Source organism: Lynx rufus, unplaced genomic scaffold, assembly GCF_022079265.1.
Source record: "Lynx rufus isolate CCGP_SWC_20201006 ecotype Redwood Valley unplaced genomic scaffold, mLynRuf1.p SCAF_13, whole genome shotgun sequence".
NCBI lineage: Eukaryota > Metazoa > Chordata > Mammalia > Carnivora > Felidae > Lynx > Lynx rufus.
The window spans coordinates 47,970,796-48,042,884 of NW_025814827.1; positions in this window are offsets into that span (position 1 = coordinate 47,970,796).

The window sequence follows — 72,089 nt, forward strand, 5'->3', positions numbered from 1 at the left end:
AGCTCTTCTACTTGCTGAACGTGAAGCCCTTGATCAAGTCATTCCCTTCCTCATCTGTAAAATGGGGGCATAATACTACTCGTATAAGTATCTACTGCAGAATTTTGGAAGAATCAAATAAAAAGGTAAGTGAGAAAACATTTGGTAAACTAAAAGTCAGACATAAACATTAATTTCCACTATTGCTATTGCACGATAGGATTAAATCGCTGAGTTGCACTTTTTTATTTCTTCTGCCTGGGTTCTGGTGGAGTGTTTATGACTGAAGATGTAACAAAAATAAATAACGGAATAAAGAAAAATGAAATAAAAAGGAATATATAAATCACAAACCATAAATATAACATTAATATGTGTTACACATAGTATACACAATACATAATATGGTACATATAGTATAGTAGATATATATGTAATATAAATAAAATTATCAAAATTATTTTTAACATTTCAGACAGGATATAGGTTCTCTCACATTGCCTGCAAAAATTGCCAAATATTGTCAATATGTAACATACAAAATAACATACTTTTCTGGATCTTTGGAAAAGAAACACAAAATATTTTCTGTCTTTAATTAGGTTCTATATATTTTTAATTGAAATAGTAATATACGGGAATGCAAGCTGGTGCAGCCACTCTGGAGAACAGTATGGAGGTTCCTCAAAAAATTAAAAATAGAACTAGCCTACAACCCAGCAATTCCACTACTAGGTATTTATCCAAGGGATACAGGTGTGCTGTTTCGAAGGGACACATGCACCCCATGTTTATAGCAGCACTATCAACAATAGTCAGTATGGAAAGAGCCCAAATGTCCATCAATGGATGAATGGGTAAAGAAGATGTGGTATATATATATACAATGGAGTATTACTAGGCAATCAGAAAGAATGAAATCTTGCCATTTGCAACTATGTGAATGGAGCTGGAGTGTATTATGCTAAGTGAAATTAGTCAGTCAGAGAAAGACAAAAATCATATGACTTCACTCATATGAGGACTTTAAGAGACAAAACAGATGAACATAAGGGAAGGCAAACAAAAATAATATAAAAACAGGGAGGGGAACAAAACAGAAGAGACTCATAAATATAGAGAACAAACAGAGGGTTGCTGGAGGGGTTTTGGGAGGGGGGATGGGCTAGGTGGGTAAGGGGCACTAAGGAATCTACTCCTGAAATCATTGTTGCACTATGTGCTGACTAATTTGGATGTAAATTTTTAAAAAATAAAATTAATTTAAAAAAAGAAAAAGAAAAATTATGATGCTGAACAAGGAGACAAATCAACAAGCAAAAAAAAATGTACAATGTTATGAATGAAAGATTCTGAAGATAAGTATTTAGGTACAATTCACAAAATAAAATCTGTTATCTGGGCATTATTGCCATGAACCTACACTATACTTTTCGGATATACTCCAGTATTTTGCATTTTGCAATATAGTCTTTTAAATTTTGTTATTCATTTTTTCTTGTTTCATTATACACTTTTTAATGAATGTCCCTCTTTTATTTTTTGTGATTTTTGTCTTTTATGGCAAAATTGCCTGACAACCAGTTTGTTAAGCAGCAAAAACATTTGAGGCAAAAATGCTTGCAGAGCAAAGACGTTGACGGCAAAACTACTTGCAACCAGTTTCAACATATGAATTTTGGGGACACAAACATTCAGTCTATAGAACATCCTTCGGGGTGCCCGGGGGACTCAGTCGGTAAAGCCTCCAACTTCAGCTCAAATCAAGATCTCGCGTTTCACGTGTTCAAGCCCCCACATGGCTCAGATCCTGGTGCCTGCTTTGGATTCTGTGTCTCCCTCTCTCTCTGCCCCTCCCAGTTCATGCTCTGTCTCTCTCTCAAAAATAAATAAAACAGAAAGAAGAAAGAAAGAAAGAAAGAAAGAAAGAAAGAAGGAAAGAAAGAAAGAAAGAAAATAGTAATACAAGGGATGCTTAGGTGGCTCAGTCTGTTGAGCCTCTGACTCCTGGTTTAGGCCCAGGTCATGATCTCATGGTTTAGTGAGTTTGAACCCTGCATCCAGCTCCACACTGACAGAGTGGAACCTGCTTGGGATTCTCTCTCTGCTCTTCCCCTGCTCATGCTCTCTCTCTCTCTCTCTCTCTCTCTCTCAAAATAAATAAACTTGAAAAATTTATAAAATAGTATTTCAAAAATTTTATTTCTGAAAATGTTTTCAGCTATGACTAGATTTTCATTGTTTATATTCACAAGGCATGCCATGGTATAACATTTTGAAAATATAAATAAATACAAATAAGAAAAGTAAAATAATCTAAAATTACAATTATACCTTGCATAACTTCAGATCGGAGTTGTGGTCCAAAATAAGAGTTGTAGTAGTAGAAATTAAAAAAACAAAAACTCAACTGATTCAACAGGAATCATTGAAAGAGCAAGACTTTAGCACCATATTCACTTGCATTTACCTCATTTATTTTTCTTCACATAACCACTTTCCACTGCTTCCTTTCCGGCATCCTCTAGGGCAACGATGTCAAAAAGTAGACATGTAAACTTTTGGGATGCCTATGATCATTCCCTGGGGTGTGGGAAGAACATACAAGATTGTTCTATTTTTTACCTAAAGCTAGAGAGAAGTTGGGTTTTACTTTTATGTAATATACAAATTTATTCTGTACCCTTTCTTGGTCTGCACATCAGATGTTCAAACATCATGTCAGATTGGCAAGAGAATCTTGCAGAAAGAGTGCGTGTTTTACAACATGGAAGGGTAAACGTTGTGGTACTGACATTTTTATTTACTTTCAACTTAACACAAGCGTCATAGTACTTAACAAGTGGATTTCCATATCATATTATCTTATTTAACAAAAGTAGGTCTCACCATATGACGCAGGGTTTAAAAGGATTACTGCAGAAAACAAAAACCAGCAAAGATTAAGAGTAATCCTAAAAATGCAAGCACTAGCAAACCTCAAGCAAACAGAAGCACAAACCATTCCCTGTTTCCAGAACAAGGTCTTTGTCAGTTGCTTTAGAAGGTATAAAGAAAGAACACCTAATCACATCTGACAGAAACTCAGAAAGAAAATTTCAAAATTATAAAGACTTTCTGAAATACGGATTTATGCCCATATCTTCCCAAAATATATATTAAGCCGTGAGATCCTGGTTAATTATAGTAGAAAATAGCATAACAGAAAAATAGTATCTTGTTTTTTCAGTTTTATGGCCTCCTTTCTTATTTCTGTTTTTGTGCATGCTTTATGATGTATACAGTACTTGAATCCAGTGTGCCACATTTATGGCATAAGTCACAAACAGACAAACAACTTTTGGGGGGGGGGGAGCGGTGTGAAGTCAAGAGTTTTATTCTGCTGTGGTATGATCAAAAGTGTTTCAGGATAATTATACTTAACTAGTCCTCTTGACTTGCATTTTTTCCAACCTATCTTGCACACTACCAAGAGTGTGCTTTTTCAAATCAAAATAAGTGAATTATCTGTTTTGTGTCCATGATATGCCAGACCGTGTGACGATGGGTACTCGACAAATATTTACTGTGTGGAGGAAAGAATGAATTGGCAGTGAGGGAGTGTGAGAGGTGAAGAGATGAGTTTTGGAGTCTCAATAATTTGTATATTGGTTCTAGCAATAAGCAAGAATGGGTCTCAATGACATGAACACAGTGGAAATTAAATAAATGTTTATTTTTTTTTTATTTTTTTAATTTTTTTTTTCAACGTTTATTTATTTTTGGGACAGAGAGAGACAGAGCATGAACGGGGGAGGGGCAGAGAGAGAGGGAGACACAGAATCGGAAACAGGCTCCAGGCTCTGAGCCATCAGCCCAGAGCCTGACGCGGGGCTCGAACTCACAGACTGCGAGATCGTGACCTGGCTGAAGTCGGACGCTTAACCGACTGCGCCACCCAGGCGCCCCAAATAAATGTTTATTTTTAATCCATCTTAAGTTGGGGCATTATTTGAGTTAGAATTGCTGATTTGGGAGTGAAAATGGAAATCAATAAAGCAGTCAATAAAATTTATTGGGAACCCATTGTGCTGAAGTGGACTCAAACACAAGAAGAGTAAGATTTTAAAATATACATTTAAAAGACTGCATTTTCTTCCTACATTGCCCTATTCTTTTCTTCCTATTCTCCCAATAAATTGGCTGGTCTGACTTTTATAACAATAATGCACTATTTCCTACTTACCACCTAGTTCACTATTGTTTTTTTCTTGTTTTTGCCTGCCAATTCATTTATTATTCATTCAATAGTGGTTTAAGAAAGAAGAAAACAAACAAAATCCTTCCTGTTATGGAGCTCAAAATCCTGTGGTTTAGATGTTAGTCATTAGAGGTAGTAAAATTAAGACCCAGTGTTGTAACTGTCTTGATCTTAAAAGGGGACCTTCCTTAAGTATTCAGATCCATGTCAATGGAAACTTTATTCAACAGCTATATATTATTTCCCTTAATCTGTTCATGTTCACTTAGCCACTGACTCAACAAATATAGACTGAGTACTTGCTATGTGCCTAAACTGTTTAGACGCTGGAGACAAAGCAGGGACTAGAACAGAGCTTCATTCTCATGGACCCTATCTTCTGGTGGGGAAGCAAACAAACAGTGTCAGGGAGATATGACTGGGAAGTAAAAACTCTTGCCATTCTTCTAAGTTTGTTTTCTTCTTTGTTTCTAATTGATCTGTCTTCTAACCATATTCCACTCTATGTTTTTCCCATTTTTTATCAATTAAGTATTTAAAAGATTAGCTGATAACAGTTCTAACTATTCCTGATATTGTTTGATTTTTATAAAGTCTCTGCCATAATAAAAACTACAAAGGGCAGAAATTTCAGGTACTATTCTTGGGCCCTAGGAATATTTTAATGTATTTGCTTTTGTTAGAGCAATTCACAAAGAGGTTGGTAGCAGGCTGGCCAGTTATTTTAAGAGGATAACGCACTGAGTGATAGTTTGGGTTCCTTGGTCAACAGCTCATAAAGTTTGGCAGGTTACCACGGATTTTTTTAAAAATATGGGTGACTGTACATTTATCTGGTTCTCATTTTTTTATTTTAACCAATTATGAGGAAAATCACTCAGTGTCACTCAAACATTCTCTCCCCTAATCCAGGTGAAAACACAACATACAATTTTGTGTGTATTCCTCTTTCATTTGACTCTTTCATTTGACGCATTTAGGGTTTTACATCAGGTCTAACACTTCAACACATCTACTATATTTGACAAAGGGACAGAAAACTAGAAGCTATGACGGTTTCTATATCTGCTTTAAAAAGGTTTTAGTATCACAATATATCTAAAATATGAAAAATGCTATTCACACTCGCTATCTTTCATATTGCTTAAGTTGAAATCCCAGCCCTATAGCTTACTAGCAACATGACTTGGGCACGTTGCTTTCCTCAACTTCCTTATCTGCAATATGAGGAAGATAAGAGTATCCACCTGTAAGTATTGAATAAATCAGTGCATGTAAGGGCTGTGAAAAGTGTCTGATATGTAGTAATTGTAGTGTAAACATTACCTAGTTGACCAGAATGCATGAGCAGTAAGGGCCTGAGCTTTTATTTGTACTTTTTTCACTGATGTATCTCCAATACTATAACAGTGCCTGGCACAGAGTAGAAGTTTAATAAATATTTGTTGAATAAATGAACGGCAAAACATAATGCACTTAGACATTTGGACACACTTATCTGATGTGTGTAGTTGTGGTTCTGTCCCTCAGATGGAAATGAAGCCTGCTCAGTGTGACAGCTGAAGATTCCCAAGACAGAGAGGAAAACAGAGCAGAAAGGAAAGTTTGAAGGCTAAAGAGAAACACTGAGTCTCTCTCATCCCCAGCTCTCTTGGAAGAGTGAAATAAATGCCTTGGAACACTGGGAAGTAGGGAGACCAGGAGAACAGACTATAACTCCACACATGGTGAGTCTATGCCTATTCTTGCCAAGAGTCCAAAACAAACATTGGAAATGACCTAAGCTGACTGTGGGTTCCTGCAAGATAAGAAATGTGTCAAGTATAGCCCAAGAAAATCATATTGAGAGACATCAGCATTTTGGTGCTGTCCCATCTCTCCTTTGAACACTAAGCTTCTCCACCCACCATTACCTCTGCTCCCCAGCACCTGACCAGGGTTCTTTTCCTTGATGTACTCAAGACTCTCCTGTGTTCTACCACTCTACACAATGAAAATCCACCTGCCCTTCATCTTATTATACCGAGATTTTCCTCCACTTTCCAACCCACTCAGAGAATCTTACAAGCTACCAGACAAAGTAGACATGAGTGACAACAAGTTTCTATTGGTTGTAAAGGACTCGATCTCTGTTGAGTTGGCTCATGTCAGTGATGAAAGGCTGGGAGTGAGGTTTGAACACAGAGGAGGTCCTCTATGAACACAGGGAGTCCTTCTTCGGCTCACAAAGCACACTGCACTTCCAATAATCCAGTCTTCTTAAACCATACCAGCCTGCTTCTGAGTATGCCCAGATCAGAAGGATATGGACCTCTATCAGGAGGCCAGAATACAGTTCAGATGAGGCCTGTTGAAGAACAGAGAGAACAGCACATGTATTTAAAGTGGACCTATCAGAAATACAGTGTGCCATCTGAGACAGTTGGTCTTCCTATGGAGGGACAGTCAATTTTCTGAGCAAAATTTACATGGAATCTGGTGATTACAAGTCAGCTCTCTCAGCTGAATTTGTATTCATAATAAAGAAAATACAGGTAAACTATTTGCTGCAACTTCTAATCCTAAGGACAAATACTGTTGCTGAGATGCTCACATTACTTCATCCCCACATCCAGAATGGATTAGGCACATGTGCCTGGAATTAAGAACACTGTGAGTTTAGGACAGGATTCTAGCTCAAAGGCAGCAAATTCTTGGAATTTAAATTCAGAGAATTCTATTCTCTCCAGTAGATGGGAGAATCCCCACAACCATACACTGAAAAGGTCAGACTCACTAGGAAACATTTCTAATCATCAAGAGACCTTTGTGAAGCACTTTTTATCCCCATTTTTCAGAGAAAGAAATGGTGGCTCCAAAAGTTAACTTACTACTAACTGAAACCACAACCTACTAGCTCAGTGCACGGTCACATCATAAACATCCCTCCTATCTAATTCAGATGATGTGAGGATAAAGCAAGATAACACCGGTAAGAACACTTGGAAAATTAAACTTCTCTATACCCATGAGAAGCGTTATTATGCACAAACTTTTCTTGGATGGGAATAGACATTAAAATCTTGGCCATGTGCAAAATTGTTCTTAATTTAGGAAGTTGTTCAACCCTGTTTTTAGCCCCAGGATTCTATGCTTCTATGTATGAAGAGGAAAATGAAATATAGTCATGCAAGAGGCTATTTCTTTAATTTTCTGGATTGTCACATTCATTCAGCATGAAATTTTCTACAGAAAGTCAATTTTGGAAAGTTCCAAACTTAATTAGATCTTGCAGTTGTGATCTTCATTATAATTATCAAATACTGAAGAGCTAATAAAGGATCAACCTCTGGGCTGCAGAATAACCTAATCTATTCATACCTCAGTGACGTCCTGAATTAGAACTGGGGGCTGATGAACTCCAGTGCACTGGCCAACCAACCATAGTAAGCAAATTGCAATACACAAGTGAGCCTTGATCAGACCAAGATGAATACATGATATGTAAAATAATCCAATAAAGTTTATCAATAATACAAGGGCGATTCAGATGAGACATACAGTGGTGTAGCAAGTCTAATTAAGAGCATTTCTATGATAAACTGAAGCCCCATCTCCTGCTATCATGCAATTATTCATTTGAGTCTATTGTTACTAGAACAATGAGCAGTGAGCATCTTCCTTATTAGTGATCCTTCTTCCTGATACTTGCAATTTAACCAAATAATATAGCACCCTTTTAATATTCCAAAGGGTATTTCAATACCCAGACATTTTTCTTAATGTAGATTCTGTCGGAGACAGAGTGGTGAATTCCAGATCATTTGTTTTGTTTTATGTTTTATTTTGTCTATTTTTTTAAGATTGCTGCAGATACTTTTCAGAAGCATTTCTGTAACTTTTCTTGGCTAACACCATCTTATAAATTAATTTTACCACAAAAAAGCCATGATTCCAGCAGTACCACAAACTTCATTAACTCCTTCAGGTCCTTAGCACCTTGATTTAGTATCACCTTTACAGTTACCTCTCAGACTGTTTTTGGTTTCCCAGATTCTTAATGTTTAAGAACCAAGGAGTTACTCAAAAATTTCACAGAAAGCATTCTAATTTGACTGAATGTATTAATGTCCAGAATCTGGAAACAGATTCTAATTTGGGGTGAAGTTTTGAAGGTGGGAAAGAGGCTGGGGAAAAAAAAAACACAAACATTTTAAAATTTACCTTTTCTTCTTTAGAGATATAAACTTTACATTTAGAAAGACTATTTAAGTCCTTTGAATAAGCCATTTAGTTGTGCATATACCAAATGTTTTCTAGCTGTAATACAAGTAAACTGAAGTATCTTCAATATAGTAGACTAAGATGGTCAAGCCAGGGGTAACTCCTTAGTATTTTATCCTTCTGAGAGGTGAGTTGGAAGAAGAGGTTAGAAATTCTTGGGGGAAAGGATCATGGCACTTTCTTTGTATATGAAGAAAAGAAATACTGTGGCTGAACTGTTGTTTGATTCTGTGCTACACATATGGTTTGTTTATGTTGCTTGCATTTGTCTGTTTGTTTGTTGGACGTATTCTTTTTTGTTTGGGAAAATCACTGAAAAGTTGCTTGCAGGAGCTAAAGACAGAAGAAAATACTGAAAAGGCTTTCTAAGAAATTTTCAGATGTTCAACAAGCAGTAGTACTTTGGGCCCAAGAAACAAAGTTAGGTCTCAGATACTGGTGGAGGACTGTTTTCCCATTTCCCTACAAAATCCCACCATATATACCAACTTGAAGAATAGCAGCTTTGAAAGAGAGGAATAAAACATTGTTGGCATAGACACTGGCAATCTCATGAAAGCTGCATCAAGAATGGCAAAATAAATAAATAAAGCTGCTTCTGCTACTTCGAGGGAAGATGACTTTGCTCTAGGTCAGATTTAGTAAGAGTGGAAGAACATGGCAGATCCCTAAGGTGACAGTCAGCCACATTGGTTTCCAAGCAAACACTGAAGGGCAAATATGGGAACTTACTTAAAAGGTGAAATTTGTTGGTAGGAAATGCTAAAATCAGGCAGTATTTCTATTTGGGTTTTAAAGTAATTGTAAATGGGCTCTAAATGTTAATTGTAATCTTAACGTATAATGATATGCTTGTTTCATCAATGATTGCAAACCAGATTTCCTACCCAAACTTTATATTTACTAGGATAAATTCCAAAAGATGGCTAAAACATTAGGCCAAAACATTTTTTTAATCCAGTATCAATTTCTCCCAAAGTGTGAATTTCAAACAATAGTTTAAATGCTTCTCAGAAATAAAAAATAAATAAATAAATAAATAAATTTTTTCAGAGAATACGCCTTTCATTAATTTAAAGGTATTTTACTCCTCTTAGGAATATGCCATTTAAACAATTTGGGGGGTTTTTGTTTTGTTTTTTGGTTTTTTTTCTTGCTTTGTTTTTTTTAATTCAGGCAAACCAATATGCTGGCAATTTCTTGAACTGAACTAACATCTTTTACTCTTGCTGGAAAGGTTTTTCCATTTCTTCCTTGTATACCCACTCCTATTTAAGACCACACTTTAAAATTCCAATTCAGGGGCTCCTGGGTTTCTCAGTCAACTAAGTGTCTTAACTCTTGGTTTGGCTCAAGCCATAATCTCATGGTTTGTGAGATTGAGACCCATGCCAGGCTCTGAGCTGCTCCTCTCTATCCCTCCCCCAGGAGCATGCATGTGCTCTCTCTCTCTCTCTCTCTCAAATTAACAAACTTTAAAATTAAAATAAAACAAAATTCTACCAATTCAATTAAAAAAAACCGAGGACCAACTGATAATAAATTTCTTCTGTCTCCTTATAACTCATTCATTTATTTATTCAGTATATATTTAGCAAGGATGACAATGTGTCAAGCACTCATTAGATACACGCTTATGCTTTTGGATTGTCAGTTATCTTGTTATGTGTCTGATTTTATCCCTTTCAACTACATAATAAACTATCAGGAAAGGGACAGTACTTTACCTATCTTTGCTACTGTTTTAGTGCCCAAGTTCTTGGACACAGGAGGCATTCAACAAAGTAGGCTGGATTTGACTCAGATTTCAGTCTTCAGAAAAAAGCAAATGGTAACTGAATTATATTTCTTTAACAAGGGCCAGAAGACAGTACTTACCATTGACTGAGCGCCTCTTGTGTATCAAGGTCTTTTCGTAAATGGTCTCTAACCCTTATGGCAGTCCACCAAGATAAAATTTCAGTAGCCCCAATGTATCCATGAGGGAAAAGATATTGTGAGAAAAGACATTACCCTGGGCTTCTCTTCTGGCCAGTTATAGAACTGACTCTGAAATCCAGGCCTAGGTGATTCTTTAAAAACCAAGAGCATTCTTTCTCAACTAGGGAGAGATTCTGTCTCTGAAGTTGTCACCATGACAGTTTCCTTTATAGATGAGCCAAAGGAAATACATCTTAATATCATTCAGAAAATGTCGTATTTGTCCAGTTCTTTCAGTTCTTTTGTCTTTTTATGTTCCCTTAGCTACGATTCCAATGAGATATATACCTTTTAGAAAGAAAACCACTAAACAATAAATATAACTCTCAGGCTACAAAATAAAACTGCTGAATAAAACAAAAATGTTAATAAACCAAAAACGTTCTTTAATCAGTGAATACATGCTAAATAGTGGAGAGTTTTCTATATTGCTTTGGCATAAATTTATTCAAGACTACCATACATATCAAAATATTGTACCTAGGTTATAATGACTGGATTTGTTATAATTGTTTTGAAGCTACAAAAACATAGGAAAGCATTTTGTATAATCAACACATAGACATTGAAAAGAAGTGAAATGCTAAATTGATTTTCAAAGCAGCTGCTGCTCTTCATATATAATACAGTAATAAGATGAAGACTAAAGATTAAGTAAAAATTTTGCCAATTTAAAATAATTCTTCATTATTTGTGGTGAAACATTTGTAATTCAGATCATTATTTTTAATGAATTTCTTTATAAATGGAAACTTTTCAAATGATTTCTCTAGCTTTGGCCAATACCTGCAGAAACTTGACCATAAGGCCTTCAATGCCTCATAAAATCCAAAAAAGAAAGACATATCCAATAAAGGGTTAGTATCCAAAATCTATAAAGAATTAATCAAACTCAATACCTAAAAAACAAATAATCCAATTTAAAAATGGGCAAAAGACATGAATAGACCTTTTTCCAAGAAGACATTCAGATGGCTAACAGACACATGAAAAGATGTTCAACATCACAAATCATCAGGGAAATACACACCAAAACCACAATGAGACATTACCTCACACTTGTCAGAATGGCTAATTTTAACAACACAGGAAACAACAGATGTTGGCGAGGATGTGGAGAAAGGGGAGCCCTCTTACACTGTTCGTGGGAATGCAAACTGGTGCAGCCACTTTGGAAAACAGTATGGAAATGCCTGAAAAGGTTAAAAATAGAACTACCCTATGATGCAGCAATTGCCCTACTAGGTATTTACCCAAAGGATACAAAAATACTGATTTGAAGGGGTACATGCACCCTGATATCTATAGCAGCATATCAATAATAGCCAAATTATGCAAAGAGCCCAAATGACTATCAACTGATGAATGGATAAAGATGTGGTGTATATATATACAATGGAAAATTACTCAGCCTTCACAAAGAATGGAATCTTGCAATTTGCAACTACATGGATGGACCTAGAGTGTATTATGCTAAGCGAAGTGTGTCAGTCAGAGGAAGTCAAATACTGTATGATGTCACTCATATGAAATTTAAGAAACAAAACAGACGAACATAGGGAAATGGGGAAGAAAGAGAGAGAGGGAGGCAAACCATAACAGACTGCTAACTATAAGAACAAACTGAGGGTTGATGGAGGCAAGGTGGGCAGGGGATGGACTAAATGGGAGATAGGTATTAAGGAGGGGACTTGTTGGGATGAGCATTGAGTGTTATATGTAAGTGATGAATCACTAAATTCTTTTTCTTCATTTTTTAATGTTTTTTATTTATTTTTGAGAGAGAGCAGGAGTGGGAGAGGAGAAGAGAGAGGGAGAAACAGAATTAGAAGAAGGCTCCAGGCTCTGAGCTGTCAGCACATAGCCCAATGCAGGGTTCGAACTCACGAACTGTGAGATCATGACCTGAGCCAAAGTCGGATGCTTAACCGACTGAGCCACTCAGGCACCAGCCCCCCCTTTTTTTTAAATTTTTTAATGTTTTTGCTAAATCCTAATCCTAAAACCAATATTACACTACATGTTAACTAACTAGAATTTAAATAAAAACTTGAAATAAACAAAAAGATTCAAGAAGAGATGGGCTGTATCAGGTAAATGTTTGGTTAAGGGAAAAGGAAATAATCTGTAGTCGCCAAACACAGCATCTAGGGAGGCACAGAGATCTTGTCTCTATTTGAATAGGCTTTGCTACTCAAAGACTCTGACTCAATGGGTAAAACTAGAAAATAAGTACATCAAGGTCAATGATCCCAAAAGAAGGGAATAAGACAGTGGCATATTAGACTAATCTGGGGATATTGGAATCATTTTACTAAGAACTAAGAATATCTCTCCAGAGATTTTGGTACACCCACTTCCCTGACAGTAGCTATTTATTGTCATAGTGATTCACTATTCTTAACCCTCTGGTATGTTACAGATGAAAAAAATTATAGCTGATAATTACTAGTCTAGTCACTAGGGAAATGTGTAGCCTGATGAGTGGTATGGGTAATAGCATCCAGGTTGCAGAAAATGATGCTGATTTGAAATAGATCTATATCCTTAGTACATTCCTTAAGAAGGAGGACTTGGTTGGGAGCCTGGGTGGCTCAGTCAGTTAAGCATCCAACTTCAGCTCAGGTCATGATCTCATGGTTCATGCTTCAAGCCCCGTGTTGGGCTCTGTGCTGACAGCTGAGAGCCGGGAGCCTGCTTCAGATTGTCTCTGTCTCTCTCTGTCCCTCGCCTATTTGCACTCTGTCTCTCTTTCTCTCTCAAAAATAAACATTAAAAAAAAAGAAGAAGGAGGAGGAGGAATTGGCAAAAATAACAGGACACCAGACCCAGAATGAGAGGGTTCAAGCAAGGATCAATTCCCAGCAGTTTGTGTCTCAAGAAACAAATGGTATTAGAAGAAAGACTGAGGGTCAGAGGCTTTTACCACAGACTCAGGACAATATGGAGTTTCCATTTCACTAAATGTTGAAAAGGGGCCCTATAATACATTTCTGGACTTAGTTGTAGAGAATTACATATAAGCAATTCTGTAAACTGGGATAACTGAGAAGTATTGGGAAAGGCAGAAATTTAGAGGTAAACAATAGAAAGTCTTGATTATGAATCATTACTGCAACAACCCAGAATTTCTGGGCAGTAAAGTCTAATTGTAAAAATGTATGATAGGCAAGAAAAAAACGTTTGCTGTCACTGCTTCTATGTAGAACTTCCCTGGAGGTCCCAGGCACTACAAAAAGATAAGGTAAAATGGAAATAATTATCAGATTTCAAAAGAAGAACAAAATTATTGTTTACAGGCATTATAATTTTCTATACAGGAAATCAGAGAGACTCTGGAGATAAATGGTGAGAATTAATAAGAGAATTCAACAATGATACTAGATACAAGATAAACACACAAAGAACAGCTGTGTTCCTGCATGCCCACAACAATCAATAAAGAATATTCCATTAATTAAAGAAACAATAACCATTAGGTATGTAGAGGAAAAACTAACAACAAATGTGGAAAACATGTATGGAAGAAATTGGTTCAAGATGACAGACCTAAATAAATGGAGCTATTTACATACGCTATCATAAACATGCCAAGTCTTCCCGAATTAATCTCAAAATTCAATCAAAAATTCCAAAAAGGGATGCAATAGATTTTGAAGAGCACAGAAAAGCCAAGAAATGTTTAACGAAGAATAATATTAGAGACAGTTGAGGACTCATTTTACCATATGAAAAGACTTACCAAAAGCCACAATAATTTGACAAGGTGGTTTTGGCACAGATGTAGACAAATAAGCCAACAACACAGAAATTGCACCAAATCAAACTGTACAGAGTTGAATAGTGCTCCCCCAAAATCCATGTCCACCCAGAACCTCAGAATAACAGCTAGCAGATGTAAATAGTCAAAATGAGGTCATACTGAACTGGGCTGGGCCCTAAGCCAATGAGTAGTGTCCTTATCAGAACGTCATGTGAGGACAGGAGACAGGAGACAATGCCATGGGATGATGAGGCAGAGATCAGAGTGATGCATCTACAAGGCAAGGGATGCCATGATTGCTAGCAACCACCAGAAGCTAGGAAGAAGAAAGGATGTATCCTCCCTTAGAACCTTCAGAGAGAACATGGCCCCCCCAACCCTTGATTTAAGACTTCTCACCCCCACCATTGAGACAATGTATTTCTGTTGTTTTAAGCCACACAGTTTGTGGTAATTTGTTTTGGCAGTCCGAGGTAACTAACACACAAGCAATCACATATACCAGAGATTTACACAGGGCTGCCACATTCCATAGCTCCAGGTGATATACCATTTACATTATATTCTGTATGCTCCAGGATTGTAACGTTCACGTGGAATATGATGTGAATGGTGCCCCCTGGAGTTGTACAGAGCAACAGCTGTCATTCTCTCTCTCTCTCTCTCTCTCTCTCTCTCTCTCTTTAGAAAGAGAGTGAGGGAGAGGGTCAAAGGGAGAGAGAGAGAAATCTTAAGCAGGGTCCGTGCTCAGTGCGGAGCCTAAGGCAGCGCTTGATCCGGCAACCCTGGGATCATGACCTGAGATGAAATCAAGGGTCAGATGCCCAACCGACTGAACCACCCAGTGCCCCAACAGCTCGCTATATAGGAGAGAAGAGGTAGTACAAATTAATGTGAAAAAGGTTACCTTTTCAATGATATGTGCCAGAACTGAGGGCTTTTCATGTGGAAAAAGATAAAGGCAGAATCTAGTCTCACTCTATACAAAACAACCAATTCTAGATAAATGGATGGTCTAGATAAGGAAATAAAAAAATTAAATTTTAAAAGAAAATATTACAATAGCTTTATAGCATTGGGGTTGAGAATTATTTCTCAAACAAAACACAGGAAAATCCAAAACATTGTTGTGATAAGTTTGACTATATTGAAATTAAAAATTTTGGTGTGACAAATGACATCATGAACAAAGTGAAAACAGAAGCAACAGAAGACATTTGCATTATATATTCCTTATGAAAGAGTATATCCAAAATATTGAAAGAACTCCTATAAATCAATAAGAAAAGGTAAATAAGATAAATGAATCAAAAGAAAAAAAATCAGCAAAATGTATGAACAGATAAGTGGAGAAAAGACACCCTATTTATGAAAAAATGTTAAACATTTTTGTGTTCAGTAGAACTACCTTATGATCCAGTAATCCCACTACTGAGTATTTACCCAAAAAATACAAAAACACTAATTCAAAAGATTACACGTACCTTTATGTTTATTGCAGCACTATTTACAATAGCAAAATTATAGAAGCAGCCCAAGTGTCCATAGACAGATGAATGGATAAAGAAGATGTGGCATATGTATACATATATCTATTTCAGCCATAAAAAAGAATGAAATCTTGCCATTTGCTACAACACAGATGGGGCTAGAGAGTATAATACTAAACGAAATAAATCAGTCAGAGAAAGAAAACAATCACATGATTTCACTCGTATATGGAATTTAAGAACAAAACAAAAGAGCAAAGGGAAAAAAAGAGAGAAAGAGAGACAAACCAAGAAACAAACTCATAACTCTGGAGAACAAATTGAGGGTTACCAGAGTGAAAGTGGGTGGAGAGATGGGTCAAATAGGGAAGGGAATTAAAGAGTACACTTATCATGATGAACAATGAGTAATGTATAGAATTGTTGAATCGCTATATTGTGCAACTGAAACTAATATAACAGTATATGTTAACCATAGTCATGCTGGAACTATGCTGGAATTAAAAAACTAAAAAAAAAATAATAAATTTTTATGTTTAAATATTTAAATACATGAAATTCTGGGGCACCTGGGTGGCTCAGTTGGTTAAGCATGTGGCTCTTGAGGTGCCTGGGTGGCTCAGTCGGTTAAGCATCCGACTTCGGCTCAGGTCATGATCTCACAGCTCATGGGTTGGAGCTCCACATTGGGTTCTGTGCTGACAGCTCAGAGCCTGGAGCCTGCTTCAGATTCTGTGTCTCCCTCTGTCTCTGCCCCTCCCCCATTCATGCTCTGTCTCTTTCTCAAAAATAAACATTAAAAAAAATTTTTTTTAATTTAAAAAAACAAAAAAAGCATGTGGCTCTTAATTTCTGCTCACGTCGTGATCTCACAGTTTGTGAGTTCGAGCCGGAAGTCGGGCTCTTCACTGACAACATATGGCCTGCTTGGGGTTCTCCCTCTTCCTCTCTTTCTCTCCCTCCCCCACTTGCGAGTGCACATGCTCTCTCCCTCTCTCTGCCTCTTTTTCTCTGTCTCAAAATAAATTTAAGATATAATAGGGGTGCCTGGGTGGCTCAGTCGGTTGAGCGTCCAACTTCACTCAGATCATGATCTTGCAGTTTGTGGGATGGAGCCCGCCTCGGGCTCTGTGCTAACAGCTCAGAGCCTGGAGCCTACTGCACATTCTGTGTCTCCCTCTCTCTCTGCCCCTCTCTTCTTGCACGCTCTCTTTCTCTCTCTCAAAAATAAATAAACATTAAAAAATTATTTAACATGTAATAAATAAATACATAAATAAACAGTAAGTAAATAAAATTCTATTATACCCTGAAGATTAAGAACAATTAAGAGGTCTGAAAACACTAATAATTTGCTAGAATATGGACACATGCAAATTCTTATATATTGTTAGTGTATGCTGTTTGCACCACTACAACAATTTGTAAGGCCATTGGGCAATACCTGGTAAAGTTAAAGATGTACATTATCTATAATCAGCAAATCCACTTTTAGGGGATCCTAGAGGAATTTGACCAGGGGGATAAGGAATCATGTAGAAGGAATTCATCGCATGCCATTCGTACTGGGAAAATACTGTAAACAATCTAAGTGACCATCCATAGGGGAATGGGTAAGTTTATAATAGAATATTTATGTAAGTGCATGCTTACGTAATCATTATATATTTATAAGTGAGCTCAAACTACATTTACATGGAAAAAAACTAATGATACTGAGTTTTTAAGGATACTGTAAAAAATACATGCTATATAGCATCACCATATAAAATATTAAATCTTACAAAATAATACTAAACATTGAAAAAATATGTGCTGTTTTTGATAAATACATGTGTTTTAATGATGTAAAAATTGACTGGAAGGATACATACTAACTTCAAGATAATATTCACTCATTAGGAAGAAGAGCAAGGAAGGAAATGGGGTACCATTAATCAAATATGTGATTCTTTGATTGTATTTTTAAAATCTAAAGAAAATACAAAAAATATTAACATTTAGAAACTCTGGTTTTATGTAGCACAAGGATATCTGGTATATCATTTTCACATTTTGTAGTATGGTTGTAATATTTGGTAAACAAAGTAGAGACAAAGAAGGAAAGGAAAAGGAGAAGGAGAGTGGGGGCAAGAGGAAAAGGAGGGTGGAAGATGGATGAGGTCTTTGGACACAGACAGCCCTGCAAACTAACTAGCAGGCAGCGTGGCGTAGTGGAAGGAGCTTGTCTGTGGGCTCAGGTATACTTAATTCTAGCTTCTTTCAACTTGGACACGTTAACTATTTAAGACTCCATTTACCCACCTATAAAATGGATAGATTAAAATGTAACTGAATGTGTTCTGTGAAGACTAAGTTAGGGGAGGTATGTAAAATGCCCTATGTAGTGCCCACCAGGTATACAAGAGTGCTCCATGAATAATAGTCTCCTCTCTTTTCTTCTAAGCAGTGGGAAACAATAAAGTCTGTGCAGAAAGTATAGTGCCTTAACTCACTGGATGGAATTGAATTCCTCCTTCTGATGTGGTATTTTTTTTCCATCTCAGTAAAAGTAATTTCGAAAAGAGATTAAATGCCTTTGGCATGAACAAAGATGCAGACTATAGAGAAAATTGTAGGGCTTCAGTTTCCACCGAAGTATCCATTATAAAGGTAGGTGAGGAAGTTCCCATGGCTCTGCATTTAAGCTCAAGTCACTTATTTAAGGAGATCATGGCACAGGTCCTTCACCCTTGGTTGTTAATGACCTTACTTTGAAGTACTGAATGGAACGCGCAGTAGGGTCAATTGCAGACTCAATGACAAGAATTAAAGCGCAAAGCTCCCTAATGAGATCTGTGCTTATTCCTTGTGGTTTAAGGAACACTGTGGTTAATGGTTTACAGCCTACAGGGTCAAACCCCTTGCAGAAGCAGAGTTAACTTAGGCATTCCCTGGGCTGTATAAACAACACTGTAGTACAAAGCTTGACCCTCCTTTTATCATGCCAGGAAATTCTTGGAAGGTAGTCACGGTCTGATATTTATAGTTCCATAAGTATTTGACTCTGAAAAGTCTCTAATTCTGGAAAATGGCCACTGGTCAGTTGTTAATGCACAAGTGGTAGGGAAAAAGTCACCCCTTAGAAGGAGAGAGAGAGGGCAAAGGGAACAGCTTGTGAGGCTAAACGTGTGGCAAGTATGATGTCTACCTATAGAGGAAGTGCATGTATGCCAAACTCCTATTCGTGTATCTCCACACATAAAAAATAAAATGGTAAAACAAATGCTTAGACATTTAGAATTTTTTTTTAATTTACCTTTGTATAAAAAAAATTTTGTCATATAGTATTTCTCAAAATAGTAGAATAAAAGAGTCTAAATTTACATGGGCTTCTGTTCATAAACTTACTTTCTTGAGCTCTTAGGACTGAAAGGAATCTTGAGAGGTCCTTTCATCCATTTCTCTCTTCTTTGCCCTAACAGGGATCTTGAGGGCAAGCCGGGCAATTGTTTATCTTATTGTTTAAAAAAAAAGGAAAAAAAAAACCTTTCTTTTAAACTTCTTCAGATATACATATATCCATGTCTAAAAAAAAAAATCTCCATTCTGAAATTCATTACCTCCCTTTCTAAAGGATTTTTTAAATTAAGCATAGAGAATCATCTAAGATACCTAATAACTGAATCAGAGGTAGTGGTTTCATACATTTTCCAAACATCTTGTCTCCAAGGTAACCTGTTCCTTCCTGACAGGCTGGAGGGCTAGAGAGAAGTGAGAAGATGGAAACATGATGAAGTCACATCCAAGGATGAGGTGGCCACTGGCTGATGGATCGATTCCGACAAGAATAAAACAATTCATAGAAATCAATGTCACCGGCCTGCAGGTGCATCTCAGAATTGCTGCTGCACTGGAGATGAGTTGCAAATACTGCATTCTTTCGTCAGTAAAACTAGTATCCAATAGTCATATACTACCTTTTAAACCTGAACTCCATAAGAGGTGGGGCAGAGGGGATGGGGGTGGGTGGGAGAAGCCACCCAGAGATCTTCAGCAGGTTATTCTGGCCTACAAAATCCAGGCAGGTGATGAAGAAATCAGAGGCACCTTGATGGAAATAACTGACATCTTGCCAGGAGTCTCTGGTATTACTCAAGAAAATGTGGAATCTCTTTTCCAAATGTATTTTAAAATATCCAACCTTGCAGGGATGCTTTCACCCAGGAAGAGGCCGAAGTTTGAACAGCAGTTGACTGGTTATTATAGGACTGTTCAAGGTGGAAACCGTCCCACACCTGGCCCGGTGTCATACATTCTGCACTTTCGGTGAGTTAAAAGACCCAGGCAGGGTATCTGACTGCCTAGGGTTTGTAATAGAATGAAACTCAATTCTCAGCCCAGTGGAACCTAGCAATTAATGAGTTTACACATGTTGGCCCTTTCCTGCTTCAGGTCAGCTTCCACTACAACCTCTGTGTCTCCTTCCTAACCGTATTCCTACCTACACTACCAACAACAACGTGAAGACACAATGCTCCCAGTCTGAGGGAGCTGGGGCATCCTGGAGAGAACTGGCCTACAGAGGCAAATACTCAATAATTCCAGCTCATTTTTCCTGAGTAGCCACTACATATCTACATACTGGCCACTAGGCCACATGCCAACATTTGCATAAGATCCTAATGAGGGAGTATTATCATTATTTCCATTTTAAAAAGAAGGACACGGAGACTTAGGGAAGCTAATTTTGTTGAAGGATATGCAGTGGATAAGAAGAGCTGGGAATCCAACCTTGGGATATTACCTTGAAGTTCATGCTCTTAATACCATCCATATTCTACTGCCTAAATTTAATAAGACTTTGCCACTAGCTAGATGTGGAAACTTGGGCCAAAGTTTCTCTGAATCTTGACCTTTTTATGCATAAAATAGAATAATTATCCTTTCTTCCTTTTTCAAAAGAATTTTAAGAAGTCTATGTGGGACACCAGGGCTACTTACTGGAATTTATAAGTGAACAAAAGAAAGATAGAAATACTTTAAAAAGAAAGATGAGCGATAAGAGGTAGAGGGTGATAAAGATGTCTTTGTTATGTTATGAGATGGCTTTGGAAAGCCCTAGATCACTTAGGGGTGGAGGTTGGCTACCAGAGGAACCAAGCAAGTGATTAAAGGATTGGAACTTTCAGTCCCATCCTCATGACCTCCAAGGAGAAAGGGGCTGGAGGTTGAATCAATTGCCAATGGCCAACGATTGAATTAATCTTGCCTATGTAATAAAGCTTCCATAAAATCCCAAAAGGACAGGGTGCAGAGAAAGCTTCTGGCTGGTGAACAGGTGGAAGTGCTGGGAGAGTGGTCCACCTGAAAAGGGCATGGAAACTGAGCCCTTTACCCATAACTTCTCCTGTGCATCTCTCCCGTCTGATTGTTCCTGAGTTACAGCATAAACCTATGTTCTAGTAAGTAAAATCAGAGTTCTGTAATTTGCTCTAGCAAATTAATCAAACACAGGTTGGGGGTGGTTGGAACCTCTGATCTATAGTGATTGGGTGAGAAGCGCAGGTGACAACCTGGGCTTATGACTGGCATCTAACGTGGGGGTGGGGCAGTCTGGTGAGACTGAGCCCTCAAACTGTGTAATCTGATGCCATTTCTGAGTAGATAGTGTCAGACCTGAGTTGAATTGTAGGACACCCAGCAGGTGTCCACAGCATTTATTGGTGTGGAGAAGTGCCCCTCAACCATATACCCACGTAGGAATTGGGTCCAAGTGGTGAGGGAGCATAAGGCAAGCCGACACCCAGCAAACCACCCCACCCCCAAGGTGGGATAGGAGTGATAATCCTCAGGCATTCCTGACTGCCCAAGAACAAAGGAAAGGGGAACACAAATGACTAATCTGATAGAGTCTCCATCAGTTTACAAATATCTCAACAGCCCAATCTCCAGGAACTCCCTAGTGACTTAATGATAATGCTTTGCTAGAGGGAAAAACAACCCTAGCTTGACAACAGCTTGGCCTCCAGTAATCTGTGAATCTTCTTTAGCATATAGGAATTCCTTTAAGAAACTTCCTCTTGATTTTACCTCCCCCAACCTCACAGTATATAAGTAGTCACTCTTCATAAACACAGTGCAGCTCATTCTGCCCACTGGTCCTGTCCCCATGCCTTAATAAAATCACCTTTTTGTACAAAGATGTCTTTAAGAATTCTTTCTTGGCCATCAGCTCTGGACCCCCACGAACACCCCAAAACCTCATCACAAGGAGCACAGAAGACCATTCCTAGTAATAGGGATGCCATATGCAAAAGCCCTCAAAACAAGAAGTCAATGTAGGAATCTCAAGTAGGAAAGTGAGGGGCATGAGGCCGGAGGTTTCTGGAGGTTATTCTGGGGAGTTTGGATTCAATTCTATCTTATTTTATTAATTCGAAAGATATTTATCTATTGCCTAAATTTATCAATACAAACAAGATTCCTAAAAACACTAAAGAAAAGTGCCTGATGTAGAAACCTAGAAATATAGAAATTGATTGAGGATGGGTGTGAAAATGCTTTGGGAAAGCTGAAGTTTTAAACCAATTTAAGTTTATGACTGTGAGCCTTTTTTGGGAAAGGGAGTGTTTGTTTTGCTTTTGTTTTGTTTCCTTTTCGCCCTTCTCTCTTTCCTTGGATGAAATACACAGACTGAGGTGGCTGGTAGTAAGGCACATTATTCGCTGATATTAAGGCACATTATTCCAAGAAGGAGCCCTGAAGGCATTGTAGAGCCCTAATGCCAGGTTCCTAAAACCTTCATTAATTCATCCAACAAAGTTTTTTTAAATGTGTGGCAGTCACCCACACCAATTGGCCTTGCATTCCTTGCTAATGGTAGCCTGGTATTTTGTGACAGTGTATTCTTTGTCCTTAACAGTGTACCTATTTGCATAATTCCCAGCCTCCTTCCCATATAGGGAAAACCATATGACCCAGTTCTGCACAACAAGATGCAAATGGAAGGTTTTGGTGGGAAAGGGGGCTTACCTAATATAAAAGTGCCTTGCAGACCTCCACTACAGGGGGCATAACTGACTAAAGCCCCATCTGCTACACTCTCAAATTTCTATCAGTGTTTCCCAGGAGTCCATGCTATCCCTGGCTGCTCCCAGAAACCATGACTGAGTGTGGCACGGACATTCCTAGGAGACCAGAGACTCCTGATGGGTGATTCTGGCCAAGGGCTCCCGGACAGTCTTGCCAAACTGAATTATAGTCTAAGACACACCCATCCAACTTTCCTTCTCTGTCTCTTTCACTCCCTTCAGACTTGTATAGTTATTGTAATCTGACAACTCTCCTCACACTTTTTCCCACTTTATCTTACAGGCGTTTCATGGAGAATACTTTCTTGGCATCTGCTTCTCACAGGACCCAAACTAACACAGATGATATGTAATGTATGTTATGTGATAAGAAAATCTCCAGGATATATTGGTAAGTGAAAAAAAAATCAAGGTTCAGAACCATATGTAAAATGTATTACCTCCTGTGTTAAAATGAAGAGGAAATAAGAATAGGAATGTGTATTTGTTTTTGTATGCAAATATAGTGGTTATTTATGATGGTGGGTTAGAGTGGGACCTGGAAAACAGATGGAAAATGGAGAGGAGAGGGAGAGATTCCCTATCTTATACATTTTTGCTTTTTAACTAAGTGAAGATATTATGTACACATTTTCTTAAAAATAAAAGATTCAATGTCTTAAGAAACTAATACAGATTTTCTGGGTTCTGGTTGCTCTGGAACGTGTGACACATATTCTTAATAAGGCAATTTAAGAGTTGGAATAGCTTTTCATAAGCTATAAGAAGACATCAATTACTCAACGCAGTTGCATGCTAGAGCCCCAAAGCAGTAACACTCCTTGAGAAGCTGAGAAAACTATTTAACACCCTTCTAACAGGATTCTGCCACCACTCACAGTACACACAGCCACATCAACAGAGCCTCTATTCAGAATCTGAAGTTAACATCTTCTGAATCGATCCCTACTTAAGTTTAAATATGTGGCCATGTAACCTTCCATTCTAATCCACAAATCCTAAAGATGACAGGTCCCACAATGACCTGGATTAATTTCCACTCGAGGAGGTGGTTGCTTAACAAGAAGCAATGCCATTTCCCCTGCTGGGCACATGACCAAGAACTGTAAGATGGGCTTTCTCATCCACCTCAAACTAGTTTGCAAGATTATGATACTTGTCATAATAAGAATGGATGTCATAAGAATGGATGTCAAATTGTTGATAAAAATGCTTTCTTAATAGGTTTGATAAAATTTTTATGAAGGATTGATAAATATTCAGCGGTTGACAGTTTGGGAGGGAAAAAAAGTGTTTATGGTCTTTTGTGCCGTTTCATATTAGGATTGACAGGAAAAAGTATTTGATTGGGGGAGAAGGGGTAGATAACTTATATTGTCAAGCTTAAATCTTTCAAAATTTTAGTACTTCATCTAACATATTTGGGAAAAGAGACTGCAGGTGGTTTTAAGAGTAATGGTATAGGCAATTTAGACTATTACAATTATTCTTTTTTCCAACCCTCTAAAAATTATCTGTCATGTCTCCAACATGAATCCTGTATATTATAAAGTAGCTGTGTTCTGTAAAGAAAATTTTACCATCTGGGACCCATTTCCCTATTAACTCTGGTGAGAACTTTAGAAATTTTTTTGAGGATCGTACTGGGAATAAATGCTACTCTTTATCGAGCTCCTACTATGTTCTAGGCCTTGTGTTAAAAACTTCACATATATAATATACAAATTTCATGACTACTCTATGAGCTAGGTATTATTTTTCCTTTTTCTATAGATGAAGTTCTGAAATCAAGTAACTCAGATGGGGAAGAACAAGGAGTCAAACCCAGAGCACTCTGGCTGCAAAGCCCATGCTCTTTCCCCTGTATGAACTTATGCCTGTGCCTTACAGCACAGACAAGGGGCATATATCCCTCAAAGTACCTGCCACAAAACATATGACCGGAAGTTGTTAGCTTCCTTGGTATTTGTGCTTTATTCTCTAGGCACATGATCCACCCATCTGCCCAGAAGTTATCCTAACAATTATATTTTTGTCCATCTCAGTTGGATTTGTAGGGGACCCAGGGAAGCCTAGCAGGTGAATGCGCTCTTCCAAGTCATTCAGGTAATAGTTTCCAGCCCGATTAGAACGAGTACCACTGAGTCTCACTCTTTGAGGTGATGCCTCCACACTTTGAGGTGAAGGAAGATGGCCAGAGTCAGTACTTGCCCTGCAGGAAGACTTTCTCCAACACCAGAAAACAAATGTGCCATGGGCAAGATTGTTCAGCACACCTTGGGGGCACCACCATGGCCCAGCTCTGGTCAACATCCACCAGGGCTTCAAGGAAAACTGAGTTCAGGGGCGCCTGGGTGGCTCAGTCGATTGAGTGACCGACTTCAGCTCAGGTCATGATATGGTTTGTGAGTTTGAGCCCCGCATCGGACTCCGTGCTGGCAGCTTGGATCCTGGAGCCTGCTTCACAGTCTGTGTCTCCCTCTCTCTCTGACCCTCCCCCATTCATGCTCTGTCTCTCTCTGTCTCAGAAATAAATAAACATTAAAAAAAAAAACTGAGTTCATATGACATTAATAAGAACAGCAGAGAGTTAAAAACATAGGAATAAAAATACCTTGGAATTCTTATGTTGGGACACTGGGTACCAATATATGGTATTTTACTTACAATTTTATTTTACTACATAGCACATTGCTACATGGCAGTAAAAACGAAAACCCAATACATAAGGTGTGTTCAAAATGAAAATCAAATACACTGCTGATTATTTTTTGCATATCCTCTTATCTTACACTTTGTCTTCATGTAGAAAGCCATCTCCTCCATACCGTATCCATTATTTTGCATCTTTTCTCCGATTGATCTTTGCGATTTTGCTGATGAGTGCATAAAAATTGTGCCGGTCAAGGTTGCCAGTTGTAAGCAACAGAAATCTTTCTGATTGAAACAGATGACATTGATACCAAGTCAAATGGGTATAATAATGAGTATATTTTCAGACTTGAGATGGCCCGAGCACCAGGCATAGAACCGTCACCACAGGGAGTTATTCTGCAAGTTCGGTGTGAAGCTGCTTGGCTCAAGTCCCACTGCTGGGGGCTTGTGGCCATGGCTTCCTAGGTTGACGTCCCTGAGGCTGCCCCCCACCATGCGTCCTCCAGAAACTTTGCCTCTGCCGCCCCTGCAGGAAGAATGAGCTGCCACCTCGATCCCCACCCTTGTCAGAATGGACTCCGCAGCCCTGCTCCTTCACAGGCTTCCTCTAGAAAGTCTTCATCAGTTGATTCAGAATGGGAGAGCCTAAGCCCCGTCCCTACATCATACTGAAAGGAAGCTCTCTCGAAACCAGAAAAAGCCACAGCCTCTTACTGGTAAGGATCTTTCCTTCCAACTATTATTTTAAGTCAGTGTCACCAGGAACATACTGATTTCAAGTCAGGAACCACCTGTATATGTTAAAGGCCAGAAAGAAGGACAATGATATTTCTTTTGTTGAGTCTAATATTTGGCCCTACAGGGACAGTAATGCTGCACGACAGTGCCCCCCTTGTAAAATCTCTCCAATAATGATCACAATTTTATCTCCTTCCAACTTTCTAAAGTGGGGTGATGAGGAAATGCAAGTCCCCACCAGCTCAACAGCAAAACCTATAATTCAGCATTTCCCATCATGTGCTTTGGCATCAACAAAACAGGCAAAATTGGGCAAATAGAGAGAGGTGACCTTGCTGGTTTAAGGTGGCATTGTGTCTGCAACACACATGAAAGCATCCAGATTGGAGGCAGGCAGGTGGTAGACCAGTGTGCTGATCACCTAGCAACTTAATAGAAATGCTAGAAATGCAAATTCCTGAGACCCACCCTGGACCTGAAGAATGGAATCAGAAACTGAGGGGTAGGGGAGTGGGTCCCAACAATCTACAGAGATTTCCAGGTGATTCTAATATAGGTTTAAGTTTCAGGAGCGGGTTGTGTAGAGAAAAGCAGCCACGGTTCAGCTTTTATCCTTTGTGTGGCAGTCTCTGTGCACCCATCGCCCCTCAGAAGAAGACAGAGGAGGACTCCTTGCCCCCCAAAGCAGCCACAGGTAATCACAGCCCCTTGGATAAGCTTGTCCTACCCAGGGCTCGAAGTAACCTGCCAAAGTAATACCTGAGGCCAATTTGGCTTTCCCCCAAGCTCTTGAAAGTTTTGCTGTGACTTTAACTCTGACATACCTATTTAAGAAAGGGGTGTTCGAGGCATGTCTGTTTCCACACCCACATACATAACTGTGTCCATCAGTAAAACCACCTGCAGGGCATAGCTGTCCAAGGGAAGTGAAAGATTTGCCTCCATTAAGTTTGCTCACTGTGTTGCAACTATATTTTTGGACTTCCCTTATCACAGCGTGACGTCCATTTGCACAACCGCATTTTTCCAGTGACTGAAAAGTGATCGCCGCAGCTTGGCAGCCTACAGTGCAGCACGATCGTCTTTTTCTCACAGCACTCCATCCTGGACGTTCCCATTGAGCACAGAGCCTTTGAAGTCCATGGTGCATATAATTCAGCTGACAGTGGATTGGATTGGAGTCCATCTAAATAAAGCCCAAGCCTGAGCAGGCATCACAATATCTCCCCCATAATTGGCAAGCACTATTATTCTACTGAACTATTTTTTTTAAGAGAGACATTTTCTTGGCTACATATTTTATCGACTTTTCCTGTAATGAATTTCTCCTTACTTTTGAAGATGTGTTGTTTTTTATGAGTCAAAATCTTCCACTCTAACAAGCTCTCAAACTTTGCCTCAGTTTATGTTTACCTATTTGCCCACTGAAAAAACAAGGGAATATTTTAAAGAATTTCTCAGGCTTTTTGACCTACGAAGATGGCTTTGGTTTCCCTTGAGTATTTCCGTCTAATTTGCTTAAATCCTTTTTAAATTGGGGTTCATTTACTTAATGTTCAACGTCTGCATTGACTTCCTGAAGCTAATTTCAGAAGACAGGGGCGGTTCCAGGAGAGAGCTTCTTCTCTGAATGGTCCTATAAAAATGAGAGAGGACAGGAGGGAAATTTGGAAACACGGAGACCAGGGATGCTAATTTATTGTAGTGGTAATGTGGCAAACACTGAAATAGTCACAATAATAACCCATAGCTTTCTACTTCTTCCCCTCATGGACCCTAACTTAGGATATGAAACATTCTGCCTAATGTTAGTATGTTTAACTCTGTGTTGCAATATAAGTAAACCTAGCCTAAGAAACACCTGGGGTAATTTAATAATAAAGCAGGACACAGAGGATGCTAACAGTTGGCACTAGGGCATAAAAACACAGAGAATATAAAATGTAATAGCAATTTCAAAATGTAATACAATTGCATGAAAATGCAATTAAATCAGGTTGGATAAATAGCTTCCAGGATATAATAGCAAGAAGAGAGAGTTCATTTCAATGAAGTGAAAATGGCAAAAAACTGAATAAATAATTTAAAGCTGGAAATGAAAAAAGTTCCGTGTGGAGTTTAGGAGACAATTGAGCTCATCTGACCTTGTGCAAGTCGGTTAACCTCCTGAGGCTTTAGTTTCCTTATTAGGAGAAGGAGGGGATGGGAGGGAGGGTTAGACTACGTGATCTCAAAGGTCTATTCAAGTTCTAAATTCCCCTCCTGGGCATGGGAGGGAATGGAAATGTAGGGCATCAACACAACTACATTAGTGGGTCTGAGAAAAAAAAATGCACTTACACAAACAGTGAATTTGGGTTTTATATGAAGCATTGATTTTATCTGCTGGGATCTCTTTGTTATTCTTTATAAAAATAAAAGATAAGAACAAATGCCTGCAATGGTTGAATTTCCATGTTTCCATCTTAGTCGGGCTATAGTTTTCCCTCATTGGGGTTACAAAAAAGGCAGTCTGCATACAAATAAAACAGCTCATGTGGATAATGCTACGCTGAAGTTTCCGGCTGGATCACTCTGCTCCCTTTTTGCCCTTCTGCCACTTTTCATTCACCTGATCCTCCAGGGTAGAAAAGTTAACTGGGTGCTAATCAGCACATAGGGAAAGGGGAAGCATGCATTATCATAACCTGCATGGATCATGGATCATGGGTCAAGCAAACAAGGACTCCAGTGAGAATTGTTAGAGATTTAATTCACTTAACTACAAAGACAGGATGAGGGAAAGCAATGCCCTCGTGCAACGTATAGACACTAGTCACTCAAGAGACCGAGGGAGAATGTTGTGTTTATAATGCTTGTTTATAAGTCCACTGGATCTGAGAAAAAACAGAGGTGTCTTTTTTGCCCACATTATGCTTTAATAGAAATAAAGTAATCAGTACTTTGTTCTTCATTTTCAGTTGAGGATATATTTTCTACCCGCTCTACTCGCAAGTAGCTAATCAGGAAACATGAAATTTAAACCCAGTCTTTGTAAATGAAAGGCTGTTGACTACATCCAATGGCTTAACGCTTAAATTTCTGTTTGAAAAAGCATCTATTTGCCAGTTATGTGATGATTCTAACTGTTGAACCTCTTTAATAGCATTGAAAATTTCTCCTTTGTAGAAGAAAGACATGGGGTGTACCGGTGATATATGTCACAGCAACACTATAGTGAAGAGATCAGATGATGAACCTTGAAATCAGGATACCTAGGTTTGAATCTGAGTCTGTCACCAGCTAGACCTCAAGAACTGACTTTAGTGCCCACCTGCTTGGACTCACCCACCTTTATCCCACATTTTCCCTTAAGCTCTTCTTTCCAGCTTATATCTCAATTCAGGCAAATGCAAATTGAAACCAGCCCTTAAGCGATAGTGACTGTCCAGACAAGACCTCCAGCCAGCCCCGACCAACCAGACCAGTTTGAGCTTAACCCCAACTCTCTCCTGCCCAGATGGACCATGGAGTGACCTCTAGAATGACTGACAACTACCTTTGCTTTATTATAACACTAAAATCTCTGCCCAAGAAGGAGCACGAGCCTCATTTACATAATGTACAATGTGTTTATAGGCATGTTTCCTTAAGGCACATGTGTGACCTTACACCTGACTCTACATATGATGACAAGGCATCTCTATCTAAATATTCATCCTAACCCTAAATGGAAGGAACCCACCCACCCTTGCTCCAGGGTTCATAGCTTTGGAAGTTATTCTCCTTTTTTGTTGCAAATAAAGTTTTTGTTTGTTTGTTTTTGTGGGGTGCCTGGGTGACTGGGTTGAGCATCCTCTTCTTGATTTCAGCTCAGGTCATGATCACAGGGTTGTGGGATCAAGCCCCACATTAGGCTCCATGCTGAGGGTGGACTCTGCCTAAGATTTTCTGCCTCCCTCTACCCTGCTCATGCTGTCTCTCTCTCTCTCTAAATTAAAAAAAAAAAAAAAAGTTTTCTTGTGCGACAACTCACCCTGGTGCGGTTTCTGATTCACCAAGGAGAGAACTCACACTGGTTTAGATACAGGTCCACTACTTCCTTTGTACTACGTGACCCAGGCAACACAGCTGGGTATTAGGATCCCTAAATGTAAAGATAGCAATGACAACAATAGCACTTTTTTCATGAACTTATTTTGGTGATTAAATGAACTACTAGAGGTCAAGTGTTTGGAGTAGTGCCTGGAACATAGTTAAGTACCTGTGTGAGCAAGCATCACAGGAAGGAGGCTTCAGGAGGAGCCACTGATAGCAATTAAGAATAGTCCCATATCTTAATTCCAAGACTCATATAGTTCTGACTTATGTGCAAAAGTCATAATTACAAAATATCTGTCTGGTATATTGTCCTTCTAGGTAATTACTCCCCATCCCCAGTTGTATTTTGGATTAGTTGAAAAGAAGTTTGAAAAGGAATCCTGTGAGCATACATTATGAGCTATTGTTGGTGTTTTTTGTTTGTTTGTTTGTTTTTTTATGGTAGCCAGACTGGGGAAATTATAATACATTCCCAACAGAGGACACTTGAGCTTGCCTGCTTCCTTTCAGGATGCAATAACATACGCAGGTTACCAAAGATAATAGGAGTTAAGCTTACAGGAATACAAGGAAGGAATGCAGCTCAGGAAGATGTCTAGCTTTAGAAAGCAGAGCTTATGAAGACCTGAATCATCATTCGGAATAGAACAACACCATACGAGTCTCCTTTCCTCATGACTCAGCTTCTCTAGCTCCAATTTCTCTCCTTCCACTTGTTTCCACTACTATTTGAAAATCCTCACAAAATATGATTAGTTAGATTTTGTTTTTTTATTTGTGTGCTTTTTTTTGTGGGAGAAAATGCATCCATTGGATGGAGTTTCTTTTTTTTTATGTTTTTATTTGTTTTTGAGAGAGAAAGAGGGAGAGAGAGAGAGAAAGACAGAGCACAGAGTGGGAAGGGGGCAAAGAGAGACAGAGACGCAGAATCCGAAGTAAGCTCCAGACTGAGTTGTCAGCACAGAGCCCAACGCGGGGCTTGAGCTCACAAGCTGAGAGATCATGATCTGAGCCAAAGTCAGATGCTTAACCGACTGAGCCACCCAGGAGTCCCAAGACTTTATCTTTTGAGGGTTTTACTTGTGCTCATCTCAGGATCAAGTTTCACAGGGATTCAAAATAGGCATAACTCATGGGATTTGTCTCACTTGGAAAGCCAGAAATTTACACACATGAAGACATCCACTATTATAACACTGAATTTGTAATTTATAATTATATTATGAATAAGTATCAGCATGAATGACATGGTTTGAGAATTCTCTAGGACAGTGGTTTTCAGTCTTGACTCTAGCTTAGGACCACCCGAAAAGCTTTTTAACCATGATGGCAGCAGGAACATATGATTTAATTGATGTGAGGCAGTTCCAGCATTAGTGTGTTTATTAAATGTGAACATTGACCAGAGTTCCCCAGGATTCTAATATGCAACCAGCACTCAGTGAAGTAGAGGGGAGTCATGTGAGCTGGGAGAGTCTGAGAAGACTGAGGAAAGGTTTTAGGAAAGACCCTGAACATAAAAAAGGGCAGTTTATTCTAAGACAAGGGAAGTTTCAGCAAAATTGAGCATCATGTTGTGACAAGTGATTTGTTTTGTGACGACGTGAGGTAGTTATGGTGCAGCAGGGGTATGGAGAAACATAAACAACAAAACGAGGATTCGGAGTTTAACAAACAAACCAGGGAGACTAAAGGGGAGATAGCAGAGGAAAAGCCAACAGTACTCTGGAACTGATTAGGTATAGTTCCAGAAGGAACTGAAGGACTAGGACATCATCAATTCACTTTTGCTTTGAAGATTATGAAACATTTTTTCATGTTGAGGGATTCTCTGATTCCACCCAAAGCTCAGAAAAATATAGCAATTTAATGTTTGCCTCTATGCCTAGGGTATCTAGTTAATGCTTGGCCACAGTGTCACCTTTTGTGGGTGGGTTCTACTCTGCAACAGTGTATATATCCAGTCTATGAACCTTTAATATTGGAGATTCAGGAAATAAAAAATAAATTATAGATATTTCTTATCTTTCAAGTTCATCCAGAATGAGCAATATCTGTACTATACATCATGTGCAAGGACATAGTCTTTCTTGAAGCTTTCTGTGTCATTTATAATTGAACTTCTGTTTGGGTGGCTTTTGGTCTAGGTGCAATATCAGAAGACAGCAATCTCATCTTTATGAAAACCTTGAAATTGTACGATAGAGGGGAAGTAGCGATGGATTTAAATCAAGTTCTCTCATCAAATAACTGTCTGGACTTCAAGCCAGTCAGTTAACCTTTTGGGACTTCAATTTCCTCATCTGTAAAATCGGGAAAGTGACCCGGATGATGTCTAACATTCCTTCTAACTCTAAAATTCTATGATCCATTTGCTCCCCTAAATTCTCTTTCACTGGGTGGTTAAAGGTTTTGAAAATAAATATTCTTTGGCTTATCTACTTGTCTTAACATTTTTTTTAATATCCAAGAATTTCTTTTTTCTTTATATTTAACATATGTAAAAGCAAATATTGTATGAGTTTACTCAAAGTACCCAATGGACAGGGTGAGATCAGAGTTGATCTTAAAACTTTCCAAGTAAATAACCAATTGTGTTGCTGCTGCCATTGTTCAAATCTCATCAATATCTCTTTTTCTGATACAGTCAGGAGCTAAGAGTAGATGTTCCAGAAATGCCATCCCCTCTAATTTTCCATTTAGGTTTTCCCTGTGTCTTTTCCCTGCCAAGTATTTTCAGGGTTCCATGAAAACAAAAATATTGCCTTCATTCAAATAGAAGGAATTCTTGATACTCATTGCCTGGATCGTGATAATGAAAAGGATAAAAGGCAGAGACTGGAGTTGACAGGACAGAGTGCAGAGATCATTCAGAAATGTTTACAATAACTATAATATAGTGTGGTTATGGCATTCTTCCTGTATAACTGACAAAATGACTTTGGGCCCTTGAAAGTTTAATAGTGTGACATTGTAATTTTCAATACGAAATATATGTTTGACAGAGCTCCCAAATCCCTTGGAATTTCCTAAGTGATGAGAATGATAAAGATTCCTTTTGTTATGTTAATGACGTGTCTTTTGGCCTGCTAAAGATGCCGGCTTGTTGCCAGGAGAACCACCAGGTGATTAGAAGGTTGGAAGTTTTCAGTCCTACCTCCCACTCCGACCTCCCCCGAACTCTGAGAAGGGAAGGGAGTAGGATTAGAGATTGAGTTCAACCACCAATCGCCAATGATTTAATCAATCGTACCAATGTACTGAAGCCTTCATAAAAAACCAAAAGGACAGGGTTTGATGATCTTCCAGGTTGGTAAACATGTGGACATTTGGGTAAAGTGGTAGAGGACATGGGAGCTCCAAGCCCTTTCTATGAAGCTCACTCTACATTTTCATCTGTCTGTTGATTCATATCCTTTAATATCCTTTGTAATAAACCTATAATCTATTAAATAAAATGTTTACTTGAATTCTGTGAGCCACTCTAGCTCATTAATTGAACCCAAATGGGGGGGGGTGGTCATGGGAAACTCCAATCCGTAGCTATTTGGTCAGAAGCACAGAGGATAACCTGGGCTTGCATTTGGCATCTGAGTTGGGAGGGCAGTCCTATGGAATTGAGATCTTAACCCATGGAATCTGATACTATCTTCTCAGAAAATGTCAGAATTGGGTTGAATTGTGGGACACAATGCTGTCTGGAGAATTGTTGGATGTGTGGATAACCTTACACATATACACACACGTGTGTACACACGCACACACACACACTGAAATAGGTAATCAGAACCACTGTACATAGTAATGACAAGTTAGGTCATGCTGAGTTAAGCAAGCCCATAATCAACAACAAAGGTTTATTTCTTGCTCAATCTACATCGACTCTGCACACCCAGGCTAACAAAGTAGCTCCTATACCAAATATTACTGAGTACAGTGCTGGAGCAGAGCAAATAAATGCTCAGCTCCAAAGTGACACACAGCATTTCCCTTTACAATGCATTGTCCAGAAATAGTCATGTGGATACTACATCCACAAGGGCTCAGGAAGGACAATCCTATAACCTTAGAGATAACATTTACATACTAATCTTCTAGAGGAATCTAAAGTTTTGAATCACTGGAAGTCCTATCCTGGTGCCCAGAATAGTTCTGATATGTTAAATAAATGAATGTTAACACACCAAGATCTTAGATTCTATCTCTTTGAGAATCGTTTGTGTTTATCACTATGTTATCATGCCCATGGATAAGAAGTGCTGAATAAAACAGAGAGAGGCCAGATGGTGACAGATTGTCTTTAACCAATATTCCAAAAAAAAAAAAAAAAAAAAAATCCAAGTTCTTAACCCACCTTGCAAACGTATTATCCAGTTAGCACTGCTGCATGCAATGAACAGCACATTTGAGTTGCCATACTTTTAGAATAAATCCATGCAAAAACTTACTAGGAAAAAATAGGCACTATCTTAGTAGGCATCATTATTTGTTATTTCACACATCCTATGATCCAGACTTTATATTTTGTAGAATGGAAAAAAAGTAAGACGTGAAACCTCCCTTTCTGAGGTGGTCTCCAATATAGAAAATACAGACAACTGTTTGTCTTTTGCATTTAACCCACAACTCACAAGGACCCAGATAAATTTTGTTTCATGTAGTGTTGAAAGAGTAAAAGTTGAGGGGCGCCTGGGTGGCGCAGTCGGTTAAGCGTCCGACTTCAGCCAGGTCACGATCTCGCGGTCCGTGAGTTCGAGCCCCGCATCAGGCTCTGGGCTGATGGCTCAGAGCCTGGAGCCTGTTTCCGATTCTGTGTCTCCCTCTCTCTCTGCCCCTCCCCCGTTCATGCTCTGTCTCTCTCTGTCCCAAAAATAAATAAAAACATTGAAAAAAAATTAAAAAAAAAAAGAGTAAAAGTTGAAGGGTAACCATGCAAATGATCTAATCAATGTGATTAATATAGAGATTTGTGCTATTTCAAACTTACAAAATCCATATTGCAATCGCAATTTAGCTGGACTAATCTTCTTCATTGATGAACTGTGGATTAATTGCCCCTTCTGTTTTTCATTTTGCATGGTCTTCCTTTTTCCTGTAAGGAAATGGCCCAGGCTAGAAGAAACTATATGTATGGCTGGCTCCAGTGTTTTCTCTTTAAAGCTCCCTATGTTCTATCTGGTCTGTTGCTCTTCCTGTCTTCTTTTTCCTTCAGTTCTAATGAGGCCCCAGGGATTCTAACTGGCTTCAGACAAAGGTGGTTTCTGACAAGGAGTACTGAGCTCTAGATACTCTCTGTTCATCTTCAATCCAACATGCAATCAAAGACAGAAACCCAAGTTAACATTGGAATAGTTCACAATTCCAATTCCTGCACACATTTCTAGCTTTAAACTATACTGGTTTTAAATCATGACACCTCAGGGGCTGAGATCCTTAGTCCCTTCTAGAACCTATCTTATTTCCTTCTCTTCCTACCTCCTTCCTTTGCACCGTTCACTTTAACCTTTCTCTTTGTAAAAATATTTGGTTACAATTGATACATGCACATAATATATGCAACGTAAATATATAATTAAGCAAAGTAATGAAATAAATATTCATGAACTCAACACAATAGTTTAAAGTAGAATATTATCAACCTCACTATACTACCTGTGGGCTCCTCTCACCACAACCCCATTTTCTGCCATTCACCACTATCATGTATTCTGTGTATTGTTCTATTGCTTTTATTTGTAGCTTTACTACATACATAACTAACCTTAAGTCAATGGTTTTCCAACTGCAGGTTATGACTATGAAATCAAAATAATGGGTCACTATCAGAATTTGGTTTTAATGATATATAATACAATGGAATGGATATCACCAGAGTACACTGGACAAGTTAGGGGTTAAGTAATATGTGTACTTGTGTGTGCATGTTGGTGTGTGAAGTCATTTCTTACAGTGGTCCATGGATCACAGTGTTAAATAGATTCCTTCCTTTGGCCAGTTGTCAAATAGTTTTAAAAACACTCCCGTAAACACTCTATTATCAGTTCTGTTTGTTTTGAGCTTTATAAACATTGAAAAATATTGTATGTACATGTTCTTTACTGACTTGTTCTTTATGGTCTAGGATTCATTTATGTTGATTCATTTTTACTGCCAAATAATATTCTATTGTAGGACTGTGATGTAATTTATTTATACAGCCTCCTGTCACTTGTCGTTTGGGTTGTTGCCAATATTCCATTATAACATAAAGTGCTGTTGTGAATATTCTTGTGATATCCTGATGCATTTGTAGAATTGTTTCTGTCGAGAATATATCTGGAGCGGAAGTGTTAGATCTTGGGTATGTGCATGATGTTACATATGATGATGCAGAAATATTTTCTAAAGTGATTTTTTTTCCTCTGTGCACCTTCTCCGCTTCTACTCCTGTAGGCACCCAGAAAATACCATCATGTTCTAGAATTCACAGCGCTGTACTTATACTCTGAACCTACTCTGACCCTAAAAGTTTTTTTTTTTTCCTAATGCCTTATCTGCTGCACATGAACGGCATTTTCCTACCTGAGTCACGAATCACTCTCTTGGAGATCAATTTTTTTGTATGCCGATGGAGGCCTCAGCAGCTCTGAGCTGAAGTCTCTTCCTTATCTATGATACATTTGATTCTCAGGAAGAGTATTATACAACTAGCTGCCATTAAGTCAAGTCTTGTCCCTAAATTCAACTTGATTTCCCTAGTATTTGTCAAGAAATGAGAAGGGTGTGAGATTTTACCTGACTTACAAAATAATGAGATACTCTGCCATAGTTTCATGGATGCTGGCAGAAGACATGAGAATCCTGGCTCATAAACAAAGGTGTCTATTACTCACAAACTTGTAGTAGCCAGAATATCAGCATTTTCCTGCACCAGTTCCCAAGCCCCAATCCCCAAAGGGCAACATGAAGAGGGCCAGGCAGCCCTGTACAGGCAGTGGGTGCCTCAATCTCTTATACTGGGTGTAGATAGCATAAGCATGGCTGTCCATTGTTCCAGAGTGATATAATATCTCCTATCTTCCAGGGCTGAAAGTAACCCTACCCTTTGCTGCATAGAGGGACACTATGTCTATTGTCCATGGAGGTTCACTATACAAACATTCTTGAAAAGATAGTACAGAAAAAGACAGTAGAGATAGACAGTTCCTCTGATCATAAGACATGCAAACGTAAGGGAGATCCGTGGAGAATCGTCCCTCAACAGTATACTATAGAGAAATTCAGGTCCACATGTCTTTGGAGAAAGACATCAACTTGTCTGCATCAAATTACTATCATCCAATTTTGGGGCGCCTGGGTGGCGCAGTCGGTTAAGCGTCCGACTTCAGCCAGGTCACGATCTCGCGGTCTGTGAGTTCGAGCCCCGCGTCGGGCTCTGGGCTGATGGCTCAGAGCCTGGAGCCTGCTTCCGATTCTGTGTCTCCCTCTCTCTCTGCGCCTCCCCCGTTCATGCTCTGTCTCTCTCTGTCCCAAAAATAAATAAACGTTGAAAAAAAAAATTTTAAATTACTATCATCCAATTTTAAGAGGGACATTTCTATTTCATTTATTTTCTTCCAAATCCTCTCTGTATTAGGATACTATAGGTTATGCTGCAATAACAAACACCTCCCCAAATCTCAGGGGTTTAGTATAATACATTTTATCTCTCATGTTAGTCTGCACAAGGCTCTGTCCCATAACGTTACCCAAAGTGATAGAACACTACCTTCTTGTGGATCCAACATGTACAGACTCATCTCTTCAATTGCCCTGGCATCAGAAGAGAGAAAGACTCATGCGTAGGCCTTTTACTGCCTATTCTTATACGTGTCACATTTTGTTAGCCCAGACTGTTTCCATGGTCGTATCTAATAGCAAGGGTGTTAGGAAATGTAGGAAAACTGATGGAATACTGGGTGAACATTCCTTTCTCAGCCACACTTTATTTGGGTTTCCAAACATTTTCCTGTTTTCTGTTTTAGGGGCAATTCTAATCCATGTCTTAGTTTAAATTACCAGATCTGCTTTGTGCAGATTCTATAAGAATCTTTTTGATGATATACTCACTCGGTACTCCAGGACAAGAAACCACAATCCTACCCCTATGCATTTTTATTAAATGGATTTTATACTTGTCATTCTTTACAACTGGCCAAATATACCTTCCATCAGAGGAAAAGGAAGTTTGCCTCCTCAAAATATGAGTTTCTTCTCGGTTTGATCCCTTACTGTGTGCCCGATATTAAGCTAGGCTTTAGGAATAAAGAGATTAAAAAATAAAAGTGAAAACCAGGACTCTGAGAGTCCATGGGAGCAGTGGAGAGAGACACGTATAAGCCAATACTGTAAAACAATAGTGTGTGATAGCTGCTCTGGCTGAGGTGTGCACAGGGTACTTTGGTGCTCAAAGCAGGAGGTACGTAGCCCGGATCAGGGAGTTTTGAGAAGATCCTCTGATTCTCCAGGAAACAACTGAAGTGAATCTTGAAGGACAGGTAATAGACAGTTATACTTAATGGAAAAAAAGGTGGCTGGAAAGTCAGTCTGGAAATAGAGAATTGGCTCAAGGGCAGAGGCATGAGAGAACACGCCTGTTTTTAAAATGCAAATACTTCGGTATGACTGGGAGCAGGTGAGTATTAGGAGAGTATTAGGAGCTTATAAGAGATGCAAATGGACAAAAGAGTCAGAACAGATTCTGCATGAACACAATGGGGGAACTACTGAAGGATTTTAAGCATGATGGGAATTTTGTATTAGAAAAATCACTCTGACAGTAAGCTGAGGGATTAGAGGTAAGTGAGACTGAGTCAGTAGAAGTGATAGGAGGATTTTATAATATTCCAGACATTAGTGGCAGTGTGGATCGAGAGGACAAAGTGGATATCTATGCTGTTAAGTAGATACAATATCAGAACTTGGTAATGAAATGGGTGTTGGGGATGTGAAAGTAAGAGACTTAAGTGTGACTCCGAATTTCCAAGATTAGGTAGAAGAAATGCAAATTTTAGTTTGAAAATAGTTTTGTCTTTGATTGGCGGCTATAGAACATCCTGCCATATAGTTTGGTGTGGAGTTCAGCTGAGGCCGTGGATGTAGACATCATCCCAGGGTCAGGCAGATGAGGAAATGAGAGAGAAAGGATATCGGAATGCAACAACATCCTAACTGAGGAAAACCACAGTAAAGCTGTGTCTACCAATAGTATATGCAAATTCCTTGTGCACTTATGAGTTAAACAATATAAAATTTTCAAAAAAGAATTACCAAAATACTTTCAAGATGTTTCACCTCACCAACTTTCACCTCCTAAGTACATTCAGCATGAATACCATGATGAAGAAACTCACAAACTTAAAGTAAATGGCAAACTGAAAGCCCTGTTAGTCACCGGCAAACACTAAATATGTTTTATACTTCCAAATCTCTTGAATTCTCTGGTGCACGGCTGGAATAATCATGACAAACCTCACAGAAGTCCCAGGAGGTAGGAAATGAGCGTGGCAGTACTCTGTAGCATTCTTGTAAATAAGAACACATGCTCATCCATCCACAAAACCATTCTGCGCCAGACTGCCGCAGGTTGTAGGGTGGTTGAACAAAGGATATCCCAGTTTTCAACCTGTCCCGGCACAAAGAGATTGGCATTGGATGTAACTGCTGTTGAACCAACTGGAGTCAGGAAATCTTGCACAGAGTAACAGCCTTGGGATATTTGAACTTTGCCAAGGAGCTCAAAGCACATCTGAGTCATTGACTCACTAACACCAGGAAGTCCTTGTGGGATAGGAAATGGTTTGTATACAATTTCGAAAGATCTGAAGCCTCCAAGTCAGCAAGTTAGTGGCCAAGCCTAAATCCCAGTAAAGTCCGCTCTTACTAAACCCAAATACTTGGCAATATCAGAGAAGTACCTAGAGGGATCTTGGAAGGTGCGTGCTTTAGAAACTGACCCCCCCCCACAATGAGCTCAGTTGCACCCCCCATTTGTGTGGTACAAACCCAATTGACTCACCATCCAAAAGCTCTCAGAGAGGTGACCCCATGAGCATTCCTTTCCCCTTTCTTTTATACTCTCTTGAACTGCTGCTGCTCCTTTTAACCTGGTTCCAAGCCAGAGACCTTGCTGTTTTTGCTGGAGGTGGAAAATGAGTAAGGAAGAGTGATAATTCCCATCAACAAGTACCCTGGGACATTCACTTGTTGATTTGGCGTGGCATCTCTTGACATTGAGCTTCCGCTTTACTACAGTGGGGATTATGATCACACTGCCCTGTCCCCCAAGCCATATTCTATGGTTATGTAAAGACTAATCAAGCATTTAAGCTCAATTGCCTCATGGAGTTCACAGCTTTTGATAGAATAGAACATTCTCTTTCAAAGAAAGAAAGAAAGGAAAGAAAGAAAGAAGAAAGAAAGAAAGAAAGAAAGAAAGAAAGAAAGAAAGAAACATCACTTCTTGAAAAACAGAAGAGTGGAAATTCTATCACTTCTTACCCGTTTCTACTCAGGGCTGAGCTGTTCTTGCAAGAATCTTTTCCATTGTGCTTTTACATATTGTATTATGTGCCATCAAATCCTGTTTTAATGCAACATATTGATTCTCTTATAGGCTAGGGTATTATCGTCTTAAAGAGATTCAAAGTAAATGATTAAACGTAGTTTATGCATTGCAGTCACCAGCAATCTAGCATTTCTCTTCTGATTGGTATTTTAATGTCTGGCTGCTCAAGCGATGGGGGATAGAACACCTTGCACTCATGACTATGAAATGAAAGTAATAGACGCCCTAAAGGCTCTCACTGTTCCCACCCCAAACCTTTCCACAAAAAGCTAACTTACATTAATTTTGGAAATACCATAGGCTTGGCTCACCTGGGTGCCTTAGTTGGTTGACCATCTGACTCTTTTTTATTTTTTTTTCCAACTAGGAATTGAGCATTAACAAATACCAGCATCCTTTGCATTTGATAATACATGATCATTTTTTTTACCTCGCTAGTCGATGCGCACATGCATGCACACGCATGCACACACACACACACACAACATCTTCATCTATAAAGTTTTCTGTTGTTGTACAGTGTCTGACTCTTGATTTCGGCTCAGATCATGATCCCAGGGTCATGGGATGGAGCCCTGTGTAGGGCTCTGTGCTGAGTGTGGAGGCAGCCTAAGATTCTCTCCCTCTCTCTCCCGCTTGCGCTCTCTCTCTTTCTAAAAAAGAAACAAATACTGTAGGCTTAGTTCTTTCAGGATAGGTTTATTTCACCTCTGTTCAACTGAGAAAGCAAAGAGGAGAAAGCGAAACACCCTTTATTTACTCGATTAACTTTAGCGGCAATGACCAGGGTCATGCTGATGTTCAGCAACCTTCAACATATTTTCAGTCAGAGCACACCTTGTCTGTGGTTGTAGGAGGCACAGCGCTGAGGGAAACCATTGTGATAAGAATAGGATTTCCTTACTGGCATCAATGTATAAAACCAGTGTTCGTACTGCAGAAAAATACTGACTGGAGAAGATCTAAGAAGGCAGAAGATATCAGAAGCGCTGCTGACTGACTTATTTGGAAAGAATGTGGTCTGAACCAGCCCTTACACGGAAGTCACTGTTGCCTGTTCTTTGAAAGATACAAAACCCTAAAGGAGCAGCTCTCTGTGGAAATGGTTGGACACTGCTTGCCTGACATGGGTCCTTGAGACCAGCTATGTAATTCAGCTGGATCTGAGGTTTCTTCATGTCAGTCACTCCCGGGCCACCAGCATCTATCAGATTTGCCAGAAAGCGCAGTAATGGAGAAAGAAATAGAATCGATGGCATATAGATTATAAAGGTTGAATATCAGAAGACAACACCACAAAGAAAACAAGAAGGATGTGGAAAGAGGTGTTTATTGACTGCAGGAGTGTGTGTCTTTTCGACTCATTTGGAACTCTCCCAAAGGAATCCCATGAGGGGACACTTGTGAAGAGTACACTGTGTCCCTTCCAAGGATGTTTCTTGAGAATCATACAACTCAGTGTCTTAGTTCACATTGAGAAACATAAGATTTGGCCAAAATCACTCAGTTTGTCCTTTGCAGAGCTGGGGGGCCAAGCTCCAAGCTGACCATCCACTGAGCCTCCCCTTTCACAATGATGGTTCCATTTCAGCACTGTGCTGTTTGGCTGGGGGCCAAACTCTGTTTTTCAAAATATGTGGCCCTTTTTAGATATTTTAAGGCAAATACAAGCACAAAATCAGAATGGTGAAGTGAAGGAGATAAAGAATAGTTTGAAAAGGATTGTTGCTGAATGAGCAGGGGATTTAAGAGTATGAGGCAGGAAGGGTCAACCATTTCTAAGAAAAAGATACGCCCTTTGGTGGGCAGGGTGGGGACTGTGACAGAGTGAGGAGAACAGTGAAGACTAAGTTGGCATGTGGCAGCCCAACACAAGAAATGAGGCTTTCCTCCTACAAGATGAGTATGTTGCTCAGTGGGAATTTGGGAAGAGAACTCTGAGGAAGAAGGAGATAGTGATAATTTCTTGGACTAAACATTCTGAAGTAGCATGGATCAGTATAGACACAGGCTATCTGCTCTTATTTATTTTGTAAATGTTTATTAATTTTGAAAGAGGGAGAGAGTGGGGGAGGGGCAGGGAGAGAGGGAAAGAGACAGAGAATCTCCAGCAGGCTCCATGCTGTCAGCGCAGAGCCCCACATGGGGCTTGATCTCATGAACCATGAGATCATGATCAGAGCTGAAATCAAGAGTCAGATGCTCAACTGACTGAGCTGCCCAGGTGCCCCGGGCTCTCTGCTTTTAAATGTAGGTTTTGCTATTATTCAGGTATGGTAAAGGCTACAGATTGGGAGGTGGCTGCCTTTGAAACAACAGTTCGTTACTTACAGTTCCCATGAGGAAGGGCACGCCATACTGTGCAGGGTTACATCAGGATGCTCCAAGGTCAGTCAGCAGAGGGAAGCAAGAGGAAAGCGTGGGCATGAGCCTTTATTCTGGTTTCTGAGGGAAGAAATGGGCAAGGGTAGTTTGAATAATTTTAGTGGGCTCTGGGCTATAGTGATTGTCTCTAGTTATCTGGTACATGGCCCTGGGCGCCTGGAGTAGACAGTAGTGGCCTGGAGTGTAAAAGCCTGATTGGTAGAACAGAAAGGACCCTTAGCAGATGAGTTGTTTCCCATCTCTAGGAATTGGCTACAAGGTTAGCTAAGCTCCAGGTGTCAAAGTATCAGAAATATAGAAAACAAAACAATTACCTAAGGGTGATATCCCTAATTTGGAGAAGGAAAGAGACTTCTGATGACATACCAATAAGTGATGTCCCTGTGGAAAGAAAGTGTTTGACCTTTGGGGCTCCAGGGTGGCTTAGTCGGTTGAGCATCCAGCTCTTCACCTCGGCCCAGGTCATGATCTCATGATTCGTGAGTTTGAGCCTCACATCAGGCTCTGTGCTGATGGTGTGGACCCTGCTTGGGATTCTGTCTCTCCTTCTCTCTTCTCCTCTCCCTCTTGTTCTCTCTCTCTCTTTCTCTCTCTCTCTCTCTCTCTCTCTCTCTCAAAATAAGTATATAAACTTTTTTTAAAAAAGTACATAGAAAGAGCTTGATCTAATTGGACATACTTTGAGGGGTGATAGTATCCAAGAGTGTGAAGGCAATCCTGAGAATGAAAAACATTGCCCCAGGTGGGGTAGGAGTAGTCATCTGTAGAATGTCCCCAAAAAGAAGTGGCATGGATATTCTGAAGAGCGTCATGAGCACAGAAGGAAATGGACCCACAATAGGAAATGACAAACGATGTACGAAATTGTAGCTCTCTCTAAACAGTAAGTGGTCACCCTCTACAAGTGGCACCCTTGAGTGCTGGCTTGGGACAGTTAGGATCACCACCATTCCATTTTTTCCAGGGTTATGGCCAGAGAAGCAGAGCCTCCAAAGACAACTTTGCTGGTTGGTGAAGGTGGCATCTGCATAAGCCACATGCAACAGGCTGATTACATCTCAGCTTGTGCTGGTGGGTTTACAGCAATATTCTCTGGGCCCTGTTCAAGGAATTTTACTCGTACAGCTTTGAGCTGTTAAGGAAAATTGACTCTTCTATTTATTTTTTGACCAAATCATGAGAAGAAGCTCAGGGGAGGGAGTGTGTGAAAATAAGTAAGTCTGGACCCCAAGAAACTCACTCTCTCTGCTCCTCCCCTCCAATGCACGTTTCAAACAGACACTCTTCCTGAAGAGAGTTTGTGGCAACAGGATCCCTCCAGATTCAAATCTAGATATGAACGCTGGAGCACAGTAGTTGAGAAAGTGGCTTTCAACTGCCTGGTGAATGAGAAGTGGTGACCAAGGAAACACAACAATGAGTCTACTCCCAAATCAGAAAAACTATTGACTTTACATTCATTATTTTAGCGGCTTGGAGAAAGTACAAACTACAAAGTGATTTGCAGTCAGATTTCCACAGTACCTCTAGAAGTTACAGTGGTGTAAGATAAGGCAGTGTTTGAGACTGGAACGATCTGGGTAGGCAGGTTTTAAGGCTGAATGGGGAGAGGCAGGCAGGGTAAGGAAAGTCCTAGGGACGGACTGATGGACTTTGAGTTCTGGTCCATTCAACTCAATCCTTACCTGGAATACCCCCCTCCTCCATTAGAAAAATCTCCCCCCCCCCCCCCGAACTGGAGTCTGGCTACACTGAACAGATAAAGCAGCCGCTGGATACCAAGAACCACTAGGTGGCATTTGTGATTTATTACTTTCGAAGCTGAGATTTTAAAATGTCTCTGCCGATCCTGTGCTTAGACTGCACAAGACGTTTAACATTCCAAAGCATTTCATTCAAGAAATGCATAGTTCATTCTCTTTATCCTGCTCAGAAGGGATGGGGGCGGGGTGACTGATTTGAGAAGCTGAATTTCAGATCATCTACATTCTTCTGCAGGTCCTCTCTGACCCCACACCATCAGCTTACATAAGTAATTACTTGTCTACAATTAAGCTGTAAATAATGCAATCACTCCATTCTTGTCCCGTCATTCCAGTCCCAACCACAACAAATAGTGCTAATCACATACTTATTCAAGTGTGTAATTATTCACAGTTAAACTTCTGTCACTTTCACCCTGTTTGGAAACAGCAGAACACAACCTGTAATTAGCAAATGTGGCTCCAGGCACTTTTGCTTGGGAGTACGCCAGGGATTCAGCACCTAGGCGCTCCTTTGATCTGGAAGCTGGCAAGGCACCTCACCCTGAGGCCAGAGTGCTATCAGCACTCTGCAAGTCACTGAGATCAATGAATATGTCAAAGGCATCTATCCCAAATCACAGATTACTTCCCTTTCTCACTGTGGTTTCTGCCTTTAGTATATATTTCATAGGCTCTCCTTTTCTTTTTGAACCCTTTGACTTCAGTTTAAAGGGTTACCAATAAGGTCTGCCATTCCCCGTGTTTTCAACTCAGGTTAAAAATGAAAGCAGGACCCGGAAGTCCTGCTTGATGGTCCCTGTTCTTTCTTAACTTTGCAGTTTCCTTGAACACAAGCACAAGGGAGGAAGGATGACCTTTGCTGCCTTGCCTGGACCACAAGGAAGAAGAAACCAAAGACTTTTGTCCCCGTGTGTACCACTTTTCTCCAAACCCCAGCTAAACCATCCAGCATACCGGTATCCTGGTTACAAGGAAGACCAAGTAAACCTCAGATGTTTCATAGCAAATCCATTGTATTTTGTCAGAGGAACAACTTGGTTGCACAGACCCTTCCCTGGGGAAGCGGGAGGGGCCTAATAGTGTCCCGCTGGCTAGAAAACAGAACGTGGTGGCCAACTTCTTTCTCCATAAGAAATTGAGATATGGTGTATGCCTTTGCAAAAAAGTATATTGGGCCCATAGAAAGGAATGGTGAGGCATGAAGGTTCAGACTGTACATCTATGAATTACACTTGTGTTCGCATGTTATATTAAGAGTGTGACCCTTTGCTTGTTTGAGGAAAGGTTATTTTACCTTCATTAAGACTCCAGTGCCAATTACCTAAGGAAAATAAGTTTGCATATCTAGCCTGGGAATATCTTTGTTGCCTGACATACCCCATTAAGACAGAGGTTTTTCACTTCAACCTACCAGAAGTATTCTTCCTAGCAGACAGGTAAAAGGAATTGCAGTTCCGGTTCTTTGTATGTAAATGCCAGCCATCCTTCAATTCTAACCATAACAAAGCCAGTTTTAAAAGTACTATTCAGAGATCTCAAAGGGAAGAACACCTATGTGAGCTTCTCAATCAGAGAAGACTGTTCCCACAGAATGGAAGATAAAGTGTGAACAACGTAGGGGTGCTGCCTAGCCAGCTAACTTAACCAAATGAGCCAAATTAGCCCTGGCAAACAGTGTGGTGACAGATGTGTGAGCCAGATTGCCATGATGTTTTTATTTTATAATTTTTAAAAGATGAAATACTATGACTGCTTCTATGTGAGCGAAGTGGAACACTACTGAGTAGTTATCTGATGATTTTGATTAATCCAGACTGACAAGCAATCTGGAGGATTAGTTTAAAAAAAAACAAACAAACAAGCCAAAAAGACTCCTGTTTTCTCCAGTGGCGGTGCTCTTTAACAGAGCTTCGCTGATAATAGTATTGAGGATTTTGGAAGCCCCACTTGATTTAGCCCAGGTAGACACAAACAAGACTCTCGACAAACTGATCTTTAAAAGATCTTAATACACAGTCCACTAACATAGTGAGAGTATGACAGAAACACCAGCACCCTGGATTTGGACAAGAAGTGAGTGTAAAGATGCCTCACCTGCACTGCTCTGTTCTGCTTCCTGGGCGGGCTGAAACACTTTTTGCAAACTCAGTTCCATGCTGACTCCAGGGTACAATTATGGCATTTAGTTAAGAAACTGCTCTCTGCTTTCAGGTACGTATGTATAGCTCAGCGGAGAACTAGAACCCAAATAGGCATTGCTAGGCAGAACACATTGCCGGTCCGTCTACTTTCTTCCATTCCCCATGGCCACCATCTTAGTCCAGGCCATTCAGGCTCTCCAACTGGTCTCTGTATTTGGACTCTAGCATTCTGTGTATTGCTTGCTTGCCATAACAGGGACACTGATTTTATTTTATTATTTTTTTAATTTTTACTTTTTTTAAGTTTATTTATTTATTTTTGACAGACGGAGAGCAGGAGAGGGGCAGATTGAGAGGGAGAGAGAGAATCCCAAGTAGGTTCCATGCTGTTAGCACAGAGCCCGACGCAGGGATTGAGCTCACGCGCCATAAAATCACAAGCTGAGCCAAAATCAAGAGCCGGGAGCTTAACCCACGGAGCCTGGTGCCCACAGTGTCCCCTGGTGCCCCAGGGACACTGATTTTAAAACATAAATCTGATCACATCATACTCTGATTCAAATTCTCCGGTGCCTTCCCATTGCACTAGAATAATATTCCTTGTAAAGAGTTTTAAGGCTCCACTGATGCTGTTCCTGTCTGATTCTCCACCTTCCTTTTGTATTCCACTCCCTTGCCAGCCTCACCAGTCTTTCAGCTGTTTGAGGACTCCTGGAGTGTTGCACACCTCATACCTTCCACTGGGTTGGTCTTCCCGTGGCTTTCCACATAGCCTCAGCTTACAGGACTGGCCCTTTGTGACCATCCTCTGTAAGACCGGTTGTCCCCTTGGCCTCCTCAGTCTCAGCCCTGTGGTTGATTCTTTTCACAACAGATCACCATTTGTAATTAGTCTATGCATCTGCTTATTAAATATTGGCACCCATAGAATGTAAGCTGAAGGGCAGAGTCCATGACTATCTCATTCACTACTTGATCGCCAATGCCTAGCCTAGTGCCCACTGCATAGCAGATCCTCCCGGAATTGTTTGTCAAGCAAATGAACAGATAGAATTTAATCACTGCAAAGACCAAAGCATGTAATGTGGAAACTGCCTTTTGAGAGTTCTTTGAGTAATTGCAAGTAAACAGAAGCAGTGAGTAACACTTTTTTCCCTACATTTTATTTTGAAAATTGTCAAATATACACATGAAAGAGAACATCCTCCAGATTCTACCATTCACATTTCATTATGCTTACTTTATAGCATATCTATTTGTTTTATCCGTTGCTCTATCCATACTTAGAACCATCTCATTTTTTGTCACCTTTCAAAGCAAATTGCAGACACCAATACACTTCCTCCTAACACTTCAGCATACATATTATTAACTAAAATTCAATATTTGTTTAAGGTTTTTCTTTTGGCATACAGTTCATAGATCATGAAATGTGTAACTCTTAGAGACTTTCACAAATTTTTAATAAATGCACACATTGCCCAAATTGCTATCCAGATGAAAATAGTATCCATGCCTCTTTTTTTTCTTTTTAAGTTTTATTTATATATTTTGAGAGAGAGAGAGAGAAAGAGAGAGAGCATGAGCAGGAAGGGTGAGAGAGAGAGAGGGAGAGAGGATCCCAAGCAGGCTCTGTGCTATCAGCGTGGAACCCTATGTGGGGCTCTAACCCACAAACCACAAAATCATGACCTGAGCCTATATCAAGATCAGTCGCCTGGGTGGCTCAGTGAGTTAACATCCGACTTCTGCTCATATCTTGATCTTGTGGTCTGTGAGTTCAAGCCCTGCAGCAGGCTCTGTGCTGACAGCTCAGAGCCTGGAGGCTGCTTCAGATTCTGTGTCTCCCTCTCTCTCTCTCTCTCTCTGCCCCTCCCCTCCTCTCAAAAATAAATAAACATTAAATAAACCAACAAACAAACATAAGAAAAAAATTAAGAGTCAGTTGCTTAACTGGCTGAGCCACCCAGGTGCCTCATGTATCTTCTTATGCCAAGTTCTCAAATATTTTGTTTATATTCTATAGAGTTGTTGGTGTTTTTATTACTGAAGTGCATGATTTTTTTATATGCCCTGGATATGGAGTCCTTTGTCAGATATGCTTTGCAAACATTTTCTCCCTGTCTGTGGCTTGCCTATTTATTGTCTTAAGTGAGTTTTTAAATAAGCAGATGAGAAGTTGTTAACTTGATGTAGTCAAAGTTACTCACTTTTGATGATGATTGTTTTCTGTGACCTAAGAAACCTTTTTCTACCCCCAACTCTTGAAGATGTTCTCCTATGTGTTTCTCTAGACTTAACCTTTAGTTATGCTCCATCTTGAATTAATTTTTGTGTATGCTGTAATGTAGGGATGGGGGTTCCTAGGTTTTTTTGTTTGTTTTTTCCATAGAGATACCCATTTGTTCCAGTGACATTTATTAAAAAGATTTTCCTTTTCTAATTGGTTTGCTTTGGCATCTTCATCAAAAATCAAATTACTCTCTAGGAATGGGTTAATTTCTGGGTACTCTATTCTGTTCCATTGATCTACATGTTGATGCCAGTACTATTCTTGATTACTGTAGCCTTATAGTAAATCTTGAAATCAGACAATTTAGGTCTTACTTTGCTCTTTTTTTTTTTAATGACTGTTTTGATTGTTCTAGGTCATTTGCATTTCCATATCAATTTTAGAGTCAGTTTGTCAATTTCTACAAAACTGCAGGGATGTCGATTAAAATTATATTGAATTGTGGCTAACACTTCTTTGATGCAATTTTAAGATCCCTGAAAGCCAGCCCCTTGACCAGTCCTCTCTTGCACATTGGGGGGTGGGTCCAGTCAATTCTCCATTAGAATTTATTTGTTTGAGTAAAGATGTTGTGTCATTGGTTTTCCTCTGCTACAAATAATAATCAGTATTTTTAAGTGCATTTAAGAGCATTATATTCATAATCTTATTAAATCCACAGAAACTGAAGAAGTCTTTAAGTGAGAAGTTATTTTCTCCAAATTACATGTGAGATGCCTGAGGCTCAAGGAATTTAAATAATGTGTCCAAGATCAGGGAGCTAGTAAGAGAGGCTTTGAATTCAGATGCCTCTTACTCTGAAGTTTAAATGTTCCGGGAAACTGAATTTTATTATCCTTTCTTACCCATTTTCATATGAGTGAGGGGTTTTGTATCAGCTGGGATCCAGATACTAAATGATAGTAAGATGAGACAAGGTTATTTGGTGATAGTGAAAAAAGCAGAGATCTTCAGGACAGAGCCTGTGTGGCTTTGTCTTGGGATATCCAGGGTCAGAAGATGCCATTAGGGACCGGGAACCTGGAGCGGGAAGGACCTTGAGGAGACGGAAGGCAGACAGCCTTTCTCCCAAATTGGCCAAAGGAGGCCCAGACTAGAGGTGACCATCTAAAAACAGCCTGTTCTAATGCCTTTAGCTGCCTGGGAATATTTATATCTTGAGAAACTCACATGTGATACACTTGGCAATAGCTGCAGGGCACTGGTTCCTCCTCCTCCCCTCAGATGCTCTCAGGGCAGCAGAGAGAACACAGAGATTCACAAATGAGCTTTCTTTGTAGGGCACCGGCTGCTTTGAAATTCTTCATTAAATCTTTTTCACAAATAAATTGCCCAATGTCCATGGGGAATATTTCCATCTTTTAATCATATGCAGTTTGAATTGACTCTAGAGTTACAGTGTTCAGGGGCTGGTATGGAGGGCCTTGGCAAGGAGGAGGGGGGCAGACCTTCAGAAGCCCAGCCCTTGTGATTTCTCTTGAATGTAAGTAACAAAAGAAGGGCTCAAAGGGAGCGATTGGGGTAAGCTTCTATTTTGTGATGTGTTTAGCACCTGTCACAACTACGGATTTTTGCAACCGTGAAAGTTAATTATGCATCTTACCTATTGGTTTGGTACTGGTTCCAGAAGTGAAATCGTGAGCTTTGATTTTCCTCTCATAGGCTGGTGAGCCATTCTAGATTAATAGTTTAAATAAAATGTCAAGTATCTGATTGCCATGGAAACATTAATGCAAAGTGGACCCTGTAGCACTCCGTGCTGTAGAATTACAACGATATGAATTACCTTAGTCTCAAGACACCTTCTGAAACGGCCAGAGCTGCATCCCTGAAAAATGAGTCATTCGTGCACAAAGCAAGAAATAGTGTGAAAAGCTCCCACTCAGTCATGTCACCATTCACATACTTACGAGTTGGACAAACATCAGTTTCTTTCAAAGGGCAGACACAGGTAATACAGGCAGAACTCACTGCGGTGTGCTCATTGCTTACTGTGGAGGAACCTGTGAGTATCGATAGGGTGCCAGCTCTAGTGATCTTCAAGCCTGGTGAGAGGGAGTGTCTCAAGGGGTGCCAGTCACCTGGGGTCAAGCTCAGGAACACGCAGCAGGCACTTTGGGGCCAGCTCCAGGACCTCTCCATGGAACACATGTTCCAACTGCCTCCCCCAGCCTGATTATCAGAGCACTGCTGATTATGTTATGCAAATCATGGGAGATGGATTTCACATTTCCCCCAGCCAGGCTTCACACAGCTTTGCATTTATTATCCCCCTTTAAAAATACAGAGTCCTCGGAGAAGGGGAATGGCTCATTTTATTTGTTCACCAGCAGAGTTGGCACAGACCTGTCAAGCAATCATCCTGGGCTGTGATCTGCAAAGCTGCCCTTTGTTGTTCGATTCCCCCACCCCCTAGATTGTTTACAAGACACACACAGACATCTGCACGCCTCAAAACAAGTTATTTCCTGATTCGGCAAAACTTGTCAGCCTGGGTGATGAAAATGTTACAGCATTTGCTGACAAGCCATCAGATAAACCTGGAGTTACGTCCCCAGCACCTTGTCCTCATTCACATCTCAGGATGGTAAACACTTAGCAGGTCCTGGTTCTAGATGATTGTGAAATCAACCATCTGCCCCTAAGCATTTCTGATACTGCTTCCCAATCATAGGTGCTGGTCCATCACCAGAAAAACAATGACTACATTTCCCTCCTTTTGGAAACAGAGGATTAAGCTTGCTTGTTTTTGCTATATTACTAATCAGACCTAAAAATCAAGTCTGGGCCTCTTGATTTTAGATGAAAGTCTAGCCTCCACGATGGAAATATATCTGAACCACATATCCATGGTAAGATGTTTCCCTCAGTTCCTACTGTGGCTGCACAAACCAAGAAAACAGTGTGGCTTTCCATTAACCTCTCCTCCCTCCTACACTCTCCCTCATTCTACCTTCAGCTCCCACCCCAGGGAGGAACGAATATAATCTCTGCAAAATGAGCAACTGGAAATTAATGGGGCAGAGATCAGCTGACATATCCAATTCCTCCAGAAGAATTTGTATGATGATTTCCCCTGATTTACAAGATACAACCCAGCAATAGTATGAGCTCATCAAAGTGGGGAGAAATAGCCTCTTGTCACAACTTGGTAAGAGCTCCACAGATCTTCGTCGAGTGGGAATAAAACTCTGTGGCTCTAGAAGGGTTTATTAAATCAGAGATTTATAATTCAGCTTTGCAAATAGCTACTCGCCACCCACCTCTGGTGAATCATGACTCATTCGAGACAGGTGGCGCAGAATACCGATATATGTGTGCATACGTGTACACACATCATAGATGTACATGGACATATATATGTGTGTGTATGTTTTAACAATCATTGTCGACAACTGAATTGCCAATAAATGTGTAAAGCACTAGGACTTGTAGATTAATCTAAACCGATAGCTGATGATAACAGCAGCTAATGTAGGTTGAACCCCTTCATGAACCAGGAGATTTGTAGATGTCATATTGTTACACAAACTCTGAAACATTGATGTTATCTCCCTTTTTCAGATGAGAAAACCAGGACAGAGACTCTGATTTTACCTGACTAGTCTGGTTCTAATGGGATGCAGTTGGGATTCAAATACAGGTCTGTGCTGACTCACAGTCCATGCTGTTACACATCAATAAGGAACCTTATCGCTTTCAGGGGCAGCAAACTTAATGCAAAATGGCTCACACAGTAAAGAGAATTTATTGTCTCATATACCAAAAAAGCCAGAGGTTGGCTCTAGTGGAGGCTTGCTCCTGCAGTTCAAATAATATCACCATGAGTATAATTTCTTGCACTCTATCCACCCCTATTTTTCATAAAAGGGGGTTCCATTGGGCACAGCAGCTCCATCACTTCCACGGGATACCAAAATGCCTCCCCATTGGTTCTAGATGACACATCTTCAACATGCCAGCCAGAAAAGAAAGACAGATTCTTAACTCTCAGAGAAGAGAGAAGCTTCTTTAAAAAAAAAAAAAAATTTTTGTTTTAGTTTATTGTTTTGAGAGAGACAGAGCACGAGTAGGGGAGGGGCAGAGGGAGAGGGAGACACAGAATCCAAAGCAGGCTCCAGGCTCTGAGCTGTCAGCACAGCGCCCTAGGCGAAGCTCTAACTTACCAGCCGTGAATTCATGACCTGAGCCGAAGTCCAATGCTTAACTGGCTGAGCCACCCAGGCGGCCCCAGAGAAGCTTCTTTTCCTGAATATCAATAAACATCTTCTAGTAAGTCATTGAGTATGATAAGATTACATTTCCATCCTTGAACCAATCCCTTGGCCAAGGGAAGTGGACCAATCAGGGCACACATCTGGAGTTGGGGGTGGGTCAATCCCACTCAAACCACCAGGACAAGAATGAGGAGGAGAGATGTTTTGCCCTCTAAACTAGTTCAAAACAACAACAGTAACGACAACAAATTTTTTGCTTATATGTCAATCAAGGAATATGTAATGGAGATAAGAAACAAAAGATATGCCTATACAAGAGATTTAAGAGTATATACAAGGCACTACTCAGACAGGGTTAGTAAGCAAAAATTATTTGGCAGATAAGAAATAAACAAGGGTAGAGTCCCAGAACAGAAAGTTTGAGTGGTTTTCTTATCCTTGTGGTTGGTTTGTTATGTTTTGTTCTTCAGGAGGAAATAGCACAGAGTTGGAAGAGAAAAACAGAGAAATCAGCCATCTGAGGGTGCGGGTTGGGGGAGAAGGAACCATGTGTATACTCTTTTGGGTATAGCAGTGAGAAATTATTTTGGTGAGATTACTAGATAGATAGTAAAAGGCTGAGCAACAGAGGCTTTCTGATAATATAAAATATCAAACTGCTGCGCACTTTTAGACTGAAAATTAACACGGGAAAATGTTATTTGAGGAAAGATGGTCAATGTAAGGAGCAGACAAGCAGAAGGAAGTTGAACCAGTGCCCAGGATGTGAGGACATCATCTCAAAAAACATGTTTTGCACATACTAGACCATGTGTCAGGTTGTGTACAAGGCACAAAACTAAGAGAGAGGACACAATAATGAATTAACTGTAGAATCTGTCCTCAGGTTGCTCACGGTCTTAAAGTGTAGGGAAATATGTAGATATTAATTACAATCCAACCTGGTAGATAGTGTGTGGAGATAAGAGAAAAATACCATGAGTGCACAACAAGAACAACTGACTTAACCTAGAGAAATTGAGTAGTCCATCCTTGGGCTGGTTCTTAGAGAAGCAACAATAGCCTAAATTAAGATGGCGGCCTCAGGATGTGAGTGATGTGTCCTAGTGAAGTTATATTGCAAACTATGTTGGGAGAAAGACAACTTGGTTTTTACAAGAAGAAGAAGGAAAGGGAGAGGGAGGAGGGAGAGGGGGAAGGAGAGGGAGAAAGGGAGGAGGAGGAGGGGGGGGAGAAGGAGAAAGGGAGGGAGGGAGAAGGGAAGGAAGAGAAGAAAACAGAATTTTTTTCTTGCTTGATTGCACTCCTTTGTCCTGGGGTTTAACAGTCCAAACCTTTCTTTTTCCTGTTTTGAAACTTTTCAATAGGTTTGGCCTTAAAATGTCACCAACAGTAGTAGGAAATGGTAAGGAATAAAATAACATTTACAGTTAAAGTTAGCAAGGGAATGTGGTTGATTCAGGATATTGTAATAGAAGGTAGTTTGTGCCCATTTCATATTTTTCAGCCCTCAGTCTGTGCCATGTGGTAATTCTTGATATCATGTGTGATATTACCTAGAAAAAGGAACACCTTTTAAAAACTGAAACGTTGATTTGGGACTAGGGAGGGAATGCATTAATATCAATTAATGATATTATTTTGCCACTAATTGACACTCTGCCAAGACACTAACGTATGCATATTAGACAGAGAAGGGGGGGGAGGACAAACAGTTGTTTTGACCTTGTACAAAAAAACATTATAAAGAAACAATTTCAGACATCAATAGTTCCAACGGAGAATTTTTCTCTGTTATGATTGAAAAATGTGACTCTGTCTGGAAAGTGGATCAGAGGTGAGGAGTAGAGGGCCAGCAACAATTTTGCCTGAGATGTGTCATTCCCTAGCTCTGGAGTTTCTTGTGTGCCTATAACAATTCTTTCACTATAAGGTATTATTAAGAGACACATATACTGTGTTTATATCCTACTGAAGCCATCACTTATTAATATAGCATTAAAGCAGTACCAATTATACTGTTTCATCTTGCATGTTGCGGTTGGCATTGCAAACTTTCTGTTCCCTTCCTTCCGCAACTCACTTTTGTTCAATTATTCATTGAAGTAGGCTCCCCAGAAATTTGGGAGAAATTAAATGTTATATCCACATTCATACCAAATTAATTAATCATGATTAATGTTCCTACGATGAATACAAAAGGAATTAATCATGATTAGCAACATATTGAAATGTGCAACTCAGAATTTGAAGTTTCCCCTGATCAGAATGTACCACAGAAGCCTTGAAAGGGCATCTGTAGGTTTCTGCTTCTTTGTCTTTTCTTCTATTCTTATAGCTATTCTAAATCATTGACTAAGACCTGAGGAAGAGTGTGTCAACAAATAAAAGTGGATGGTGAGTTTTTTGCTCTTGGGATTCAGGAGTAACTAACTCTTTTATAAAAATGACAATCATAAGCCTTTAGACTAGGAATTGGCACACGATGGCCTGTGAGCCAAATCTGGTCCTCTGTTTTTCTTTGCCTGTCGTTTATGTATTGTCTGTGGCTGCTTAGGTACTACTATGGCAGAGTAGAACAGTTGTAACAAAGAGACACCATAGGGCCCAAAAAGCTGAAACATTTACTCTGGTTTTTTACAGAAAAAACACAATTTGTCAAACCCTGCCTTCGATGGGCATCAGGGAAAAGATGTCTCACTTACGGGTTTTGATGATCCCAACTATTTGAGGGTAAGGACATTTAAGTGGTTCTAAATGAAACTCCCTTGAATTTAGTGACTCTGAATTTGCCTTCCAGGCCAAGTGGGTAGCATAGTGCTTGGCATAAAACAGGTCTTCACAGTGTTGTGATTGAGTGAATGAATGAATGAATGAATGAGTGAATGCTTTACCCCATAGATCTTGACCAAGGAGTTCATTCTATTTTAATACCTGACTTTCATACCTACAACAAAGGGAGAGATATTTCCTGATGCTATAATTTACAACATGTTTTGAGATTAGATACAATTATGTAAGATGCTGTACAGTTTTACAGCATCTACTTTTGCATTAGTTATTTAGTAAACACATGTAGTGACAACCATGTGCTGAGCATATGTGCTTTTGTAAATATTAAGTCATTTAATCCTCACACACCCCTGGCTATAGAGTTTCAGATGAGAAAAGGGAAGCACAGAGATGAGCAGTAACTCCATCCAAGTGACACAGGTATTAAGCAGCAGAAACAAAATTTGGACCCTAGCTTCAGAATCTGGCTTTTCTCCACCATGCAAAGCTGCATTGCATTTCATGTAAGAAGATGCATTACTTTTTAATGACTGAGTCCTTTTCTTTGAGTAATGAAACAAATGCTTTGATCTCCTCTGGTTTCCTTTGTCTCTTCTCCATTGAAAGGGACCTACTGAGGATGATATGTTAGTGCTTGGTGCCTCCAAATCTCCAAAAGTACATATGGATGCAATAGCTCCTTTTCATAACCTGGCCAATTCAGGTCAAAAGAAATCCTCCAGAAAATACTTAACTCTTCAGGAAACTCATTATATTCTAGTCAGTCCTGATGTATAGAATTCAAAATTAGATAGGTAGAATTTCAGATGTTCATTCACTTATCCATTTGATTCACTTTAAAATCAGTTGGAAGGATTGAGTTAAATGGAGAAAACATAGAAATATGTGATTCCCTGTATTAGCCAATTCTCATAGCATCAGAGAGTGACAAAATCAAGTAGGAAAGAAAATTTCTAAGAGGATAGTAGGTGATTTATGGATGTGACTCCTGAGAAACCAGGCTCTGATAACCAGTGGGAGTTTGAGAATCAGGGACAGGCTAATTTTCTGATACCACAGCTGTCTGGGTAGGAACACCATCTCAGGCTCTACTGTTCCTGGCCACTTCCGATTGCCCTGATTGACTCGTAGGAATGTTACTGCATTTGTTGTAAATATTTTCTCAATTATCCGTGTGTGTGTGTGTGTGTGTGTGTGTGTGTGTGTGTGTAACATTTGATCCTTAATTGGATCCTGAATTATTTTATTTTATTTTATTTATTCATTTTTAATATGAAATTTATTGTCAAATTGGTTTCCATACAACACCCATTGCTCATCCCAACAGGTGCCCTCCTCAATGCCCATCACCCACTTTCCCCTCCCCCCCACCCCCATCAACCCTCAGTTTATTCACAGTTTTTAGAGTCTCTTATGGTTTACCTCCCTCCCTCTCCTTTTTTTTCCCCTTCCCCTCCCCCCATGGTCTTCTGTTAAGTTTCTCAGGATCCACATAAGAGTGAAACCATATGGTATCTGTCTTTCTCTGTATGACTTACTTCACTTAGCATAACACTCTCCAGTTCCATCCATGTTGCTACAAAAGGCCATATTTCATTCTTTCTCATTGCAAAGTAGTATTCCATTGTATATATAAACCACAATTTCTTTATCCATTCATCAGTTGATGGACATTTAGGCTCTTTCCATAATTTGGCTATTGTTGAAAGTGCTGCTATAAACATTGGAGTACAAGTGCCCCTATCCATGTGTTATATTATATCATTCTCTCAAGATTTAAAGGCTTAGAGGGGTTAGAGGTACATATTTTAGCTGCCAGAGGTGAAGATAGAGACTATCCGACTTCCTGTTATCAGATTTCACTGGGAGGTCTTAAAAATCAGAAGAGAGCTCAGATGCTGGGTAGCCAACACATATAGACACATATATATATCCATTTAGATATCTCCAGTAGCAATCCCATCCTGACCATTTAGTGCTCTACATTTTTCCTATTAATAAGGTAACCCTCAAGAAACTGTTCCTAAATTTCTTGAAAGTAGCTAAACAATTATTATTATTTTTTTAATGGTGGTTGCAGTTTCAAAAAGCATTTTCTTAGTTGATGTGTCAGTTTTGGAATTTGAGATATTTTAAGCCTTTTTTTAAAATTTATTTTTTCTTTTTTTTGTTTTGTTTTGTTTTTAACATTTATTTATTTTTGAGATAGGGAGAGACAGAGCATGAACAGGGGAGGGTCAGAGAGAGGGAGACACAGAATCTGAAACAGGCTCCAGGCTCCGAGCTGTCAGCACAGAGTCCGACGCGGGGCTCGAACTCAGGGACCGCGAGATCATGACCTGAGCTGAAGTCGGCCGCTTTACTGACTGAGCCACCCAGGCGCCCCAACCTTTTTTTTTTTTTTTTTTAAAGAAAGAGAGTGTGTTAACCTCACATGGATTAATCATCATAAATCAATGGGAATCAAAGATCTTGTCTTAAAATGGTTCTTTACATTCAGAGAAAAGTCTTGAATCCATTGCTTTATTTTATGGAGAACAAACATTCATTCAGTATCAAGTACCAAAGGGCAAGGAGCTCAAGAAGGGAACTCAGAAGTCTCATAGAAGTCTAACTCAAACTCTTCATGAATGTTTTAAAAACTGCTTTTCAAGTGTGTATCTGACTCCACTTTTTGTATTTATAATAGTATTATATATTGCTATTTCTTTCATGTATTCAAAGAAAATTCCTCGAGCTTCTGCTAAGTGCCAAGTAATGTGCAGACAGAATAACTACTGGTGGCCATACTATGGAATCAGAAAGCAGCACTCTTACAAAAAACATGTTTTATAATATGCATTTTATTTTGATCAAATAAAGAATTCAGAAATTTGATGGGTTGTTAGAACAATGACCCTTAATGAATCGTACTCTTTGTAGGCTTTTTGTTGCCCCTTCTATCAAGATGCGAGGGAGGGAGGTGGAAAGAAAGATGAAATAGGATAGGGGGCTAAGACATTAAAAAAGAGGTGGAATCGATTTACCAACACTGAACCAAATCTGTTATTTTCGTTGATGAGAAAGTGTCAGAAATGATGAAATGCAAATTCTCGAGCCCAGATCTTGATAGGCCCTACTGCTTCCTCTCTTACTATCTTAGAGTCCAAAACCTATACCAGACTGTGAAGAAGACCAGTTTTGCCCACTGGAGAATGAGAGGCCACTTGGAGGCCAAATGACATGTCCCAGCCAACAGTCAGCACCAACTGCCAGGCTTGTGAGAGAGGCCATCTTGGACCCTCTAGCCCCAGTCAAGCTGCCAAATGACCACAGCCATATGAGTGACAGCAGCAGAAAAAATGCCCATCCTTCCCTCAGAATTGTGAGAAACGATAAAATATTGTTTTCTTAAGTTGCTAAGTATATGGATGGTTTGTTAAGCAGCAATAGGTAACCAGAAGGGGAAATATTTATTAAATACCCATTAGCACAAAATTTATTGCTCTTAGATTTAGACTGTCTGACCAGATCTAATTTCTTCATATTCACCTATTGACCATTTCCCAAAATTGAGTAGAATTCACTTACTTGATAAAATTAACTATTTCTGATTAAAATGATACTGGAAATTCCTGTTTTCTCTTTCTGTATTTACCCCTTTTTCTTGGAAAATAAGGTAGACTTTTACATAGTCTCTTATAGATACTTAGAGAAAAAATATATGTTCATTTTTGCTAATTTTCTATCATTATAATTCCAGGGAAGAAAAAATATAGATAGAAATGGAATTGGACAAAACCTTAAGAATGACATTATTATAATTTCGAATATTAGTAGAAAGAATACTTGTGACTCCTTGTGCCAGGTCCTGCTTGTATATTCCATGTTTATACCTTGCCCAATTCAAGTCACAAATACCTATAAAGAACTGGGATTTTAATAAAAGCCAAAAGGTTCGTTTACCAAAGAAGGGTTTTTATGATCTGCTAAGTGATTTGCACGACAACCACACACAAATGCAAAAGAAAAAAAATAAAAATACAAAAACAAACAAACAAAACACTTTTCTACATAGCTCCCTCAAAATATCTATACCCAATAACTGTGTCCCCGTCTCCAAAGCAGGCAAACAAAACTGGCTTCTAGGGTAGCATCTCCAATCCTTTCTCCCTGAGTTTGTGCTGGAAATGAATTCTATATATTCTGGAGCACTTGGCAGAGTGGGAATGAGCATGAGAAAGCATCAGAATTATCCCCTTCCATGTGGAAGCAAAAATGATTTTGTTTCCTGTAGGTAAAACATGGGAGACTTCTTTTCTGTTTATGCCTTTCTTCATTTTGAGGCTGAACCGTTGCTGCCTTCTGCTCTGCTTCGGAAAGAAGATTAGGACGTCTACACAAACAAGCTCTTGTGGTCAGCGAGGTACATGTAAAGAGTGTTCCCTACTGTCACTGCATGGGATCAACCCAAAATAGCAATTTGCCCCCTGCACTTACATCTGACAGGTAAAAGCTTATTAAACAGTGCCTCAAATTGTCTCTGGGAAGTTAGGCTCATTTTTCTAAAATTGAAAAGATCCACCCAATCTTGCCTTATCACATAGCAAATTGATAGGCATATTGAGATCACACTTTTTTCCTTTTCGGCTGTGAACACCTAAAGTTCATCACATTTTCAGCTGGTGGTTATTAGAAATTGGCAAGACAATCAAAAATAATTTGAAAAAACTACATTATGAAAAGAGAACCTCATTTTTAAGCATGATCTTTGAGAATTTGAGTTGTTGACTTGAATTGCATCTCAGAATTTAATACATCCAGCCCCAAGGTAAATACTGTTAAGCAAGCTTGAACTAAGCTTAACAGAGTTTAACATGCTCAGTTATAATGTTTGCTTAAGAAGAATTATTTCTAGCTCTTCTTACAGATATGTATTTGCTACAACTCTTTAGAGCTTTGCTTTTCAGATGCAATCCCTATGCTTGGATGAAGTGTTCATTATTTTATCTAGGAGGGAGTGTGTGTGCTTTTGCCTTTACTATCAGGATAACTGCGCAAATATTTTGCCTCAATCTATGTGAATCATATTTAATAGAATGAGTTCATCTTTTAAAGTATAAGTATTTATGATAAGTCACAGCTCATTGGATCCATCCAAGCAACAGTAACTTATGGTCACCATATGTATCAAAATGACCAGAAGGAAACTTTGAGTTATCTTCAAGTACATAATATGTCATTCTACATGTAATATGGACCAGATGCTCTCTATCTTCTCAGAGGATAGAGTAGTATGCAATGAGCTTACACATTTTTATTTTTTTTAAATGTGTTTTTTTTTTTTGAGAGAGAGAAAGAGGAGAACACAAGCAGGGTGGAGGCAGAGAGAGAGAGAGAGAGAGAAAGACACAGAATCCGAAGCAGTCTCCAGGCTCCGAACTGTCAGCATAGAGCCTGACATGGGGCTTGAACTCACAGACTGCAAGATCATGACCTGACTTGAAATCGGACGCTTAACTGATTGAACCACCCAGGCGCCCCAAGCTCACCCTCTTTTAAAGGAATTCAAATTAGACTTTCCTCCTGATGAGTTGTTGATTATTAGAATTAATTGATGAGGGAAACTAACTATATGATGTCTTTCATAATAGAATGTAATCTACTGCTTTGCTCTGTCTTTCACTATCTCTCTGCCTATTTAGTCTTACTGTTCAACAGTAATCAAAAGTTCGTTGAGAGAGACACTACTTAGGAAGGATTGCTTGAAGAATGTCAAGTTTATTATGAAGAAGTTTTTCCAGATTATCCAGTTTCCTTGGGATCAAGTAGGTTGAAATGAGGTAGGTACTTGAAGCATGGACAGTTTCCAACACCCTCTGCCCCTATAGAATTATTTTGCTAAATTATACTTTGCTGTGGTGATATCACAATGCATAAGAAATTGGTCTCACAGTAATGTCCATGGCGAGAATGCTGTCAAGGTAATTGTTTTCTGCTCTATATAGTCTACTCTTTATGAGGGTCCATGAGAGATATGACTCCCAAGTCTTAGTAACCAGGGAGGTTCCACCTTATGTAGTGATTACTATTTGTTGAATAAACAACCATGATTGTGTAAATCCCATTTTATGGTGACAACTAAAAAACCTACATCTAATTGCATGGTATACCCATGTGCAGACACTAAATACATTTCAGCAAATTTCCCAGCTTATTTTCATATCTCTATCCATATCATTCTTTATTTCTTACCCTTGCTTTTAAATTGTACATTTTATAATATTAATGACAATAATAATATTTATAGTAATAACAACTTTCATTTATTGTGTACTTACTATATGCAAGGATGTAGGCTAAAATCTCTCACTAGTTTACTTCTTACAAAATTCTAGCACTAATCATTATTCCCTTTTTTATACATAAGGGAGCAAACAGTCCGCACATTTTAGCATTTCTTCTCACCATTAGAGGAAGAATTGACATTTCTTTAAAGATAGGCTCTCAGGGAACTCCTGGGTGACTCAGTAGGTTAAGCATCCATCTCTTGATTTCACCTCAGGTCATGATCTCATGGTTCATGAGACTGAGCCCCGTGTTGGGCTCTGTGCTGAGTATGGAGCCTGCTTAAGATTCTCTCTCCCTCTCTCTGACCCTTCCCTGCTTGCGTTCTCCTTCTCTCTTTCTCTTTCTCTCTCTCTGTCTCTCTCAAAATAAGTAAATAAACTTTTTTTTTTAAATGATAGGCTATCAGTAGTAAAAACAACAACAAAAAACGTGTGGAGGGCAAGGGCAGAGTCTAGGTACCAACCACTGTCATAAATGCCTTATATGGGTTATCTTAATTAAAATCAGGAAAACTCTACATCACAGCTACCATAATAAGTACTAGTACAAGCACTACTTATTAATAATAAAAACTATTATTATTTTCATTATACTGATGAGGAAACTGATGGAGAGAGAGAGTAAGTCACTTTCTAAGATCCAAGGTCAGTGTAGAGCTGGGATATGAAGCCAGGTCGTTTAACTCCAGACTCTTAAGAGGATAAATATGACATCATCATGCTTATATTTTACATATCCTTGTGAGCCACTTAAATGCATTCTGGAAGAAGTGAGGGGTATTCATATTTAAATACCTATATGTACATTTACACATACACACGTATGTGCCATTTTCAACTTTCCTCTGTGGAAGTGATCTTACTCAGTGCTAAGATAAAAAGGGTTTCTCTACAGAATGGAATAAGTAGCTCTGTCTGCAGTCTGGGGGGAAGGGCTAGATAACTCTTAAAAATTCCTTTCTGCCCCAATTCAACTGGGTTAAATGCTCCTCGAGGGCAGAGACTGTGCAAATGTGCTTTGAGCTGTAATAAACCTAAACCACTCTTTCCCTACTTGTTAGTGCCCCTTGGCTTTTCACAAGTCCCAAAGCTGGACAACTTTCATGTTCCTGATGTGTCTCTTCATTAACCAAGAATGACTTCATTTCCTTTGTAATGAACTCTGCTCTGCTCTTAGGACACACCCATCAGTAACTTCACTGTGTGAGGGCTGACTCTTAACTGCTCTGTTTTCAGGTTCTGAACTTTTGCCCTATAGATGAAGCTTTTGGCCCAAGGATGCTCTGGGGCTCCTGGTTCTTGTTGACCTGAATGATGTGAGTAGGATTATCTGCTTACAAATCTGGGCCAGGTGAAGACAGAGATGTAAGTTAGTAAAGTCTGAATTAATTAGTACTCTGGGTTGCAAGTAAATCCCAACCAGGTTAAGACAAAAATGGGATATATTTTGAACCCACCAATATCATGGAACATCCAAAGTGAACGAATTTGGGTTTTTGGTGATTTCATTCCCAAGTTCTTCGGCCCTTCTTACAAGCTTAAGCGGATACTCGGCAAACAGCAACGGACCAGAATTGTTTATCAAAAGAGAGAAGGGATTGGGGCACCTGGATGGCTCACTTGATTAAGTGTCCAACTTTTAGCTCAGGTCACAATTTCACGCTGCATGAGTTTGAGCCCCACGTCGAGCTCTGTGCTGACAACTCAGAGCCTGGAACCTGCTTTGGATTCTGTGTCTCCTTCTCTCTCTCTGCCCCCTCCCCTGCTTGTGCTCTGTCTCTCTCTCAAAAATAAATAAACATTTTTTAAAAAGAGGGGATTTTGTTTTATGTTTCTTTATTTTTTTTTGTATGAAAAACATAGTGAAAGTTAATAAATCAAGTTCATAGCAGTACTTTTAGGATTCAGGTATTGGGCAAGAATAGAAATGGATTCCTTAGGGTAAACTATTATGATTTGATCCTGGTTCTATGGAATCTGCCACATCACAAGTAAATAAAATGTTTAACTCGCCTTTGTGGATATTTCCTCTCTATCACCTGCAGGGGTGCAGTCAAGAAAAGTGTCTTTGAAGTGGTATTTCTCAACCCCGGAGAAGGAGCTAGCTCTTCTGGAAAATCAGCAATTCTCCTCAAGCATTGGCGTCTCCATTAAATGAGGAAGTCAAGAAGTGTGTGCTCTGCCAGCACCTGGGCTGAATTTCCCCAAGGGGACTGATACGCTAACGGGGAGTCATGTGCTTTATGATTGTAAGGATAAAGATAAACATTGTTCTTCTCCACTCTGTTCTCTGTGAAAGACTAGATAATGCCTATTCATGCCACCATATAAAGCTTACAAGATCACATGGGGATGACTGTTTACCACGAAGGGCAGTATAGTATATATGTACTACAGTGGTTAAGAGCAGGGACTGTGGACTCTGATTGCCTGAGTTCACCTCTTAGCTCTATTGCTAACTCCCTGTGTGATGGTAGCAGGTTTCTTAAGTCCTTTGTACCTCTCTTTCCTCTTAGCAGTATTCACCTCATAGAGACAAAAGAATTAAATCTGCGTAGCAGGCATAAAATCCTTAGAAGTGTAGTAAGTGCCACACTTGTGTTAGCTGCTACTATCATCAGTAAGCCTTCACACAAACATCCTTTGAATTCTGACCTCATTTTCCATTCTTACTGCTTTTACCTCCTGTGGATGTTCATCACCTCACCTATCCATCTAGGATAATTGCTTCAAAACTGGTCTCTCTCTATCCCTCCTCCTTTTGAATCAGTCTTCCATGCAGATTCCTTGGTAATCTTTCTAAAATGCCACTTTCAACTTCTTGCAGTCCAAAATCACTTTCTCCAGGGTAGAGTTTACATGTATTTGTCTGATACTGAAGACCCTCTACAGTTTTTCCCTTGCCTCCTTGTCAGCTTATGTTTGCGATGATTTCTTCTTTTCACTGCACCAGAGAAGTGGCTGTGTCTTTTGAGGTGGATGTAGGGAGAAGGGGGAACCAGCTGAAAGGAAGAGGCACAAAATGAATATTCTTAATTTCTGTTAATAAATCAGTGTTTGTGGGGCTGGGTCTAAACAAGGACTGGCTACATTAATATTGAAGCCTGAGGCCGGGCTACTCCTGTGCAATTGAAGAAGTCTCTGTGCACGGTGGGGCCGCAGTCACCTTGAGACGTGTACTGTGCTCCTAAACTACCCTGGGTCATGAAAAGCTGGGCTCAGTGGCGTGTGATGGGTCAGCAGTTTTACCGAATGCTTTCTTGCAGAGTGAGAGGTAACCACATTAGCTGCAGTTATAACTCGGCCCATGTATTTCATTAATGTAATACAATTTTATAGCTTTAAGAAATATTAAACAAGAATGAAGGCAAGCACTACATTCCTAATAGGTTTACAACATCTCTTTTTCTTACTCCTCCTTCACCCTGCCTACTGGAAGTCAAAATTATTTTCTCTTCTTTTGGTGAAGCACAATGGACTCATTTCCAACCTGTATTCTGCTGTAGTTTCTGATGGAGCCTGTGCATCGGGAGAGGCAAAGATACTGATATTATATTGATCTCATTTCTCATCTGCAAAATGTGTGAGTGCTCTGTATTGCATCTGTGTGTGTTTCAGTTACATTTTAGAAATTTTCATAGTTGGCAGGGGCTCCTCTCTATGCTTCTTGCTTGTCTTATTCTGCTCCCCATGAAACTGATCAGGTTGCCAAGTTCTTACTGACATCAAAGCAGGCTCTGGGCTCAGATCATCTCTGTGGGATGCAGAGGAAGAGGAGAAATAGCTCTTGCCCAGAGATCACCTCTCTGACCAAATTCTGAGTAAATTCTGGAGCTTATCTGACAGTTTTTTCACTGGCCAGCCTCCTAGTGAGGTCAAATATTACAGCTGACGTCAACCGGCTTGTGGCCAGGTGCTGGACAGTGCTGGGCAAAATCTCAGGGCAACAGATCCACCCCCTTGGATCTTGATTTTTATAGTTCCGTTTTGCATGGTGTTCTTTGAAATAGCAGTAAAAACAGTAAACAGATTACAAAGCACAAGCCACCCATGCGTACATTCCTTTCTCCTGAACCCAAATGAGTACAGCGCCAACCCTAACAAAGGTTAATTAATAGCACAACAGAGATTCTGATTTAAAAAAAAATTCTTCTTCCTACAGGCTGCAGAACTAGATGCTTGCCAGTCCTGTGTTCCTTAGCTGCATATTTCTTTGTGCTTATTCTTCACATCTGTGCAAAAACTCTTGATTATTTTCATACCTTCCATTCAGGGATAGATGAAAATCTGAGGCTGGCAAAATGGAAGTGAATGACTTTAATTTCGGCGTCCAGGACTTCCCCACACTTGGATACATCCCTATGAATTTTGGATTTCTCCCTTAGAAAATCTTCTGGTTTTCTAGGCCCACCAGTGAGAAACAAAAAAGCCTTGTGCTGCTAAACATATCTTTTAAAATCCCACCTAAATATGTATGACTTCTCATCCGCACAGATCCTTACCAACTGATGGGTCATCATTGGTGATGATGAGCTTGTGTTTAAGGAGAGCTACTTGGGAAAGCTTGCTCTATGTGAGGTATGTTGTGAGAGATATTTCTGGTTACTAGTTTTATGCAGGGGATACACTCAAACACACATAGACAGGAAGGTCATATTTAGACCTAATGTAAACCTGTGTATATACCACCAAGCACAGTGAGCAAGATGACCAAGAACCTTGTAGGATTTGGATTTCCTATGAGAGCAATCAGGCATTTATCCAAAGTCTACTCATGACCTGATGTATTTTCTCCTTTCAAGTGGAAGCAGAGAGCTCACCATGTCTGGAAACTCTGCTTGCAATCTTTTCATCATGGATATTCTCCTTGGCTACATTGTAGAGATGAAAAAATAGAAATTTTACCTTGCTTACTCAGCAGACCCTCTGGTGTATGTTTCTAGTATGATCAACCCATCAATAATGCTTTAAAATATTAGAAAACACCATTAAGTGACATCATCTCATGGTTTTAGATTTTTATTATATCTCAGGGATCACCTATTCAGTTTGTTTATCTTATAGCTTAGAGAAATATGAGTCTGTGAGTGGAACAGCAAGCTCAGAACGAAGATCTGCCCACTCCCTATACCACACTCACTTACTTTAGGAAAGTTATGAATGCAAACTATTCTCGTGAAAATTTTCGTAAATCCCCCTTCAAGTTATTTTTAACTCTTTGAGTGGAAAGTTCTGGGCAATTTAATGTTGCATGACTAATTTACTCCTCTTACATGTTTGTGAAACATTTTAGAAAATAGTGTGAGTAAAATAAAGCAAAGCAATGGAGCCAGTTACCGCACTTAACAACAGAAATGTAACCACCCCTTCATGATTTCATTGTTAATGCTTTATCCTTGGTCTTTCAAATGTGCCATGGCTATCACATGCATAAAATTGCAAAACTGCCTTATTCTTTTCCACATGAACTGATCTGTTAAAAACTAACTAGATACTGTGCAGTGTGGCTCAACTTTTTATGTGAGAAATAATGTTCATAATTACAGTTAGTCCTAAACACTTCAGTTTTTCTTATTGGCTATCTTTCTCTTCTACCCTATCCCCAAACTAACTGTAATTAGGTTACTCTCCACACTCTCTCAGATCACTTCTGGTGCTAAGATCTAGGTTATGTGGTATTCTTTGAAAGGTCTTTCTTTTCCTGACCCTAAGTTCTATGTATCCTCAAGTTGAAGATCAAATTCTACCTCTCCCCCATTAATTCTTCTGTCTAGAAGTTATGCTTTTCTTTCCTTTAATTTAAACCCCTAAGAACATACAATTTATACCACAAAATTCTTTGCTTAATTATCTCCAATCTGATATAAATTGCTGATTTATGTTCATGTAGCTAAAATTTGCACTTAGACTGTAACGATTTTCATGCAAAGATTATATGTCTTCTGTACTCCTATAGCACCCAGCACTATAAAGCAGAAATAGATGCCCAGTAAGTGTTTGCTTTTGATGAGCCTATGACTGATTAAGGGTTTATGTGATACACTTTGCTACTCAAAGTGTAGTCCACAGACCAACAGCATCAGTATTCCCTGGGAGCTTGTTAGAAATTCAGAATCTTAGACGCCATTTTGGATCTGCTGATTGTAAAAATTCTGCAATTTGTGAAGTCAGAGGAGCAACAGTTTAGGGAGAAGGACTTCCTACTGAGTTCTGGCCAACAGGATGCAGATGTGCAGCTCTTCTGGCCCACTACTGGTGCATGTTCACAGACGGAAGTGATTCTTCAACATCTGTGGTCATCAGCCCCTTGGAGAATCTGGTGAAAGCTTCAGACCCTCTTTCAAGAAAAATGAATATAAATACACACACATAATATTTGACATGTAATTTGTGAGTTTCAGAATGCATTAAGCTTATAAAGAGATTCCTTAGGGAACAAGGAATTGATACTGTGTTAAAAGTCCCTTTTAGGAGTGTAGTATATGAAAGACAAGGATCATTTATCTGCTGAAGTGCCTGGTTTTGTGTTGTATATTTACTCTTGGAAAGCAAGGCAGGTCTAATTGGCCTTCCCCTAAGGGGGAACAGTCTGTGGTATTTGCACTAAGAGTTGGGATAGATAATAATAATTACATGCAATGTTTCTGCAGGTGGCATGATCAATATTAGTGTGTAAAAGCTAATTTAACCATGAAAGAGCCTTCATGTAATAGATTTCATTCATCTCAGTAACACAGTAAGCTTTGATTTAAGTAATCAAGATTGTCTTTCTACCTAATTGTGTACTTAAGTTTTTTTAAAAATTTTTCTCTTTTTGCCTTTCTTTTAATCCAAGCAAAGAGCCATATGCTTTTCATGTATTTTTTAAGTCCTTTGGGGTGATGATCTGAATTGCTCTTAATTATCAATTAAATTTCCTCCAAGTAGATTGTTAAAAGTTTAGGTGAGCCCAATTAGTGAGAACCTCACTCTATCAGCAAGAGTGAGGGTGGTTATTTTAAGTCTTCTTTATTATATGAAAAAAAAAGGATCAGATATCTCAGATCAATGTTAAGTGGGGATTATGGAAATGGATGCTAAAAATAAAAGACATAAATTAAAAAGGTATGACTGGGAAAGTCAAAGAAGTGGGCTCTCCTTTTGATATTGAGTCTTGCCAGATTCCAGTAATATTACCTTGAAAATATGCCCCCCTTTTTGCTAAAGGGAGTGACAAATTTATGGCTATATATATATATATATATATACACACATATATATATATATTTAAAAACTATACTGTTTGATATTCTTTACTAGTGCTTTTCTCTTGAAAGAAATAATATCTAAACCTGTGTCAAAGGAAATTTATATTTGCCAGCCAGTAACATGTGAAATTGGGGATATGCTATTTTATTTCTACAGGGCATCTGTGAAGATATACAGTCTGACTGATACTATTCTATCAGTGAAATCCTAAAAGCAGTGACCAAGAAAACTTGGTGGTAAAGTACTCAAAATTTCTCAGAATAGATTATGCCATAGGGAAAACTAATAATTGAGTAAAGAAGAGAATTCTCACTAGCCACAGAAGAAATTTTAGAGTTAGTACCTGGGTTGGCCAGCAATAACAAGGTATATCAGATTACTTCTTTAATTATTAATCTTCAAAGCAAGTCTTAGACTATTTCACATTCTTTCTTATTGAGGTAGTAAGTGAAAATCAGGGCTGAAAAGAAACAAAAACTGAATTCCACTTAATTTGATTCAATTGTATACATTTGTAGAGTACCTAATATATGTCAGGCACACTTCTTGGTTAGTGGAGGAAAGGAGAATTAGAAGGAGAAAGGGTTAGGGGTTGGTACAATTAATGAGACATGCTATCTATTCTTAAGAATTTTGCCATCCAGTTGGGCAACATATACACTAGGGATTAAATAACTGATATCTTCTGGAATTGTTCACCATTGGGAGGCTAAAAAAACTAAAAAAGGAGGATGCATTACTGTCCGCTTTCAATTTGTTAAGCTTTTTATTACATTTTCTCTCCGTATTTCACTGTATTTTTATAAGGATAAAAATCTTGTTAAAGAAGTGAAACTGTATACAATACCACTCATACATCAGCAGGAGCTAAGAGATCATTTGAACAGCTGGTTTCCATGGAGCCCCTTCGATCATGTCACCCAGGCAGTCACATCTCCAAGAATGGAGGCCTTGGTGAAATGAGCGAGACTGGGAGTTAGATCAGCAGCTTCTGGTGTGCATTCCAAAGACGGTTTTTGAGATGGTTTTGTAAAAACTCAACCAAAAAAGGTTCGCCTTGGTGAATTTCTGAACCAGGTGAAGTTTACATTTGGTGTGTTCCCAACGGTAGTCCTGTTCTAAAATACAGTTAGTACAGTTAAAACAGAGAGGAGGAGAATGATGTGTCAATAACCTTCTTTCCATTCTTTTTCTTAATTTGCCTAACACTTTATTTTATTTTTTATTTTAGAGAGAGAGAGAGAGGGGCAGAGGGAGAACGAGAGAGATTAACTTAAGCAGGCTCCATGCCCAAAGCGGAGCCCAACATGGGGCACGATCTCATGACCTTAAAAGATCATGACCTGAGCTGAAATCAAGAGTCGGCCACTCAACCGATGGAGCCATCCAGGCACCCCTGCCTAACACTTTAAAATTAGGAAGCACTTATATGAAACTTAACATAGATCAATCCCATTTCTTGTTGCTCTTTCCTTAATGGAAAGAGAACTGTTGTATACTGTCATAGTCAGATACTTAAGAAAACATCTGGGTTAAGACTTACGAGTGAGATAATGTGACCTGACTTGTTTGAGATGAGGTCATTTCTTTTAAAGTTTATTTATTTATTTTGTGGAGGGGGTGGGGAAGGGCAGAGAAAGAGGAAGAGAGAGATAGAACCCCAACCAGGCTCCTCACTGTCAGCACAGAGCCTGTCACAGGGCTCTTAACTCACAAACCACAAGGTCATGACCTAAGCCAAAATCAAGAGTCGGACACTTAACTGATTGAGGCACCCAGGTGCCCAGAGATGAGGACATTTTTTTACATTTGTATCATAGCAGCTTAAGAGTTGTCACATGCCAAAACCAAAGGCAAATGATCAATTTCCCACTTGTTTTCAGAGGGCAGTTGGTTCCCAAGAAAGGAATGATGTTACAAAAGATCCCTGGCTTTTGCCTAAACTGCACAATATCTTCTTAGACATCATTGAGATAAAGTGGGATTTGAAGAGAGTAATGATCACAGTGATGGCAGTGATGATGGTATCTATGACGATGATAATGCTCACCACTTTGAAGTCAATATCATG